Source organism: Pseudorca crassidens, chromosome 3, assembly GCF_039906515.1.
Source record: "Pseudorca crassidens isolate mPseCra1 chromosome 3, mPseCra1.hap1, whole genome shotgun sequence".
Classification (NCBI taxonomy): Eukaryota; Metazoa; Chordata; class Mammalia; order Artiodactyla; family Delphinidae; genus Pseudorca; species Pseudorca crassidens.
The window spans coordinates 132,690,458-132,758,540 of record NC_090298.1 but is presented as its reverse complement, the minus strand read 5'-3'; the positions used below and the strand labels follow the sequence as shown (position 1 = coordinate 132,758,540).

General features: G+C 40.9%; 3 protein-coding genes across 5 annotated transcripts; all 3 read left to right on the top strand.

Moving 5' to 3' along the window:
- Positions 1 to 254: 254 nt before the first annotated feature.
- On the top strand, positions 255 to 2,924 carry GARIN3 (golgi associated RAB2 interactor family member 3). Its single transcript, XM_067730136.1, has 2 exons — positions 255 to 875; positions 1,657 to 2,924. Exons 1-2 carry the CDS (start codon positions 255 to 257, stop codon positions 2,734 to 2,736), a joined length of 1,701 nt encoding a protein of 566 aa, XP_067586237.1. The 3' UTR covers positions 2,737 to 2,924.
- A 10,777-nt stretch (positions 2,925 to 13,701) lies between these two features.
- Positions 13,702 to 20,560, top strand: MED7 (mediator complex subunit 7). 3 transcript variants are annotated; one of them, XM_067732384.1, is made up of 2 exons: positions 13,702 to 13,798; positions 19,598 to 20,560. In XM_067732384.1, exon 2 carries the CDS (start codon positions 19,615 to 19,617, stop codon positions 20,314 to 20,316), a length of 702 nt encoding a protein of 233 aa, XP_067588485.1. In that variant the 5' UTR covers positions 13,702 to 13,798; positions 19,598 to 19,614; the 3' UTR covers positions 20,317 to 20,560. The 3 variants fall into 3 exon arrangements, with proteins under 3 accessions (XP_067588485.1, XP_067588486.1, XP_067588487.1); XM_067732385.1 differs by lacking the exon at positions 13,702 to 13,798 and adding an exon at positions 13,832 to 13,990; XM_067732386.1 differs by lacking the exon at positions 13,702 to 13,798 and adding an exon at positions 14,078 to 14,099.
- Positions 20,561 to 34,837: 14,277 nt separating this feature from the next.
- HAVCR2 (hepatitis A virus cellular receptor 2) lies at positions 34,838 to 55,307 on the top strand. Its single transcript, XM_067732383.1, has 7 exons — positions 34,838 to 34,987; positions 36,026 to 36,364; positions 37,233 to 37,316; positions 44,188 to 44,228; positions 45,915 to 46,041; positions 50,072 to 50,108; positions 51,772 to 55,307. Exons 1-7 carry the CDS (start codon positions 34,933 to 34,935, stop codon positions 51,929 to 51,931), a joined length of 843 nt encoding a protein of 280 aa, XP_067588484.1. The 5' UTR covers positions 34,838 to 34,932; the 3' UTR covers positions 51,932 to 55,307.
- The last annotated feature ends 12,776 nt before the right edge of the window (positions 55,308 to 68,083 follow it).

Below are 68,083 nucleotides of genomic sequence, written 5' to 3'. Positions count from 1 at the left end.
ACCCTGGCAGGGTCAGCCTGTTCCCTATGGATGTGGTGGTTGGTTTAGCAGGGAGGCTGGTGAGCCTGCCCCGAGTGGGTGGGGGTTTGGAGGCTCAACAAAGGGGTGTGTGATGGTGATGGGTCACAAAGGACTGTGCAGGGTAAATGAGGTCGGGTCAAGAGACTTAGGCAGAGCCCTGCAGGAAGGTGGCCAGTTGCCTTCGTTCCCTGTCTCTCAGAGACTCGATTTGTGGCTGGTGGCCGCTGTCTCAAATGAATAGAACCATGAGCAGTGAGCATTTGTTACCTCATTACACGGCCAACAGCTACCGTTCAGTAGGCGTGTTCTGTACCTCCATGGGGGACCTGCAACGACAACTGTACAAGGGAGGAGAGTATGACATTTTCAAGTATGCTCCCATGTTTGAGAGCGACTTTATACAGATCAGCAAGAAAGGAGAGGTGATTGACCTACACAACCACGTCCAAATGGTGACTGTGGGCATCGCATCTACCAGCCCCCTCCTCTCACTACCTGACGTCATGCTGCTGGCCCGGCCAACAAAAGCCTGTGAAGAGCATGTCCGATACGCCCAGATCACCAAGAGAAGAGGTCGCGAGCCCGTGAAGACCCTAGAGCTTACCAGGCTGCTTCCCTTGAAGTTTGTCAAGATCTCCATCCATGACTGTGAGAAGCAGCGGTTGCGCCTGAAGCTTGCCACCGGCCGTACTTTTTATCTGCAGCTGTGCCCCTCTTCCGATGCTCGAGAAGACCTCTTTTTCTATTGGGTAAAGCTTGTCTATCTCCTGAGACCACCGGTAGAGAGTTGCAGCAGTACCCCGACGCTCCAAACTGGAGATTCAGCGACTATAGAGGATCCCAAAATCCTAGTGGTAAGTACCTACAGAGACTCAAGAACACAGGGCAGGGTGCTTTGGGAGAGCAGGGCAAAGCTGGTCCTTCATGGCCTTTGGTGCTCTCTGAGACTCACCTGGGAAATACCTTCCATTGTTGAGAAGGGTCAGGGACAAATGAGCCATCACTATGGGATTCACCACACTGGAGAGGTTCCAAGTGCTTCTCCACACTGTCCCACAAGGCCGAATTTCAGAGAGACCTTAGGTATCATATCAGCTGCACTGCTCTCATCCCCAGGGCTGTAATCCCTTCTACAGCATCCTGATTGTCCGGTCTCTTCTTGAACACTTACCCTAGCCCAGGTAGTCTCATCAGTTGTGGAACATCATTCACAGTTAGGAAGTCCTTCCTTCATTCTGTCTCCCCGTGACTCTGACATGCTGATTAAAATCAGCCCAACCCGTGTAGTCACCAAAATGTAGAAGGTGTGCATCCCTTGACCCAGGAACCCCGCTTCTAGGAATCTGTCCTGCAGAGAGAGAAGCACAAGGGTATAAAATTAAAGTGTATATCGTGGAGAATTGTATCAGTGCTTTCCCTGGCCCTGGGATTGTTCAAGCAAAATGGAGTGGCCGTTTGACAGGGGTGCAGTAGATGGGATCTTGCATCCAATGGGAGCTTAGATTTGGTGATTTCAAAGGTTATTCTGCGTATAAGCCCTTGAGTTGCTCAGCTCCAGGATGAGAGAGGAGCGGACAGTTCTGATCTCACTTTCTGTCATCTCTATCTTATCTGTTTCTCCTCCCCTTGGCTCAGGCCACAGAGCTCCACAGAGAAAGGGATCAGGATGAGGCTGGGCTTCACAAGCTTCGTGACGTGTCTGGAGCCATGTGTCGTGATTATGTTGGGGGAGAGGGAATCCATCATGCCCCCCATGGCTCAACTGCAGCCGTGAAAAGTGCCGAAGGATCAGCTGCAGAGAAGACCACGGGCCAGGTCGCAGCAGAGACAGCATCAAGCCCTGGCGGAGGAGTGGCAGTCTCGGGGGTGGGAGCAGGCCCTGCAGGAGGTGCTGTGAGCTTGGCAGCAGCCAAGAGCACAGGCACCAGCCAGGTGAGCAAGGCCCTGGCGAGAGCCACCATCAGGGATCCAGGAGAAAGCAGATCCGGCGAGGCCATTGCAGGTGCTGCCAGCACATCCTCGACGGGGGCAGATAGTCCAGAGAGCAGCATGAGCGTGGTGTTTGCAGGTGCAGCCACGAGCAACAAGCCTGCTGCTGGAAGAGCTGAAGGGCAGGTCGCAGCCCCCCTGGTCTCCACCTTGCAGAGCGAAGACTACATGTCTAAACGAGATGGAAGCCAGAAGATCTCCCCCCGCCCCAGGGATGAAGCCTGGAAGGAAAAAAAGAAAAGAAGGGAAAAGGACAAGTCTTCATCTAGGAAAAGTTTCCATCACCGCAGGACAGGTGAAAGTCACCGCAGGACAGGAAGGGACAAGACCCAGAAATCATCCTCCCCCTGGTCCTCATCCAGCCATGGAAACTCAGAAGTTGACAAAAAAGAAAAAGGGCACAGTGGCACCAGGGGCAGAAGACACAGCTCTCAAAGGAGTGGCCGCCACAGCTCCTCTGCCAAGAGCCGGTCCGCCACCAGTTCAGGGACTCCAAGTAAGAAATCCAGTAAGATCTACTCGTTTTTCAGGAGCTTGAGAGTCATTCCTGGTTCAAAAACAACGGTCACACATGACAGAGAGGTAGACTTCGTGGCTAAGACGGTAGAGGAGCGCAACATAGAGGCCAAGGTGGAGAAAGCCCCAGCTGGCCGGGATCTGGAGATCAGTGGAACCATGACATCAGAGCCGATGGAGACCATCGTTATTGAAACCCAATCCATTTAAATAGAAGCCAGGGCAGGAAGCTTTCCATGGAGACCCAGCTTCAGGGAAGGATCCCTAGAGAGGCAATTCCTGCTTTCTTTAATAAAGGAAACCATACAACTCCAAAAGAAATGCTATCTTCTGTTTTCTGTGTCCCCTCACCTGGTAGTGACTTCACAGTGACTTCTGTGATGTGAATTGTGCTTCAGCCTGAGACCCTAGCCTCCAGTCGAGCAGGACCCCCACCTCCCACCCACGCCCAGCAGAGCCAGCATTAGAGCTCTGCCTTGCCTCCACCTCTTTCTGCCTTTGTTTTCCCCAAGACTATGGCTGCAAGTCACAGACTACGGGCTGGGAAGCATCACCACCAGCACGTCCCCAAGCCCTTCCTTTTCTCCCTGAAGGTCCCTGAACATGGTCATTCAGTCCAGTCCATAGACTAAGTGACGACAGCACTCATGTCTCCTCTAGGGATAATCAGGGAAGAAAAGAAGGGGTGCCTCAGCATTTGTAGGCAATCAGAATAGTGAAGTTTATCATCTTGATCAGGACTGACAGCCTGAGGGTCAAATCTTGCCAACTGCCTGGTTTTATGAATAAAGTTTTATTGGGCATAGCTACAGTCATTTATTTAAATATTGTCTAAGGCTGCTTTCACATGAAAATGACAGATTTGAGTAGCTGTATCAGAAACCACATGGCCTGCAAAGTCTAAAATATTTATTTTCTGTCACTTGGCAGAAAAGTTTTGCCCACCTGATTTTAATCTTAAAATTCTTCTTCCTCCTGGGTATGTACTCTGGATAAATTCTCACAAACGCTTGCCAGGAGACAACTAGGAGGATGTTTGTAGTAAAACTGTAACAACAAAACCCTGGAAACAGTCCACATGTTCACCAAATAGGAGAAATGAGCAATTGTGGCATATGCCTACAGTGCATATGATACAGCAGGAAAGATGAATAACAGCTGTACAGGGTAGCATGGGGGAGTCTCCCGTAATGTCGAATAAGAAAAGCAAGTCAGAAAAATACATGCAATATAGTTCCATTTGTAGAAAAGTTCAAAAACAAGATCAAACAATGTGAGTAGGGACACACATTTGCTAAAAGTGTAGAAAAAAACTAGGACATGATAAACACAAAATTCACAATAGTGGATTTCTGTAGGGTAAAAAGAAGGGAGGGATGGTCTGGGAGGAAAAGCTTCAACAGAGTGGGAATTTTTCTATTATGCAAAGGGGTATGTCCATGGGAATGTATTATTGTTTCCATTTTATTTTAACATCTCTGACATCAGGATGATTTTTATATTTCTGTCAGCCAAGTGGCAGTCTCTGCCTTAGAAATATCTTAACCAATTTGTTTCACTTTTGTTTTCCTTTCAATATACGCACAAGAGATGGATGACAAAGTCTGAAAGATATCTTTCAATAAATATAAGATAAAGAAACTAAGTGACATAAATACTCACTATCCAGGAACACAAGAAAGGTTTAGATATATCGTTAAGAAATAATAGAATAATCCAAAATGCTCTGTGCTAATGAACTATGTAAATTATGTATGCATGTGGAAAGCGATTCTAAAAATTAAAAAATCATAAATGAGATTATGAAATCTCATTTCATAATGAGATTATGCATTTTTAAATGTCCATTTTAAAAAAGTCTTTCCAATTTAAAAAGAGTTGTAAATAAATTTCATGAGTCCATGAAAATCATTAAATTGTTAACAACAGATGATAACAGTTGGATTAGAGGAAGTGTTGATAACAGTTAACAACAGTTGGATTTGAGAAGAATGCCTCTGAGAGCCATGTGCGTTTGTATGAGCCAGGGAGTCATCTGCTAGCCTTGCAATTCTTTGCTCATTCTCTTCTGTGACAACAGGGTCTACTAGGACGGAAGTTGGGTTTCCAGTAAAACTTAGGGACTTTCTCTGCAGAGCAAATGTAAGTGGTAGAGGTGGAGGAGGTGAGAAATAAGATACGGATTCTGGGAGGAGTGGTAGCTTGGGAGGATGAGAGGAAGCCCTTCTCAGTTGATCTGGTGGGTGGCTGGAAAATCCCATCTTGTGATTTCCGATACACAAAGACCCATAGATGGTGGGGATCAATGTGTCCTTGGAGTTAACTCTTGAAGCAGTGGGTCTTGGTAAGAGGAGAGAAAGAGCCATGTTCTCTAAGACCTGAGAGGGATTTGGGGGAAGCCTTCTGGAAATGTGAGGAGTTATGGGGTAGAGGAGAGAGATAAAGGGGAGCTCTTTCCAAAGCCTTTGACTCAGAGCCCCAAATTTTCACTATGCCAGAGGCTGAATCAGCCTAGTTAAAACAGCTTAATCTTACGATTCTGTACCCTTGGCTTTACCTTTTGTCTTTCTTATCCTGTATTATGCATTCTCACTCCCTCACCCCAAAGGACTTCTTTAACGTGAACCTAGTTAGTCCACTATGCAGGGCGTTAGCTGAGCAGACCCACAGTTTACACAATTTACACCTCCACTGAAGTAAAGTGGAGGTGGGGACTTGCCCACCGCAACGTACCCTGCCTGGCACTTTCTCTGGATTTCCTTTTCTATCTTGACAGTTCATCAAGAGACGCATGCACAGATGCCTACGTATTTCAAAGCAACAGGCATCTTCCTCTGGAGGGAGACATCAATTTGGGTATCAAGTCAGTACACCCTATCAGATAAAGGCCAATATTTTTGACAGCAATATTCATCACCATGGTAGCGATTCTGCAGCTGCAAGTGCAATTAGGCAATGGATGGTTGATTACAAACTAACCAGTGTCCCAAACTTCAAGTCTGGCAACACACATACATACTAGAAAGGGGTTTTTTCCCTGCAGCAAAATAAGGGCATTCACAGGATTGTTGTGATCGACTGGAGTCTTTCAGACACAAGAAAGATGTGCTATGGTGGGAAGAAGCAAGTTGCCTCAAAATATTGAAGGCAGTGTCACGGCTGGCAGAGCAAGCGTGATGTGATGCTGGGGAACACAGCAGGGTCTAGGCCATGCAAGGCTTTGAGGTCCATTTAAAGGATTTTGATTTCTGACCTTGGAGTGATGCAAAGCCATGACATGTTTTAAATAGGGGAGTGGCCTGATCAAATGTGCCCTTTGTGGAGGGTACTGTGGTTTCTGTGAAAAGAAGTATTTGGCTAGGGGGTTGTTAATATGTGACTTTATGTTACTTCCTAGTTGGCATTTAGTAGATGAGCAATAAAAATGATGAGTCATCGCATTTATTAGAAAATGAATGCATCATTAAGCTCTAAAAACCTGTCTAAGTGTGTGTTGCCACCCATGCCTTCAGGAAAATAATTCCAATCTTTGAATGACAGAGTTCCATGGAAGGACCTCTCCTTTTTAAATGGTGGTATGTGAACTGCTAACCCTGTCTTTATTTAAAATTGTAATATTTTGTCCATCATGGACTTTTTGCCTTAACTGTTGTTTTTTAAATATTGCGTTTATTTATCTTGCTTACTGAGGTTTTCTCCCCCTCCTTAATTTTGCGTCTGAGGCAAGTGCCTCACATACCTTACCTTGGTCCCAGCCCTGAAGTGATTCTGAAAGCAAGCAGCTCATATCTGTACACAACTGCCATTCAGGAAACTTGAAAATTTTCTCATTTCTTTTGATTGTGTTCAATACCCATCTTTCCACATGTTTTTTTTGTTTTTTGTTTTTGTTTTTTTTTGCCACACTGCGCGGCTTGCGGGGATCTCAGTTCCCTGACCAAGGAGTTGAACCTGGGCCACGGCAGTGAAAGCCTGGAATTCCAACCACTAGGCCACCACAGAACTCCCCATCAATACCCATCTTTCAGCAAAAATATATTCAGCACTGGCTATGTGTGAGGCAATGCTAGGAATTGTCAGAGCTGATGCACAGATAAGTTAGGAAGCTAGCTATAGCCACAGAAAGAAAGCAGGTGTGTAATTACAACTTAAGGCAGAGAAGGGCTGGAAGTGTAGAAAAGAGGCTACGAGTGGGTATGGAGGTAATTTTTATCTGGGTGAACTTGGAGAAACTTTTTGAAGAAGGTCACGTTTGAGATGGACTTTAAAAGGGTTGGATACAACCCAGATCTTTTGGGGAGTGTTTAGAAAATAAATCAAGCAGTCGATAAAATGGAAAGATGTTGTGATGATTCAAAAACACATATGATAGTGGCACAGCTATATAATGTAAATGTAGACTTTAATGACAGTAATAGTGTCGACGAAAATTCAATTAACTATGAAGTTAAGAAGAAAAAAAGGGAATTTAATTTGAGCCAAACTGAGGATTGTAACCTGGGGAAGCAGCTTCTCAGAAAGTTCTGAGAACCGTTCCACCTGTTAGAGGTCGAAGGCAGTCACATACATTTTTGAGACAAAGGATCATACATCAAAATGACATACAGATATTTTACATAAAATTCATCAGGGATACATGATCCAGGTAAACACATACAAAGTGAACAGCAAGTCACCATGACCCCCTACAGAGCTGGGAAAGAACACTATTCTTCTTCTTTTTTTTTTTTTTTGGTACACGGGCCTCTCACTGTTGTGGCCTCTCCCGTTGCGGAGCACAGGCTCCGGACGCGCAGGCTAAGCGGCCATGGCTCACGGGCCCAGCCGCTCCGCAGCATGTGGGATCTTCCCGGACCGGGGCACAAACCCGTGTCCCCTGCATCGGCAGAAGGACTCCCAACCACTGCGCCACCAGGGAAGCCCAAGAACACTATTCTTTTAAGAAGTTACATTGCTAGCGTCAGAAGAAAGAAAAAATTTGATGTTTATGGCTGAGCAGGCACCCGCATCTTTGAGGAGATCTGGTCAGTGTGTAATGCAGATGCATACTGCACATTAGGGAGGGAGAAGCCCCAAACAAACACAGAGAGAAAATTTTATGTTTAATTTTTTTTGTCCTGCCTTAAAAATACACTTTATTTCATTGGGAGGTACAACAAATAAATTAAAAGGGCTTACCTGCCTTTTTTTTGCAGGATTCTACATCCTTTTAAAGTTCTTCAGCCTGCAAGAGATAACTGACATTGTTTCTCAGTGGGACTCATATGCGGGGAACGCATCTTTCTGTTATAAAACTAAGTGTAAACTGGGGTTAGTTCCCCAATGCCAGGGTTACTGCTGCCGCCTGCTGCTACAGAAAGGTGTAGCAGGCAAAGCAAACTACGGACATCCTCCTGGCCCACCTGCTGCACACAGGTCTGGGTTGTTGAGATTATTATTAGTGATAAGGTCATTAGTACCCATGAGACAACAGCAACAGTGAAAACAGTGATTAGGAATTAAAACTACACAGCAGACTGCAGAGAACAGTGCATTAGAGATGATTCTCACTCAAAGTGCATTGTTCAAACAATATAGATGAGCTGATAAGTCTTTTGACAGGAATAAGCAGAGGCTGGAGATGAACAATTTAATTAGCTAGCTTCCATTGTTTTTCTGTCTGGGCTTTTTAACAAGCAGAGACACAATGTAATTTACTAATAAGAGTTCAGAGATTATTATTTATGAAGCTGTCTACCAATGACAAACATAGTAAGACCAAAAAAATCAATAGGGTAAATGTGCTGGAACATTTGGACTTTTGCATGCTAAAAAAAATCTTCTAGAAGAAAACACAAGGGAAAAAGGGAAAAAATCTTTGTGACCTTGGACAGGACACAAAAAGCATGACCCATAAAAAAAAAATTTATAAATAGGACTTCATCAAAACTACAAAGCTCTGCTCTTTGAAAGACACTGATAAGAAAATGAAAAGATTAGCCACAGCTTGCAAGAAAATAAATATAAATAACAAAACACATATCTGATAAGGGACTTTTGTCCTGTGTGTGTATATGTGTGTGTGTGTGTGTGTGTGTGTGTGTGTGCTCTTACAACTCAACAGTAAAAAAAACAAACAAGCCAATTAAAAAATGGGCAAAAACTTTGAACAGAGAGTTCACCAAGAAAAGATATGTATGGCAAATAAGTACAAAAAAGATACTCAACACTAGAGAAATGCAAATTGAAACCACTACATAGCCATTATAATCGCAAAAAGGAAAATTGCAGAGGAGGGTACAGAGCAACTGCAACTCTTACAGTTTGCTGGTAGAAATGAAAAATGATATAGCCTCTTTAGAAAACTGCTTGACACTTTCTTATGTACTGAAACATATACCTATTATAAGGACTTGCAATCCCTTTGCAGTAACTCGAAAAAAAAAATGAAAATCTTATGTCCATAAAGGATATGTATCTGAATGTTTATAGGACTGGAAACAGCTGAAATGTCCATCAACTGGTGAATAAATAAATGAATTATGGTGCATCCATACAATGGAATCCTCCTTCAGTGTAAAAAGGAACAAACTATTAATACACACAACAATGCTGATGGACCTCAAAACTTTTATGCTAAGTGAAAGAAGCCAGACACAAAAGTCTACGTACTGCACGATTCCATTTATATGACATTCTGGAAAAGGCAAAACTATGTAAACAGAAATCAGATCAGTAGTTACCAAGGGGTAGGGGTGAGGGCGGGGATTGAATACTAAGGGGGCACAAAAGGAATTGCTTGGGGTGAGGCAAATATTCTATATCTTAATTCTGGTGGTGGTGGTTAGATGACAGTATATATTAATCAAAACTCATTGAACTGTTCACTTGAAGTTAATTTTACTGTATGTAACCTATACCTCAATAAACCTAACCTTAAAAAAATCGACAAGGTGGAGAAAAAGTGTGACTATTTCTGCTTGCCACTTAGGATCAAGTGATAAAAATGATGTCCTCTATAATGTGCCAAGCTCCTAAAACAGGCAGGATGCTAGTTATCATGTACTCCTGCCTGTTACTGCCCACTCATCTCCTCCCACTCTCCCTTTGCTCGTTAGTCGTGGAGCACACAGGCTCCCTTCCTGTCTCTCTAACTCAGGAGGATCACGGCAGCCCCAGACTCTTTGCACTAGCTGTCTCCAAGATATTTGCACAGTTGACTCCTTCTCATCACTCATGTCTTAGCTCCAAAGACAGCTCCTAGAAGAGGCTACCTTGATCACCTTCTAGAAAGAAGCTACCTGCCAACCCACCTAGCTACCGCATTATTTTGTATTATTTTTCTCCCGATAGCCCTTATCACTATTTGAAATTCTTATTTGCTTGCATGTTGTTGTCTGTGTCTCTCCATTAGAAGGCAAGTCTTTTGTCTGTCATTTTTACCATCTAGGGCAGTCTTTGGCACAGCAGATGCAATAAAGATTTGTTGAATGGATGTAGTCCTTGTTAAACTAGAGAAGACATCTTTTTTTTTTTTGGCCACGCCACGCAGCACATGGGATGTAGGATCTTAGTTCCTCAACCAGGGATCGAACCTGTGCTCCCTGCAGTGGAAGCGTGGAGTCTTAACCACTGGACTCCCAGAGAAGTCCCTAGGGAAGGCATCTTTAAGGAATAAACTTCCTATTCAGATTCCGGAAGTATAGCCACCTAAACAAATGTTTATTATACACCATATTTTCACTAGTCCCTCCCATGATGTGAATTTCATACCATTATTCATTTGTAGTTTATTGTAAAGAACACTAGACTGAGAGTCAAGGGTCCCAAATTCTAGCCTTGATCCTGCCACTAACTAAAACACTGAAAATTTGGGCCCAAAATTCCATTTCTAGAAATTTATATCAAGGAGAAAATTACAAACATATACACGTGCACCAGGAACCAGGATGCTCATCCAATGTATTCACAATAGCAAAGTTGGGAAGAAGATAATTTCACACAATGGTTTTGGCTAAATATACCCTGGTTTATCCATCAATGTCACACTGTGAATTCATTTGAAAATGATGATTATTCAGTATTCATTTTGTTACTTATTCAATAGATGTACATGGAGTACTTGCCAATTTCAGGTACTGTTCTAGGTGCTGAGGATGTAGCAGTGAATGAAACAAAGGCCCTCTTCTCATGAATCTTGTATTTTAATGGGGAAGAAAGACAATGAAAATAAATCAACTACATAATATGATATCAGATGATAACACGTTCTATGAAGGATTATGCATAGTAAGGGGATTGGGGACATTCCCCAAGAGAATGACTGGGGCATGCCACTTTATATAGAGTGACCACAGAAGACCTCTCTGACAAGGTCACATTTGACCAGAGACCTGTATGAAGTGAGGAGGTGAGGCATGTGAATATCTGTGGAAACAGAGTTCCAGGCAAATGCAATGGGTCTAAGGCAGCAGTAGGCTTGAAAATTTCGAGGGAAAGAAATCCTGTAGCTGGAGAAGACTGAGCATGGAAAAAAATGGTAGGAAATATTATTATTGGAGAAGTAGCTAAGGACTAGATTTTGTAGTGCCTTATATAGGCCATGGTGAGGACATTAGATTTTATTATAAATGTGATGGAAAACCTTGGAGAACTTTGAATAGAGTGGTTAGATTTTTTTTTAATTGGGGTATAGTTGCTTTACAGTGTTGTGTAAGTTTCTGCTGTACAGTGAAGTGAATCAGCTATATGTATACATGTATCACCTTTTTTTTGGATTTCCTTCCCATTTAGGTCACCACAGAGCATTGAGTAGAGTTCCCTGTGCTGTAGGTTCTCATTAGTTATCTATTTTACACATAGTAGTGTGTATATGTCGATCCCAATCTCCCAATTCATCCCACCCCACCTTTCCCTCCATGGTGTCCATACTTTTGTTCTCTACGTCTGTGTCTCTGCTTTGCGAATAGGTTCATCTGTACCATTTTTCTAGATTCCACATATACGCGTTATTATACGATATTTGTTCTTCTCTTTCTGACTTACTTCACTCTCTATGACAGTCTCTAGGTCCATCCACATCTCTACAAATTACCCTGAGTAATATTGCATTCTATATATGTACCACATCTTCTTTATCCATTCATCTGTCAGTGGACATTTAGGTTGCTTCCATGTCCTGGCTATTGTAAATAGTGCTGCAATGAACAGTGGGGTGCATGTGTGTTTTTGAATTATGATTTTCTCAGGGTATATGCCCAGGAGTGGGATTGCTGGGTCATATGGTGATTTTATTTTTAGTTTTTTAAGGAACCTCCATAGTGTTCTCCATAGTGGCTTTATCAATTTGCCTTCCCACCAACAGTGTAAGAGGGTTCCCTTTTCTCCACACCCTCTCCAGCATATACTGTTTGTAGGTTTTTTTGATGATGGCCATTCTGACCAGTGTGAGGTTATACCGCACTGTAGTTTTGATTTGCATTTCTCTAATAATTAGTGATGTTGAGCATCTTTTCAAGTGCTTCTTGGCTATCTGTATGTCTTCTTTGGAGAAATGTCTATTTAGGTCTTCCACCCCTTTTTTGACTGGGTTGTTCAGATTTGTCTTATATTTTAAGACAGTGTGGTAAATAGGCTAAGGAAGGACAAAAGTGGAAGCAAGGAAACTAGCCTATTTCATAAATCCAGGGGAGATTATGGTGGCATGGACTAGGACTGAGGCAGTGGAGATGGTGAAAATTAATTATATTTAGGACTTTTACTTATTCCCAAATAGAAGTAATACAAAAGGCCGGTATGGTAGTTTTGAATGGAGTACGAGAGAAAGAAGAGCAAAGGTGAACCTTTAGATTTGAGCCTTTGCAGTTGAATAAAGATGTGGGATAAGAGGGTCTGAATGCAAAGGAGAGGGTGTTTCCAGGGCCTGGATAGCATCTGGGTATTATCAGCTGGATGACATCCCACTAAGAACTGATAACTGAGCCCTGGGGCAATTCAAAAGATCAAATGTGCCAAATGCTGCTGAGAGTAGAATAAGATGAGTACTAAGAATGCCCACTGGAGGTCACAGTGTACGTCACATTGGTCTCTGTGAAGGGAGAAAAGCCTGATTGGGGTATGCTCAAGAGTGAACAGATTTCTTCAACAAATAAACTGATGGTGGGGGGTGGGGATTGAGGTGGAGGAAGGAAACTGTAGATTAAAGGATAATTAAATGATGCATCATCCAGTTACAAAGGGGTGGACGTTATCGGATCCTCAGATAATTGGTATACAAATACTGACTTGATTTTGATGATATTAAATACTTATTAATTTATTTTAAAATGAGACAATGGTTCTCTGGTTCCACGAACAAACAAAACGAGTCCTTACGTTTTAGAAATGCTTGATGAACTGAAATAATGTCTATCGGTAGATAATTGTTGAAGTTGGGCGATGAATACACTATTCTCTCTACTTTCTTGTATGTTTGGGAACTCTCCGTAATTAGTTTAAAAAAATCAAATAATCTTAAAGAGTTAAAGTTGAGAACGTTTATCAGAATAACAACCTTATTTTTGTAAGCGCAACATGCTCTTGGAAGATTCCCATAAATTTAGAAATGTGTAACATTTCTTACGAAAATAACCTCCAAAAGAATTAAGTGTACTTTTTTTTTTACACTTGTAATTTGTTGCCTGGAAATAGAATCTGAATTCGTAAATGAAAATAAAAGTGAATAGATGGTAAAAAAATGCAAATTAAGAATATATTATTGATTCTCAATCATGTTCACAAGTATTTCCAGATTACAAAATACTTAAACAGCGTATAGAGTCCAACCTCATATTTTTTAATGTTATTTTTGACAGTGGGGCTACAGTCGATATCATTTCTAAAAATATCTGCTTACTGTATTGTCTAACGTTTACGTAAGACGTATGGATGCCTCAATTTTAAGCGTTGAAAAAAAAAAAAGAAAAAGAAAGGAACGAGCTACCAGCTGCTGCTTTTATTGATACAAAGTACAGAAATCTTCCGCGGCTGCAAAAGCCGCAGACGCAGCCAAATTGCCAGAAGGCGACAGGCTGCTCGGGGTCGGGGAGGGGGTGGGGTTTGGGCGGGGGGGGGTGCCGTGCGCAGGCGCAATAGCAAGCCATCGGTCAGAGGCGGGCCTAGAGCCTCGGTTAAAGGACAGCTATTTCAGCCAATCAAGGGACAGCGTCAGAGGCTTCTTCCTGGAAGAGGAGGTTGGAAGTTGGGTCTCGGCGGCGGTGGAGAAGGCAGCTACCGGTGTAAACCCGGGGCTGAGGTGAGTGGGCGGCGACGGTTTGGTGCTCCGTTCAGTGTGCATTTCTTCTTCCGGACCCCGCGACTTCCTCCGGGCGGCCTGGGAATGGGGGAGGCCTGGTGCAGCGTACGCTCGCCCGCTTTCCTTTCCCGCGTCGCTCGGGGAGCGCGGCCTCCCCGCCGCTCGCTGAGCCCCGGGGTGAACCGCCCGGCGGTAGGTACCTTCCTTGCGGCGGGCTCTGGGCTTCCTTCGAGTGGGGAGGCCGAGCCCGGCCAGAGGTTGGCAGACCTCAGTTCTAGTCTCTCGCGGCTGGTTTGCTAAGGTGGGTGGCCTCGGCGAGTCCTTTGGCCTCTCCAGCCTTACGGGATAACCAGCCTTGCTCTTCCTCCTCAGGGAGCAGTCCTGAAATCAGAAGAATTAATGGGAGGCGGGGAAGGAGGTAGATGCCAAGCCTAATCATTAGATCATCTGGCGAGGTTTTAAAAACAACATACCAGCGGCCCCATTCACAGTAGACAAAACGAGTCAAAAGTCTGGGGATGGGACCCTAGAATACCTTTCTTTTTGGTGAAATACCGCAGAACGGAACAAACACTAGAAGGTGGATCTTGAGTCTGATAACCAGCTATGATGCCTGGCGCTTGTTTTACTAAAAACCTCCATCGCCTTTGACAAGTTTAGTCTAGAGAAGTGATAGGGAGATAAGCAGGATTTCTGTAATACGTCAGTTTCCTTTTGTACTGTTAGATGCTTCATAGTTTACTGATTTAAGGGAACTTGTACTGTGTACAAGAACCAAGGTTAAGAATTCCTGCTGTGCCATTTACTAGCCTTTTGATCTGGCTGCAGACACTTCCCCTTGGTGAGACAGACTTGGGAGCCTCATCTCTAAAATGAAATTGAAAATACTACTTAACTCATAGAATTGGTTTGAAGATTAAGAGAGGATGTGAAACAATGGTACCTGTCACTTACTTGCCCTTTGGGGATTGGCAGCTAAAGCAGAGGATTACACATGGTGCTGGGAGGCACATAACTGGGCTTCCAATCTAAAAAGGCTTGAGTGGGGTGAAACCTGGGCTGTCTGAAATTTATTTTGAAGTACCAGATCATTGCTAATTCTCTGATTTTGGTAATTATGTGGTTATAAGAGAACATTCTTATTTGGGGGATACCCACTGAAGTATTTGCGGGTGCAGAGATGAGAGACCAATAAGGCAAATGAGGGAAAATGTTAACATTTGGAGAGTCTGAGTGAAGAATATGGAATATTCTTTATACTATTCATACAGCTTTTCTGTAAGTCTGAATTGATGTTTTTGGAAGTTTTAAAAAGTTGATTATAACTATTTGCAACTCGTGTGTTGTAAATAAATGAAATGGTACACAGTATTTATAACCCTCCATCCCATGCACTTTCACCCCTTTTTTCTTAATGGCTGTGTTGTGTGTATATATAGACACTTTATCCAGCCCTCATATTGATGAAATTATGGGCTGTTTCCAGCTTTTCCTGCTCTTTTCAAACAATGCTGCGTTACACATCCTTAAACACACTTTTGAGTACTTGTACCAATATTTTTGTAGGATAAATTTCTAGAAATAGAATTGTTGGGTCACACAACATTGTTGATCAACTATACTCCAGTATAAAATAAAAATTTAAAAAAAAGAATTGTTGGGTCAAAGAATATCAGCATTAAAAGTTTTGATACGGTCAGGTCAAATTCCAAATAAATATATTCGTTTCCTTTCCTGTCAGTTGTGTCTGAGGATTCCCCATATTCTCTTGGCGGTACTGGCCTGCCACCTGAGAGTGTTATGTGGCGGCTGTCATGGTGGCTTCTGTGAGAGCTGCGGGAAATGGATGCTCTCCACCGCAGTAGGCTTCCCTGCAGGGCCAGAGGAGCTAAGAGCCTGCTTCTAAAATTGGGATGGCCACTCTGAAGAAACTGAGAGGAAGGAGAGTGTGACCTGTGCTGGAATCCAGGGCCTGCCACATAGAAGGTGTTCTAACATTTGTCAGATGATGGAGTATGTGAAATCTTGATAGTCTGTTAGATGAAAAGAATCCTTTGTAAAATTTGCTTTTAACAGTGTGTTTGTCTGAATATTTTCCTGCCTTTATTCAGCATTTGCATTTTTCTCATCATCTTTTGCCTATTTTTCTATTATTTTTTTAAAAATATATAGGTTTAAAAAAAAACTCTTTCCGTGGATCTTTATTGAGGATTTAGCACCTTCTAGGCGTTGTTTAAGGTGCTGGAGGTAGAGTTGTGAGTAAGACAGGCAACTGCTGAAGTCATAGTGCTTTTCTTGTGGGGATGGAATCAGAAAATATGTTTTTAAAAAATCAAAATTAAATTTCTAATATTTGCCCTTGTTAGCTTGCAGGCATTCTTCTCCCAGAAAAATGGGATTGTCTTTTAATTTTGCTTATGGTATATTTTCCTATATGGAATTTTTAGATTTATCTTTGGTAGTCAGATCTGTTGGTCTTTTGTAGTAACCTTAAAATATGTAGTTAGCTATTTGTCTGTTTTCCTTTATAGATTGTAAGCAACGCAAGGATGGAGGCCATGTTTATCCTTGAAAGATAGTATGATGTAGTGTTTGAGATCTTTAGGCTCTGGCTCCTTCCTTTACTCTGTGACTTTACGCAAGTGGATCAACTTTTGTGAGCCACGGTGATGGTGATCTCATCTCTGAAATGGAAAGAGCACCTTTCTTTCCTCAGATTTCTCGCAACCATGAGAAAAGTATTTAGCACAGTGTCTGGCACATACTATGTACTCAGGTGTTATCTGCCATTATAATCATCATTGCCATATATAAGACAAACAGTAAATATTTGAAAGAGTAAATAAACATTAAAGATGTTTATACCTACTCCCAAATTCCCATTGATTTGAAGCCTTCTTGAAATGAATGGAGCTACCAACAAATACTAGAAGACAATATGCTAGGATATAAGGGAGAAGGAATGTGGTATGAGAATTAGGCTCGCTATTAGATAGAAGAACTGTAGTGAAATCAAAAAGATCCCTGGGAAGCCATTGTATTCCAGGTAAGAGGGAATGGTGTCTTGATCAGAACTGATGAACTTGAGATAGTGAGATATCGAAGTTTTGGGACTTGATAAATTTGGCAGTGATGGTGAGGAGAGGAGATTGGTAAAAAAGGAGAATTAAGATAACCGTTAGGTTTCTGGCTTGAAATACTAGGTGGATAATGGGGACATTTTACTGAAACAGGAAAGAGTAGAAGCTATGAGAGGAACAGGTTTAGGGTATGTGTATTTATGGTAGATGGACTCAAAAGAACTTTCTTTTTTTCTTTTTTTTTTAAGTTTGAATGCCCTGTGAGACATCCAGGAGCAGCCCAGATGCAGTCTGGACTGGAGATAAAAAGTCAAGAGTCAAGAAAAGAAAGACAAATACTATATCACTTATATGTGGAATCTAAAAATAATACAAACGAATCTATGTACAAAACAGACTCACAGACAGAAAACAAACTTACGGTTGCCAAAGGGGAGAGGGAGAGAGAGAGGGGCAAATTAGGAGTATGGGATTAACGGACAAACTACTATACATAAAATAGGTAAGCAACAAGGATTTACTGTATAGCACAGGGAATTATATTCAATATCTTGTAATAACCTATAATGGAATATAATCTGAAAAAAATAACTGAATCACTTTTCTGTACACCTGAAACTAACACAATATTGTAAATCAAGTATACTTAAATTAAAAAAAAAGTCAAGAGTCATAAATATAGACCAGGGTTTCTCCACTTTGGCACAATCTGTTGACATTTCGGGCTGGATAATTCTTTGTTGCTGTGCATTGTATGTTTATAGCATCCCCAGCCTTTACTCATTAGAAGCCAGTAGCACCCCCTCCCTGGTTGTGGCAACTAAAGGTGTCTCCAGACCTTGCATATATCTTCTGGTTGGCAAAATGACACCTGGTTGAGAACCACGGATAGAAATGGTATTAAAAGCTATGGAATTGACTGAGATCATCCCAGGGAGAACATAAAACAGAGGCCTAAAACTAGTGGCCAGCAGACCACAAAGATTGTTGGAGATAAATATTTTTTGACCTCACAGTATTTGACAATTTCTGCAATTAATTGCCAGTATTTTTAAAAATTGAGAAATTTCACATAAAAATCTGGATTTTTTTTGCCCTTGAAAAGTCAAGACAACGGAACAATGAATCTTCATTCGCACATGAATGCTAGTGGCTGGAGGCTTTGAGGTCTGGCTTGGAGATGCTCAGTTCTCCTTCGCTCTTTATGTTGCTTGCCTTTTCCCTTTGGGTTTTGAGTTTGTGAGTCTCTGAGGCATGCCAGCATTAAAATTTGGCTAGAAGAAGGAGGGGCAGTAAAGGAGACTGAGAGGCAGCGGCCAGTGTGGTAGGAGGAAGACGTAAATGTAGCATCACAGACGCTGAGAGAGAAGGGGAGTGTGTTGAAAAGGAAGAAAATGCTGCTGAGAGATTAAGATCAGCTTAGAAAAATGTCCATTGGATTTGGTCACGTGGTGGTTGTTGATGGCCGTGATGAGCAGTTTCTGTGGAGGTAGGAGGTTGACGCCAGATCGGATAGTGACAAAAATGAATATGCAGAAGGCTAGTGAAGCAGTGAAGTGTGGGTTGATAGAGTAACTCATCATGTCCGTGGCCACTGACAGACTGATTCTCAGCAGCAGCCAGTTCACTGCTGTGGGTTGGTGGAAACTCAGGGCTGTCCCACAGCTGCCCTTATTACCTCACAAATTCCAAGTATAAAACTGCCTCCAGGGTATTACTTGCTATCTCTCATGTTGGATGGTGTTATGTTATATCTTGAAAATCTGGTAAGATCCATCTAAGTGAGCACTCGGGATATTCTCATTTTATGATATACCTAAGCTTCAAATGGAGTAGATGGAGGTTATTGTGGCTATTGAAGGTATAGTTGAATTTGAAATTTCTGTAGTAGATGTAGAAAAGTTAATGAGTCTATAAAAAATTGTAGAGTATATTGTAGGAAAAAAGAGAATGGATGATGTGAGTTTGTCTGGAATATAGTAATTTTAATTTTGTCAGAGTGTTCCTTAGTTATAAGTGTTTGCTGTTGGAGATCAATCTATAATATAAAATGAGTGATTGTAACGTGAGATGGGAAGGCAGCATGTGTAGTTTGGCTGTAGGGAGGGTAGAGAAGTGAGGCATAACTGGTGAGGGGTGTGGAATCCAGATGATTTAATTTATAGATGAAAATACAGTTGATCCTTGAACAACTGGGAGGTTAGGGGCGCCCACCCTCTGTGCAGTTGAAAATCTGAGTATAACTAAGAGTTGACCTTTCGTATCTGCAGTTCCTTCATATTTGCGGTTCTGCATCTGAGGGTTCAACCAACCATGGATCTTGTAGTACTCTAGTATTTACTATTGAAAAAAATCCACGTGTAAGTGGACCCGTGCAAGTTCAAACCTGTGTTGCTCAGGGGTCAAGTGTATACTACAGTATATTTTTTGTGCCAATGAAAGTATTAAGTAGAGCAGGAAAAATACGATGATTGAGTATATATTGCTAATTAGAAAAGGATGCAGCCTTTCCCTGTTGTAAATGTTAGTTTTAGAGACCAGGGAGATCATTTTGTCCTGGGTGCCAAACTGCCAGGGGAGAAAAAGTAAAATGTTCTGTCATTAGTCGCTGAATGTGACAGGTTTGTTTTGTAGCTCCACTCTCAATCTTTGGTCTATTTCTGTGTGTGTGTGTGATTTTTTTTTTTCTTATTTTTTGTCTGATGGTCCATTTCTGTAGGTTCTTGATCTTCCACAATGGGTGAGCCACAGCAAGTAAGCGCCCTCCCACCCCCTCCGATGCAGTACATCAAGGAGTATACAGATGAAAATATTCAGGAAGGCCTCGCTCCCAAGCCTCCACCTCCAATAAAGGACAGTTATATGATGTTCGGCAACCAGTTCCAGTGTGATGACCTTATCATCCGCCCTTTAGAAAGTCAGGGTATCGAACGGCTTCATCCTATGCAGTTTGATCACAAGAAAGAACTGAGAAAACTCAATATGTCTATCCTTATTAATTTCTTAGACCTCTTAGATATCTTGATAAGGAGCCCTGGGAGTATAAAACGGGAAGAGAAGCTAGAAGATCTTAAGCTGCTTTTTGTACATGTGCATCATCTCATAAATGAATACCGACCCCACCAAGCAAGAGAGACCTTGAGAGTCATGATGGAGGTGCAGAAACGTCAACGCCTTGAGACAGCTGAGAGATTTCAGAAGCATCTGGAACGAGTCATTGAGATGATTCAGAATTGCTTGGCTTCTTTGCCTGATGATTTGCCCCATTCGGAAGCAGGGCTGAGAGTAAAAACTGAACCAATGGATGCTGATGATAGCAACAATTGTGCTGGACAGGATGAACAACAAAGAGAAAATTCAGGTCATAGGAGAGATCAGATTATAGAGAAAGATGCGGCTTTGTGTGTCCTAATTGACGAAATGAATGAAAGACCGTGAAGGATGTTTGTTTTTCTTCTTTTTTTTTTCCGTTTCAGTAAATAGCATATATATTAGTTAATTCACTTTTAGAGCACCTCAAAAGAGAGAGCACTAGAAGTCTTGCAAGCAGCTTGACTCTCCAACTTTCTCAATTGTTAGACGTCACAGGCAGTTTATGTCATTTCACTTTATGGCAAGCCTAGGTAAATGAGTACGCCTACATTAAGAGTAATCACCTTAATAAAAGCAGTGTTTGCCTCTATTGTGTGGAACATCCCTGTTTTCGGAGTTGCAGTAAACTTTGAAGATATCCTCAGTAATAGTGGGTTTTCATCCCTGAAAAGTAGATTTGTCATTGCTTTAAGAATGATAGATAATAAAGGATATCAAACTTTATAAATATGAAATTATGAAATCCTTAGATTTATTTCACTTAAAAATTTGGTTAATCTCTAAAAAAGAATAGTGTAACATGTTAAAAGAGAGGAACCCTGGAGAGTTATAAAACAGCAGTTTATTTTTCCTCTGGGCTGCTCCTGCAACAGTCTGTCTCAGCCTCTTGTCCCTATCCTGGATGGGTCCCAGAGCTTTTTTACAGTCACTAAGAAGTCCTTTGATCACTTTTAGTCACATTCATTTTAATAATTAAAATGTCTGTGTAATTACCTATACATTTCCTAAACTCAGACTTGCTTAAGGCTGGAAGCCTGCCCTGGGAAGGGGCTTTGGTGGCAGAGACTGCTGGATGTCCACCAGAGATTCTTGCTCGCCTGAGATATGCTGCCCTGCTAGGGACTATGTTCCCCCATTCCTCTTGCATCTCTGTGAGGCCATGTAACTGAGTTCTTACCAGTGGAATGTGGTGTAAAAATCCAGGCCTGCCTCATAAAAATTTCTCTTCTTATCTGCTGGTTTGATGGTCACACCCCGGAAAACTTTGGAAGCCACTTGAAGATGGCAAAAGTTCAATCATTTCGGGTCCTTGAAAGCCTGAAGACTAGGCCCTCCTTTCATTAACTCCACCCTCTCCCAGTCCCCATCCCCACCCCCACTGATGTGACTTCACCACGTGAATAAGAAGTCAACCTGTTTTGAGCGCTGAGATTTCATTTCTGCACCTTCTCTTTTCTGTTCTCTAGCCTCTCTTCCAGCAAAATCTTGATGGAGAGTCTGCCTTGTATCTGAGGGTGGCTGCCAGCCTTTCTCTTAATAAAGGCCAGTGGTTCTCAAAGCGTAGTCCTGGACCAGCAGCATTGCTATCACTTGGGGACTGGTTAGAAATGCAAATTCTCAGGTGCACCCCAGACATCTTAAATCGAACTCTAGGGGTGGGGCTCAACAAACTGTGGTTTAAAGAGCCCTCAGGTGATTCCCATGCAGGCTCAAGATTGAGAATCACTGATAATGGTAAGGCCTTTTGCCAGATAAGCTGGCAAAGTCCAGTTTAAAGTGGCCACAGGCCAGTTCTATATGTGAAACATTCATGCATCCTTTTCTTTAAAAATCTGGGGAGTGTAGGCTGTTTCCAAGTAGACAACCCCTCTGTTAGGCACTTAGTTGGCAAGTCTCATTTGTTTTTTCCTGATATGTGTTTGGTATAGATTTTTGGACTCCAGAGACTTCAGGAGACACAGTCCAGGCTCTCTCAAGCTTAAATTAAAGGCGGAGGGGAACCCCCTCATCTCCCGGTGGCGGGGCAAGGTAGACATTGCTCAACACTTGAGCGACTCCCCAAAGGAATCTCCTTTGTAAAGGAGACCTCAATCTTTTTACAACTTTGAGGAGGGTGCTGGGCTAAGAGGTACAAAACCAATTTTTGGCTGCCTTACAATTCGTCGCATGGAAAAAACTAACTGAATCACATTATCACGTCCTTAAGAGAGTCACGACATCATTTGTATATAGTGTGTGTTTGTTGGAGAGAGGGATTAAGAGATTAAAATTTCACGTGGAATCTTAAATTCTGATCTTGGGAGGACCCGATCTTGTAGGTCTGTGGGTGGGACCTGGCATAAACTCTAAAGAATTCTGACGTGAACTCCTGGTATTATAATGAGTTGAAGGAGCACTAGTCGTCTGATAGTTGTTACAAATTTCAAAGTTTATATAGAGATTCAGTCTATGAGGATGAAAATACATCTCTGGTCATAAGGAATATTCCTGATAGATTGATTCCTCAAAGTGAAATATCTGGAAGAATAACCTGGGCAACTCTTGAGATTACCAGTGCCTGGGCCCCAGACCACTAGGATTCTGGTTTCATTGTTCTGGACTGGGGCCCTGGTATTGGTTTTAAGAAATCTGTAGATGACTCTACTGTGCAGTAGGATAAAGGAGGATTACATTAGTCAGTACCCTCTATTGAACTAGTTTAAGCAAAAGATGAATTTGTTGAAAGGATACTGTGTTACATAAGTTAAACATCCAAACCATGAAGGACTGGGAGGGTCTCGAGGGCAACTGGGACTCAAACCTGATCCAGAACCCTCTGTCTCTCCTCTTCGGCTTTTCTGTTAGCTTCATTCTCTACAAACCAAATTCTTTGATGGTATGGGTGCAGAACATGGCTGCTAACGATTCCCAAGTGTTAGGTCTTTCTATACCACTCTCTGGGAGTTGTCTCTCAAAAACGAAAAAAAAAAAAAAGGTGAAAGGCTAATTAACCAGTTCGGAGGGAGGAGTTAGGGGTGGCACACCTGATTCCAACTGGGCCATTCAGCTGGGGGCAGATTCTGTAAGAATCTGACAGACCCCAGCATGTCAGTGTGGGGGGGGAGGAGGTCCACCCCTCCCTTTAAGTTCATTTATTCCTTGCATTCATTTAGTGGATATTGTGTTCCTCTCTATTCCTGATACTGGTTTAGTTGCTGGGGGTATGAGGAGTGGGAAGGAAAATGGAAGAAAGATAAACAGGAAAACAAATAGGTTAATTTTTGAAGGTATAAGTTCTTGCTTTAACCATTCAGCCATTATAACAGAAGAATCTTGCTTCCAATTATATTCCTATTTCCTGCTCAAAATGCCTTGTCCACATTATCTTCTCTTTTCAAGTTATGTTTCTATGTTCACAGTTGTTAAGGGTGTTGGAAGGCCATTTCAACTGTGCTGTGTTGTATCTGAGAGAAAAGACGTGTCCTGGGTCCTGAGGTCACAGGAAACAGCAAGTGCAAGGGTCTCATTAGACAACTAAAAGTTGGCATGATTTGGGAGAAAAGGCTATTATGGCCGCAGCATAGGGAGGGAGGAGGTTGGAGCTAGAGAAGCAGATGGAGGTCAGGTTACAGGACTTAGAAGGCCAAGGGAAGGAGTGTGTTATATCCTAAATCTGACGGGAAGTGTTGGAGAGAGAGAAATTTCCCCCTCCACCCCTCTCGAGTTCTTGTGGTTGGACTAATAATAAAATTGACGCAAGACAAATTAACAGGAGAAGAGACATTTTAATTCTTATACAGGGAGGTCTCATAGAAATGGGACCTAAGAAGTAGCCAAAGCATATATACTCTTTAGACAAACACTGAATTTCTGAGGAATTGACAGGACAAAGAAACTTAGGTTTTGGGTGCTCAATTAGTGAAGAATCTAAACAATTTGGGCTTGGGGTAGTAAATTAAAGAAGTAACAAGGTTTGTATAGGCTTCTTGGCTGAAATTCCTTCTCCCAGGCAATAAGGGTGTCCTTTTACCTTTACTGCAGGGAGTGCACCTTTCATGGGAGAGGTTTATTTTTTGCTTTGGGGGAAACAGAAAGTGGGGGTCAGAGTGTCCCTCTTGCATTGGCCATTTCTTAGTTCAGTATGCCGTCATAGCATATTTTGGGGCAGCCTGCTAGCACTTTGTTGGCACTGTTCTAATCACTTTATGTACAAAAAGCCATTTTTATCCTCAAAACAACCCATTGAAATCATTATGATTCTTACACCTATGTTACAGATGAGGAAGCAGAGGCTCAGAGAGGTGTCATTTACCCAAGGTCACCAAGCTAGTGAGTGGCAAAGCCTGGATTGAAACATTCTAGTTTCAAAGACTAAGCACTCAACCTTCATACTCTGTCACCTCTCTACTGCATCATATAGTTAATAAATCATAGGTAATAAGTAATGGAGTCGAGTGGAATCTGATATTTTGACCCTAAAATCCATACTCTTTTTTTTTTTTTTTTTTTGCGGTACGCGGGCCTCTCACTGTTGTGGCCTCTCCCATTGCAGAGCACAGGCTCCGGACGCGCAGGCTCAGCGGCCATGGCTCACGGACCCAGCCGCTCCGCGGCATGTGGGATCTTCCCGGACTGGGGCACGAACCCGTGTCCCCTGCATCGGCAGGTGGACTCTCAACCACTGTGCCATGAGGGAAACCCCTAAAATCCATACTCTTATACACTACATGATACTGGACTGAGGAAGGAGATTTGTAGACAAAGATTATGAGCTCCCTTTGAACATTTTAAAGCATTTTTGTCAGAATTCTGCTGCTATCTTAAGGAGATGCTGTGCGTATAGCACTAAACTTCCTAAAACTCCCTCTTAGTAGATATCACCGCCACTTTATGAAAGTGAGGGTCAGTTTTGTGGTCTGCTCAGGTGGTGTTTCCAGATTAGAATCTAGGTCAGGAGTCAACAAACTTTTTCTGTAAAAAGCCAGTTAGTAAATATTTTAGGCATTATAAGTACTCTTTTATATGGTACAAAGGCAGCCATAGAAAATACGTAAACAAATGAGCACGGCTGTGTTCCAGCTTTAGATATGGACATTGAAACCTGAATTTAAATAATTTTCATGTTATGAAATATTATTATTTTGATTTTTTTCCCAATCATTTAAACATGTTAAAATAATTCTTAGCCTGTGGACTGTACAAAAAACAGGCAGCCAAATGAATTCAGCCAGAGGTTCTAATCTAGGTGATTGGATTCTAAACCCTGGAGTGTTTTCACAAAACCACTTAATAACCACAAAATAAAAATTATAGGTTTGTTCTAGGGCCTAAGTGAGATTATGGCTACAAAGCACTAAGCCTAATTTCTGGTAGTTAGTAAGCTTTCAAAGGTTAACTGGTACCTTCCCTGCTAAGTCTTTTGCATTTGGCATTTAGAATCAAAGATTTAGGAACTGGTTTCAAACTGTAATGTGATGAGTCTAACAGTAAGTGGCAGTCTTACCTCAAGTTTAGAAGCTGCAGCCAGGTGGCAGAGGAGATTAAGGTGGAGAAACTCACAGGTGCTGCTTGTAATACTGAGCTTTTTATTCAACAAGTGAGACTTGCTGCTTGTGTCTGACTGTGGCCTACAAACTCTTTTCTGATGGAGAGAATAGGGTGTAAATTTGTCAAAATAACCAGTACTATGTTGCAAATAAGAGATTTTTGGTTAGAGCTTTTGTCCCAGGACTGCCTGGACAAGACCTGAGGAAGACCTCAGGCACTGTTGGTTAGTTCTGAGTACATGAGGACAGTAAGATGCTTCTCATATCTGCTTAGCACCAAGTTCTGTGAAGCTGCTGGTTCCCTGCCCCTGCTCTAGGTTTGGAGTAAGGGAAGACATTGAAAGGATGGGTGTCAGGTGGGGTGATGTGGCTGGCTAGGAATGCATTGTATCATAACTATAAGGAAAGATGCCTTTGGGGTCTTTATTGATTTTCACAATTATTCAGTCATTCAACAAACCTGAAGATCTATGAATACCATCGTTAAGAGCCATTAAGAATGAGAGTACTGATGTGGAAATACATTCTATATATAACAGAAGTTGCTGGGTATAGGCTGAGTCCACATTTGTGTCTCTCTGTCTCTCCATACCCAAATTGGAAAAATATATTAAAAACTATTTTATGGATGAGGAAATTGAGACTCAGAAATGTAACTTGCTACACACCGAGGACACTTGGGCTAGTAAATGGCTGTTAAAACTCAGATTTAAAAGAAAAGAAACAGAAAAAGAGTAATGCGTGGTAGAATTTGGGCTCCTTTGTTTACTAGTAGTTTCGCCTTGGTTTGACCTATTAACCTCCATGACCCTCGATTTGCTTAACTATGATAATTATGGAACCATAGTATAGGGTAGGTACCATTTATGTTGGGAATGAAAGAGAAGGCCCATGCTGATTCTTTCTGAAACTTGTTTGTCCCCAGGCAACATACTCAGAATCATCTGTGCAGAAACATCTGATCTGGAAGGGCTGAGGGGGTATCTGAAAGGCTTAAGTGGTTCATAAGCCTGAGGCGTTCTGACTCACTACTACTTAAAGGGGAGAGTGGTTAAAAAAAAAAAAAGGAAGCCACAAATAATCAATAGCAGAAATGAAAAAGGGATATTACTACAGATTTTATAGACAGAAATAATAAAATATTATGAATAACTTTATACCAACACATTTGAAAATTTAGATAAATTGGACAAATTCTTACAAAATTACCAAGGTTTAAGAGTAGGAAACTTGAATAGCTTTCTGATGATTAAAAACAGAAAAAGTTGTCAAAATCTTCTCAGAAAGAAAACTTCAGGTTCAAATAGCTTTGCTGACAAGTTCTACCAAGCACTGTTAGGAAAAAAAAAAATCTTATACAGACTCAGGGAATAGAAAAAGAGGGAACATTCCCCAGCTCTTTTTATGGGACTGGGATGGTGAGTTACTGAGTACCCTCACTTGTTCAACAAATGTAACTTGTTCAGCAAGTTACAGTTTTGAGTCTCAATTTCCTCATCCATAAAATAGTTTTTAATATATTTTTCCAATTTGAGTATGGAGAGACAGAGAGACACAAATATGGACTCAGCCTATACCCTTCCCTTTGGGAGGTACAAAGGACCCAGAGAGCCAAGATACCCTTTTTTTGGCCATGCCACTCAACACATGGTATCCTAGTTTCCCAACCAGGGATCAAACCCACGACCCCTGCAGTAGAAGTGCAGAGTCTTAACCACTGGACCACCAGGGAAGTCCCAAGATACCCTTGATAAAAGAACTAAGGGGAGGATTTGCCTTGCGTGACATCACCATTTCCCGTAAAGCTGCAATAATTAAAACGATGTATTATACTGACAAGAAAGATAGGAAAATATACTATTGGAACAGACTAGAAAGCCAAAAAATAGATCCATGCCTGTATGATTTTTGAAATATAACAGAGATGGCATTACAAAGTAATGGGAAAATGCTGGAATTTTCAATTGACAAAATATACAAAAATCAATTATGGGAAAATTAAAGGCCAACAGTGAAAGAAAAAACTATAAAGCCTTAAAGCTAATGTAGGTGAATATCTTCATAATCTCTGGGTAAGAGAAGTCTTCGTAAATAAAATACAAAAAGTACAACCCACCAAAGAAAAGGCTAGTACATTTTACTACATTTGAATTAAGAAATTGTGTTCAAGAAAACATACCATAAATAAGTGAAAAGCAACGAAGTGGGAGAAAATATGACAGATTAAACCAGCAGAGGACTGGTATCCTGAGTATATAAATTATTCATATACAGCAATAAGAAAAACTGAGAAAGCCAACAGAAAAATGGGCAAAAGTCTCAAACATTTGCGCTCCTCCCCTTCCCCAAATCCAAATGGTTCACAAACAAAAGAAAAGGTGCTCATTAACCTTGTTAGCAATGAGGAAAATGCAAAGTAAAGCTGTAGAGAGAGGCCATCATATCCTTTACCAGTTTGGCTAAAAAAAAAAAAGTCTGGCAATACTAAGTGTTAAGGAGGATGTGGAATAAAAGAAACTTATACTCTGCTGGTAGATGTCTTGGAAGCAGGCATTACGTAATAAGGCTCAAAATATGTATACCCTCTGACCCAGTAATTGCGCTGTCAGAAATATGCTCCAGAGAAACTCCTATATGTGTCCACCTGAATCCATGTATGAGAATGTCCAGGATGGCATTGTTCATGAAAACTGAAACAGAAGAAGAAATGTTCACCTGGAAATAAACAATTTGAGGCATATCCAGTCCCAGGAAAACTATTCAGTAATAAAAACAACCCACAGGGATACAAAGCAGCATGAATGGATCTCACAAATACACTGTTAAGTAAAAGAAACAAAACACAAAAGCCTATAGACAATTTGATTTCACTATATGATGTTCAAAAACAAGCAAAATTATATATGTAACTTTAGGATGCATTACCTAGATGGTAAAACTATTTAAAAAAAAGGAAGCAATTATTGCAAAATTTAGAATAGTGATTGCCTGTAGGACAGGGGGAAGGCTTTGTGATCAGGAAGGGACATGTGGTCTTGGAGTGGGGGTCAGAGGGACTTGAGGAGATAGGCCATGTTTTATTTTTTGTTTTGGGTCCTGGTTACTTGAGTGTTTGCTTTCCAAGTATTGGTAAACTATAAATTTAAGTATGCAATGTTCTGTACATCTGTGCCATTTTCCGTTAAACAGTAGTTTAACCTTAAAACCATATTGTGACATCATCATACACTCATATAGGAAAAAATTTAAAAGTGTGACAGTCCTGATACCGGCAAAGATGTGGGGGGCATCGTAAGAGTTCTTCTCACTGTCAGAATGTGAGCTGGAATAAACACTTTGGAAAACTGCTTAACATTCTCGGGTAAAGCAGATGGCCGTGAGACGAGAGAAATGAGAATGTGCGTCAAGGACAAAGTGGGGAAATAGTAAAATGAAATAAAATAAGAGAGGGACCTCACTGGGATTGATGAGGAGTACGTCCGTCAAACTGAGGATGATTAGCTTCAGTATCTGAACCTGGAGCCAAAAACTAATAAACACAAAGAATTGCCATACAGGAGAACATGCTTGGGATGAGTGACGACTCACAGCTCCCCCACCAGCGTCGCCCTGGAGGAGACAGTGGGACTGCCATTTTCAACGCCGATAGGAGTTCCTACAGTGACTCACACATAGCTCAACAGAATTTTCTTGATGGTTTTCACCCTTTTCAGTTTCGTCACTGGGAGCCTCGGGGTAAGTTATTTCACACCCCTCCCATGTCCTCCACTCTGAAAGGTTTGATTACGTGAGCAGGAGCAGCACTGAGCTGGCTCTGGCCTTGGTTTGAGTGTGGCCTCAAGCTTAATCTCTCTGGCACTCATCCAGAGTTACTCAATATAAAGACTCTCTAAAGACACGAGAGCTCCGTGGCATCACCCCAGGGTTGTGAAGAGGGCGTCCTTGTAAGTTAAAAAGCACCGTATTAGCTTCCCTGGTGGTGCAGTGGTTGAGAGTCCGCCTGCCGATACGGGGGACACGGGTTCGTGCCCCGGTCCGGGAAGATCCCACGTGCCGCGGAGCGGCTGGGCCCATGAGCCATGGCCGCTGAGCCTGCGCGTCCGGAGCCTGTGCTCCGCAACGGGAAAGGCCGCAACAGTGAGAGGCCCGCGTACAGTAAAAAAAAAAAAAAGCACCGTATTAGTAAAATGTCGTTTTTGTAAGAAAAAGAACCATCCATATTCGGAGGGGCAAGTTTTCTTTCCCCATCTCCCCACCCCTTCCCTTTCTGGGAGCGGGTCTGTACTGGATATTTGCTTCTGCTGCCCAGCAACCATTTCTCCTTCTAAAATGCACCATACTTTTTCTTTGGGGAAACCACCTTTCTCTCACTTTCAGAGCATGAGATTGGGGATGTGACCCAGGGCTCACCCAATTAGTCCTTTCTGAACCTATGGACACAGATTGTTCAGGAATAAGTCTGTAACCCAGCATGGGTGTTTGAGGGGGTGTGCATCTGTGGGCTTGTGTGGGAGTGGCCAAGAGATGTTCTTGGTGTGCAGATACGTGCTCTGCAGGGACAGGAGAAGGACACTGGGTGGAATCTGCAGAAGGTGCCAACGCCAAGACAGCCAGAAACCAGGTCCCTGCTGTCCTCACTGGGGCCACTGAACCAAGTCTTGCCTGAAGCTAGACTTTTCAATAATGTCAGTCAATAAATCTGTAGTTTAAGCTAGTTTGAGTTGGGTTTTCTGTCATCTGCAACATAAGTAAAGTGTAGGGTTTTTGGTGAGAGAAGAAGTCTTTGTTGGCATAAGAACACCAAGATCATGCTGTGAGAGATGGGCAGTAGCAAGGGAGAAATTTATTCATCTTGTAAGTGACCCTGAGAACCTGGAGTTTTCCACAGGGATGAAGTAGCCCTCTCAGTGCTGGGACCCAGTGCAGAGGGCAATGCTGAAAGCAACTTGATGCAAATGAGAGCACTGAGACCACACAAATAAAAGTAAAATAAAAATAAAAAGACTTGTGGTGTGTAAAGAAATGTTTTGTACCTTCTCCTGGATCCCACTGAGTTCATGATGTTCACAATCATCCATGAGTAAGACTTTCTTACTAGAGATATACCCACCAGAGGTACTGGCATTAACACATTGTATATATAGAGAGGTTTATAGAAAAATATCTGAAAGGAGACCTGTTTTGGTGATAGTGGGTATTTCATGGTAGTGGGATCTGGCCTTTATTTTATTTATTTATTTTTATTCTTATTTTTTTCGGAATTTTCTACAGTGACTATGACCTGTATAATAATAAAAAAAGTTTTCAAGTACTGTACAGGCACACAAGGTTACAAGCACTCTTAACGAAAGTCACATGGCTAGCTGTAATCTGTAGGTCAAGATTGAGCTCAAAGTTGCTTAACTTCTTACCCTTTATATCCAACCCCAGTGTCTACCTTTGCAAAATTTTGGGACTAATGATACATAGAACCTAACTGAGATGCTGTGATTTAAATGAGAGGATTTTTTATTCAAATTAAGTACATATAAGATTCCAGCTTTAGTGGACGTTATTGTCTCCCCCATATCCATTCCACTGTGGCTCCCCCATTGTACAGGGTAGATTCTAATTGAACTGAGTTTTTCCAGGTGATCCCATCTGTATCGCCCATGCTTTCCTGTCTCCTGAGTAAAATTCTCTCACTTCCATTTTATGAATTTTGTCAAGTGGCCCCTTAGTTATCTATACATGTGTAATTCTAATTACACATAATTCCAGTGTTTCCATTTGGTGTTTGGAGGCTATCTTTAAGGAGTCTAAGATTTTCTCTCCCTTTTCCTGCTGACGAAGGGAGAAAAGCAAAACAATTTCTATAGTAGTATCATATGCAATAGTTTTTTTGTAGTTATCCCTCCACATAATTATAGCCAACACTCAACTGTCCCTTAAGAAAATTTATGATATGACTTTCTAAACAGAATTTAGAAACTAATTAATTACAATACAAAAGACTTCTTTACCAAAAATACATTCAAGGGCTCCTTTTAAAAAGCAAACTTCTGTTGCACATAATTAAAGAATCATAGACCTTGATGGGTCTTTTATGATCATCTTTACAAATAAATTGAGACATGAAGTATTCTTTTCAAGGGAATGATCACCTTGTTATTTTCACCCAGTGTTTTCACCCAATGGGATCTATGTAGCCATAATAAAGAACGAGGACATTCTATATGAGCTGAAATGGAGAGGTGCTCAGAATAGAATGTGAAGTTGAAAAAGAAAGTTGCAAGCTGATCAATCTTAGCATCTCTAGGTGTGGGGCAACCAGACAACTGTGATGGAATAGCACCAGCTGTGTATTCTTGCCAAAAAGTGGAACCTGAATCTAACCAAACCTCTAGAGCTAAGCTTCATTTATAGGAAATACAAAGAAAAGAGGAATACTTTAAATGATGCCACAAGGAAACAGACAAACCCAGAAAATGGAACAGTGCACAGGACAGTTGGTTTGTACAACTAGTCAATGGCAGGGGGAAAGGAGGGAAGACTGTCCTCAATTAAAAGAGACTTAAGTGTCATAACAACCAAATGCAATGTAGGGAGCTGTTTAGGTCTGGACTTAAACCTATAATAAAAGGATAATTTTGAGATAATCAGGGGAATTCGATTATGGACTGAAGAGTCAGGTGCTGCTAAAACATCATTATTAATTATGTCTTGTGTGATAATGATATTATGGTTATATATAGAGTGTCAATTTTTTGAAAACAAGATGCACACTGAAGTCTGTAAGGGTGAAATAACATGACATCTGGGATTTGTTTTAAAATGAAATTCTGATGATTTTAAATTTGTGTATTGGGAGTATGTACTATTCTCTGCTTTTGATATGTCAGAAATTTTTTTTTTTTTTTGCGGTACGCGGGCCTCTCACCGTTGCGGCCTCTCCCGCCGCGGAGCACAGGCTCCGGACGCGCAGGCTCAGCGGCCATGGCTCACGGGCCCAGCCGCTCCGCGGCATGCGGGATCCTCCTGAACCGGGGCATGAACCCGTGTCCCCTGCATCGGCAGGCGGACTGTCAACCACTGCGCCACCAGGGAAGCCCAATATGTCAGAAAATTTTTATATAAAATAGTAAATAGAAAATGCAAGGTGCAAAATGTATATATGGTGTGCTCTTTCGCTTAAGAAAGGAAGGAATAAGAATATATATTTTATTTTCTTGTGTTTGCATTGGGAGGATACACAAAAGACATGACAATAGAAACCTATAGGTTGGGTTGGGGAAATTAGTGGACTTGGAGGGGTGGGAATGAGGCTTCTTAATGTAAGCTTTTTATATTGCTTTAAACTTTAGCCATTTGGATGTATTACCTAAACAGTTTAAAAAAAACAAGAAATAAAAGTTAAATGAACATGACAATGTTCAGAAACAGTCCTTTATCAGAATAAAAGAAAGGGGTTAGAGTAGATTTCTAGGCTCCTTCATGTCTAGACTTCAATGAATTAATACATTGTTAATGTTTTATAAATTTGGACCCAGTAGCAATTCTAGAGATGAACAGAAAACAGAGTAATAATAAAAAAAACAAAAAACAAAAATCAGAACACAAAATCTGATGGCTAAAACTTTTAAGAGTGTTGCTTGAAGTCATGCTGTTAGTAAATCTAACCTCTGACCCCGTGTTTAATCAAGTCTGACTTAGACTTGAATATGGGCATTTGTTGGTTGTTTTTAGATATGTGGGCAGACATATTAAGGGCAGATATGAAATTCATGAAACATGGTTTATAATGGAAAAAATCTGGAGCTTGGGGGACTCATGTTCTTATTTGAAATGACCAATCATGTACCTTTGGGCAAATCAATCTTTTCAGGTCTCAGTTTCCCTTATATATACAATGAAGAAATTGAACATGATCTCTTGAGTAACTGCTAGCTCTGTGGCACTATGGAAGTACACACATAGAACAAGCTGGATATTTATATTACATGCATTTAATAAGGTTTAAAGTGAATTACAAGGACTTCCCTGGTGGCGCAGTTGTTAAGAAGCCGCCTGCCAATGCAGGCGACACGGGTTCGAACCCTGGTCCGGGAAGATCCCACATGCCGTGGAGCAACTAAGCCCATGCGCCACACCTACTGAGCCTGCGCTCTAGAGCCCGTGAGCCACAACTACTGAGACCACATGCTACAACTACTGAAGCCCGCGCACCTAGAGCCTGTGCTCTGCAACAAGAGAAGCCACCGCAACGAGAAGCCCGTGCACCACAACGAAGAGTAGCCCCCGCTCACCGCAACTAGAAAAAAATAAAATAAAATAAATAAAGTCAATGACAAGGAAATTCAGGCAGACAAGACAGAGAAAGGCCACAGGGTTTTCAGAAACTATTTCATCGTGATCTCACTTCCCTTTTGTAAATAACCATTGGCTTTTAAGGTTTCCAGACAAAAGTTACTCTCCCAGGGCTGAGATTGTTTGGGTCTGAGATGTTACCTCAGTGATGGAGAGTGTGGCTGGAACTCAATACTTTCTGACAGTTAATGCCCGAAGCCTGTGGGGTGGGAGGAGAGGGGACATCTTGTGTATATGAGAGGAAATAGAACATTGAGGTCCCCTCAGTTCCCCCCACAGGAGGGGGAAGGAAGCATTGCAGAAAGGAATGCATTTTTCCTAAGTGGAAGAGTTTGGAAGTTCAGGTCAAAGTCAGAATATTAGAGCAGGGAGCTGTGCATATATCACCTAGCACAATTTTCTCATTTTATAAACTTTATAAATGAGGAGGCAGACCTAACAAGGTTATATGACATAGCCCAATTCGTGTTAGAGCAAAGGCTAAGAATTAGGCTCATGACTGGAGTGGAAAGGGCACCTAAACATGAGTATAAGGAATAGAACATTCATAGTGGTATTTCCCACCTCCTAGTCCAGTGCCTGACACATAGTAGGTGCTTCATAAACATTGGTCACAGGACTCACCAGTTGGCTGACTTGACTGAATGAATGCATGAGTGATACGTTTCTACCTGTGTTTCCAATAAATACTGTCCATTTCAAACAGAGGACTATATATTATTTCACCAGAGACAGTAGAGGGCTCACTCTACTTGCCAAGAGACACTTGATGAAGTAATCCTTTTCTTCCTCTGATTGTTGCTTCCTCTTTGTTGATGCGGACAGAATAAATGTCAGAGTCCTCACAGGATGTGTGTGGTCTAGCATAGGAGAGAAGCAGGGTTTCCTTTGCCGTCATCATAGACTTGACAGTGTTAATAGAGGAGTGATTGGTCGTCAGACATCTGGTGTGCTGGGCCTGCAGTTGGGAGAGTGGCCACTGCTCCTGTGACTGGGGAGGAGAGACAGTTCCAGGAAGTACCCAGTTCAGCTGGAGAATTAAAACGGCACCTAAACAGAGCCATTCTTTGCTTTTTCTTCTTCAGAACCCATGTTTTCACATTTTTCCTTTGACTGTGTCCTGCTCTTGCTGCTACCACTTACAAGTAAGTCTGGATTTTTGGAATTAGATAGTGCAAGATGAAGATGCAAGGATGGTCATCGTAATGCTAGCAAGAGCAAAAGTTTGGAAGCAACCTAAATGTCCACCAGTAGGGTAGTGGGTAAAGAAATTATGATATATCCATGATACAAACAGTGATGCTGACGAAACATAATGATATGAGATGTCTGTAAGTCATAAGGTGAATTGAAGAAAGCAAAGAGCAGAATAATGGGTATATTGGACTTCTCTCTGTGTGTGTGTGTGTGTGTGTGTGTGTGTGTGTTGCAGGGGAGTGGGAATACATGAATGCTTCTTAATGAATAGACTCTGGGAAAGGGAGCTGGGAAATGGAAAAGAGCAGGGAGAGGGAGTAGAGTTTTCATATACTTTTTATGCTGTTTGAATATGTGTGTGTACATATATATATATATAAATTAATTTTCAACCTCACAACAGCCATACACTAACTTCTTATTCAGCCAAGCGTTTTTATTTATTATGTGCCTGGTGCTTGAAAAACAAAAGAGATTTGTGTTAGGATAACTGCGCTGTGTTGGTGAACAGACAACTAGCCCAGATGAGTGAGCTCTTTTCCTGGCCGACAATTACCCATTGTCTGATTGTCTGTTTCCATCAGCACTGCCCTTCGGTGTTCACAGGACCGGCCACAGTTCTCTCCTGGGGCACTGGTTTTCAAAGGGAGGTTTTGAGACCAGCCATATCAGCATGTCCTGGGAACTTGTTAGAAATACAAATTTTTGTCCCCCCACCCCCCGCCAAACTATTAAATCAGGAGCTCTGATTAGTATTTAATCAGATTAATTAACTCTAAACTCTGACTGTTGAGCCCAGCCGTCTGTGTTTGAACAAGGCTTCCTGGAGATTCCAGTGCCCCTCAAGTCTGAGAATCATTGCTGTAGTGAACTGTCCTCCAAACAGGATAGCAGTAGTGGTTTCCTCTTTATTCTGCAAGGCATTGCTTGCAGTTTTCTTGAAATGGAGCAGCCTCCCTCATTGCTCTCCTCCCCTCTTTCTGCAGGGTCTTTGGAAGGAGTATACGTGTCTGAGGTGGGTCAGGATGCTGATCTGCCCTGCGCCTACTCTCCACCCACCCCTGAGCATCTCGTGCCTGTGTGTTGGGGCAAGGGACCCTGCCCTTTGTTTCAATGTCACAGTTTGGTACTCAGCACTGATGGAAGGAACTTGAACTATTGGACATCCAGCAGATACCTACTAAAGAGGAATTTCCGCAAAGGAGACGTGAGCTTGACCATAAAGAATGTGACTTTAGAGGACAGTGGGACCTATTGCTGCCGGATCCAATTCCCAGGCCTAATGAATGATCAAAAATCAAACCTGGAGTTGGTCATCAAACCAGGTGAGTGGACCTTTGCATACTTTCTTTCTGAATGAGATTTCCCTGTGGATCATATTAAATACACTGATTGGTCTCACCTCTGGTCTTCCCAATTATAGCCCTCAGGTTGGGCCCCTAAGACCTAAAGTTTAACAGGCCTCACCAGCAATGCCCAGCCATGTTTAATTCCCTCCATCTATTTTGAACCTCATGGCCAGGATCTAGAGAATGGAGGAAGGGCCTGAGCGGTCATTAAAATCACCTGGGGAACCTTTTAACTCCCACAGATGCTTGGGCTCCACCCCACAACCAGAAAAATCACCATCTCTGGAGGTAGAGCCTGAGTGCGGGGGTTTTACAAAGTCTACCCCTGATGATTCTCCCCCATGTGCAGCCAGGATTGAGAACCACTGGACTCTGCATGTGTCGGGGAGAGGGGGCATGTGTGCTTGCATGTTTTAACATTTATAGAGCATGTACTTAGTGGCTGATGGAGCTAAGTTCCAATCTGACACTGCTTCTTACCAGCTATGTAATCTTGGGCAAGTTATTTAAACTCTGTGACCTCCTCCTCTGTAAAATATGATACTGCCGACCCTATAGGCCACTGGAAGGATTTTATGAGGTGTTTGATGAAAAACATTTACTGTGGCTGTAAGTTCCATCATTAACAATTAGACTGTGATAATGATGACTGTAACACACCTCTGTCAGACATTTGGATTGTCATACACTCTCAACGAAGGTGTGTTCAGGTAGGTTTGGAAGTTGAGCATGTGTTTCTCTTCTTTTGTTGTGTTTACAGTAATTTCTGCTGCCCCTTTGATTCCCTGCAACAAGCTCTCTGCTCTCAGAGAAGCCTCATCCTTACGTTGGTTTCTGTCTTTAGCCAAGGTCAACCCTGCTGGGACTCCATGGAGGGACATCACTACAGCCTTTCCAAGGATGCTCGCCACCGAGGGACCTGGCTCAGGTAATTACATATGGGGTCTAGGAGGAAGCCTTTAGTTGGTTTCTGAGTTAAGAGGATTTTGAATATGGGGAAAACATGAGAAAACAGTTTGAGTTTTCTCAAACTGTGCACCCAAGATAGTGTTTGAGGTGAGGGAGGTGGTGGAAGTAAATTTGTGCTGGGAAAAAGGAGCCCTGGGCTAGGGTTCTAAATTAGTCAGGAGTAGCCCTCAGACCTGGGCCAAAGCCTTTCGCTTCTCTGGAAAGCAACTGCCTCTTCTGTCTGAGGTATGGGTTCAGAGACTTTTGGATCTCACCACCCAGTATAATTCCCAACCCCCAAAAAAGAATTTTGATGAGCTATGTATTTTGCCAAACAAGGAAAGAAAAATTTCTACTATTGCCACCCCTGCATTAAAAAAAAGGGACACTTTTAAATTAAATAAGTTTAATCTAATGAAAAACTCATTACGCTGTCCTTATTATTTTCTGATTTACTCCTGGACTGGTGATGTTTTCATGAACTGACCCCAGTCCATGTTTGGTGTAATCTGGATTAGGTGATTTCAAGAATCCCTTTTAACTGGAATAAAGTCCATCATCTTCCTCAGATTTTGACCTCAGAAGGAGCAGCTAAATTCTTCAACTAATTCAACAAGGACTTTTCCCTGCCGCTTTGGAAGAGAAGATAGGGTCGAAAGAGCAGACCTCAGGTCACGTTGATCAGGGAGGTTAATCTTAAATATTTCCTGTCAGAGTCCTGGTCTCCCTAAACTATCTGGAGCTCAGTCTTTCATTCTGTAAAATGAGGTTAATAATAGGTAAATTCCAAATCCTAATCTCACAAATCTCAGATTTAAATAAGGAAGCGTGTCTAAAGTGCTTAGCCCAGTGTCTGATCATGGTACCTACTCAATACATGTTAGTCATTGTCATTATCGGTAAGATCCAGAGGCAGACTGAGATTGTGGTTAAGTATGTCAGTGACAGGCAGGATGGGTTCTAATGTCAGCTTTTTGTATTAGTTTCATGAACTCAGTTATGTTGCTCAAACTCTGTGAGGCTCAATTTCCTTACCTCTACAATGAGGGTAATTCCAGTGCCTATGTCATAAGATTGTTGTAAAGATTGATGTGATCATGTATGTAAAGCACTCAGCATAGTGCCTGGCCCAGAGAAAGCACTCAAATATTAATTATTATTATAGATATTAACATCAGCTCTCTAGAGGTTCAATCTTTGGTGGTTCTTTAGTCACTGGTAGCCAACATCTCTTATGAAATTAGTGAGGAAATTAAATATGGTGGAAACAGATGATCGCCCACGTAGTGGGCTAACCAAATCATACATGTGTTCATCATATGCCATTGTTATATTTTAAAGAATCCTACAACTATAGACCTAGAAGAGACTTGAAGGATCCCACTTTCCCATCTCGTGTTTCAAGGTTCTTTACAACATCACTCCCAAGCTGGCATTCGCTGTATGCTTACACACCTTCTGAGATGGAGAGGTAGCTTCCTCACAACACAGTGCATGTTTTTTTAGAAGTGTCTATACCATAACCAGAAGTGTCCTTCCTTTCAGTTTTTACTTGTTTGTTCCTTCCCTTTAGGGCAACAGAAATGGAGCCATCTTTTGCATCTGAGAATATAGGCAGAGTACCTACGATCTCTGAGCTTTTCAAAGGCCTGAGAAAATACTTAAACAAAGAAAGGCAATGGCTCCAGACTATGAAAATCAAATGGAAAATTGAAATTAATTAGTATTTAATGACATGACTATAATATGTAATATTATTTCAGTTAGTTACATGAAAGTCAACTTGTGTGTAGTTACACCTTTTCTTTAGTGTGTAATGTGGGTACTTTTTTTTTCAGTTTTGCAATTCTTTTTTTTTTTTAATTTTTTATAACATCTTTATTGCAGTATAATTGCTTTACAATGTTGTGATAGTTTCTGCTGTATAACAAAGTGAATCAGCTATACCTATACATATATCCCCATCTTCCCTCCCTCTTGTGTCTCCCTCCTGCCCTCCCTATCCCATCCCTCTAGGTGGACACAAAGCACTGAGCTGATCTCCCTGTGCTATGCGGCTGCTTCCCACTAGCTATCTATTTTACGTTTGGTAGTGTATATATGTCCATGCCACTCTCTCAGTTCGTCCCAGCTTACCCTTCCCCCTCCCCGTGTCCTCAAGTCCATTCTCTACATCTGTGTCTTTATTCCTGTCCTGCCCCTAGGTTCTTCAGAACCATTTTTTTTTCCTTTAGGTTCTATATATGTGTTAACATACGGTATTTGTTTTTCTCTTTCTGACTTACTTCACTCAGTATGACAGACTCTAAGTCCATCCACCTCACTTCAAATAACTCAATTTCATTTCTTTTTATGGCTGAGTAATATTCCATTGTATATATGTGCCACATCTTCTTTATCCATTCATCTGTTGATGGACACTTAGGTTGCTTCTGTGTCCTGGCTATTGTAAATAGAGCTGCAATGAACATTGCGGTACATGACTCTTTTTGAATTATGGTTTTCTCAGGATATATGCCCAGTAGTGGGATTGCTGGGTCGAATGGTAGTTCCATTTTTAGTTTTTTAAGGAACCTCCATACTGTTCTCCATAGTGGCTGTATCAATTTACATTCCCACCAACAGTGCAAGAGGGTTCCCTTTTCTCCACACCCTCTTCAGCATTTATTGTTTGTAGATTTTTTGATGATGGTCATTCTGACTGGTGTGAGGTGATACCTCATTGTAGGTTTGATTTGCATTTCTCTAATGATTGGTGATGTTGAGCATTCTTTTATGTGCTTGTTGGCAATCTGTATATCTTCTTTGGAGAAATGTCTATTTAGGTCTTCTGCCCGTTTTTGGATTGGGTTGTTTGTTTTGTTGATATTGAGCTGCATGAGCTACTTGTAAATTTTGGAGATTAATCCTTTGTCAGTTGCTTCATTTGCAAGTATTTTCTCACATTCTGAGGGTTGTCTTTTTGTCTTGTTTATGGTTTCCTTTGCTGTGAAAAAGCTTTTACATTTTTTTTTTTTTTTTTGCGGTACGCAGGCCTCTCACTGTTGTGGCCTCTCCCATTGCAGAGCACAGGCTCCGGATGCGCAGGCTCAGTGGCCATGGCTCACGGGCCCAGCCGCTCCGTGGCATGTGGGATCTTCCCGGACTGGGGCACGAACCCGTGTCCCCTGCATCGGCAGGCAGACTCTCAACCACTGAGCCACCAGGGAAGCCCACCTTTTAAGTTTTATTAGGCCTCATTTGTTTATTTTTGTTTTTATTTCCATTTCTCTAGGAGGTGGGTCAAAAAGGATATTGCTGTGATTTATGTCATAGAGTGTTCTGCCTGTATTTTCCTCTAAGAGTTTTATAGTGTCTGGTCTTACATTTAGGCCATTCACATTTAGGTCTTTAATCCATTTTGAGCTTATTTTTGTGTATGGTGTTAGGGAGTGTTCTAATTTCATTCTTTTACAAGTAGCTGTCCAGTTTTCCCAGCAACACTTATTGAAAAGGCTGTCTTTTCTCCATCGTATATTCTTGTCTCCTTTATCAAAAATAAGGTGACCATATGTGTGTGGATTTATCTCTGGGCTTTCTGTCCTGTTCCATTGATCTATATTTCTGTTTTTGTGCCCGTACCATACTATCTTGATTACTGTAGCTTTGTAGTATAGTCTGAAGTCAGGGAGTCTGATTCCTCCAACTCTGTTTTTCTTTCTCAAGATTGCTTTGGCTTTTTGGGGTCTTTTGTGTTTCCATACAAATTGTGAAATTTTTTGTTCTAGTTCTGTGAAAAATGCCCTTGGTAGTTTGATAGGGATTGCATTGAATCTGAAGATTGCTTTGGGTAGTATAGTCATTTTCACAATGTTGATTCTTCCAATCCAAGAACATGGTATCTCTCTCCATCTATTTGTATCATCTTTAATTGCTTTCATCAGTGTCTTATAGTTTCCTGCATATAGGTCTTTTGTCTCCTTAGGTAGGTTTATTCCTAGTTATTTTATTCTTTTTGTTGCAATAGTAAATGAGAGTATTTCTCTTTCAGATTTTTCATCATTAGTGTATAGGAATGCAAGAGATTTCTGTGCATTAATTTTGTATCCTGCTACTTTACCAAATTCATTGATTAGCTCTAGTAGTTTTCTAGTAGCATCTTTAGGATTCTCTGTGTTTCCTGTCATCTGCAGTGACAGCTTTACGTCTTCTATTCCAATTTGGATTCCTTTTATTTCTTTTTCTTCTCTGATTGCTGTGGCTAAAACTTCCAAAACTATGTTGAATAATAGTGGTGAGAGTGGACAACCTTGTCTTGTTCCTTGTTTTTCTTTCTGACTTACTTCACTCTGTATGGCAGACTCTAGGTCCATCCACCTCACTACAAGTAACTCAATTTCATTTCTTTTTATGGCTGAGTAATGTGGGTACATTTAATATGCTTGCTATAAAGTGAAGAGGAGCCGTAACAAGTAGGAGTCCCAAGGGTCTTTGAAGCTCCTAAACCCACTTTGAACACAGAATAAATGCAATCTCTCTTCCACCTGAAGAAGGCAGGACTGCATCATGGATGAATCCTTAGCTTCGGAGGTAGACTTGGTTTGAATCTCAGATTTGCCAGTTAATAGCTGTGTGATTTGGACAAAGTACTTCTCTGAGACTCAGTTTCTTTATTTAAAAATTGAGAAAATAATAGTACCTACCTATTGTGGTGAAGATTAAAAGATATTGTGCACATAAAGTGTGAAGCACCATGTCTGGCACATAATACATGCTAGATGGTAACTATTAAATTTATATACTTTTAAAATCATCACGTGCCTCCCCCATTGTCGTCTCCCCCCACCCCCCAGTCTCGGGTCCTCAAGGAAAAACATTGTAACTTTCACCAACTGTCCCACCCATCTTGGTTGATGTCTACCTATGTGAAAATAAGGTGTGATAACCCAACAGTGCTCTATTTTATTGATCATTTTCACTGTAAAATGAAATTAAAAAAAAAAAGTTAGACAGTCTTACCATTTAAGCCAAGAAAAGTAACTATAGGGAAGCAGAAACTGGATTTACACTAGAAAATGTTGTGTGTGGTTAAGATACATGTTTACTTAGTAGTTTCACCAGTGTGGTTTTTAAATTCCTTTTGGGGAATAGGAGCTAAGGAAAGTGGAAGATAATCTCTTTCCTTTCCTTTTTTTTTTTTTTTTTAAACTTTAGGCTGAGAATATGCTTTTATAATATTAAAATCAGAGTCTGTAAACCAGTTCTACATTAAAAGGTTTAGACTGCTAAGCTTCCAGAAAGTGACCTTGACATTTAGAAAGTTTCAGATCCTCTGACTCACACAGAAAAATACGTTGGCATGGTTAATCATCCCAAAGCTGACAAATTATTGGTTTTTAGAATGCAGTGTTTACGAGGTCAGGGCCTGTGCGCATCTTGTTCACTGTTCTGTCCCTGTCCCCCGTGCCTGGCATAGAGTGGGGGTGTAGTACATGTTCATCGAATGGATAGGCAGATGACTAACTAAATGAATAAAAAGGAAAGAAGGTGAGCTGGCAGCTGGGCAATGTGGAGGCTTCATGATCACAGTGCCGAGATGAGCCTTGTTGGAGGCAGCACAGTTAAGAGTGTGTGCTTAAAGCCACGTGGACCTAAATTGGAAGGCCATTTCTGTTATTCACTAAGCTGTGTGACTTTGGGTAAGTCACTTAGCTTCCTAATTCTCAGCTTCTTCATCTCTGTAATGGGACTAATAGTCCCTACTTTAAGATAGTTGTTTTGAATGCTAAATGAGATACTTCCCTTGAAGAATTTAGTACAATGCCTGTTCATGGTAAATTATAGTTACAGTTATTATTATTTTCAATTTTTTAGGGAACAAAATACCCTGTCTTACTCTTAATGAGTAAATGTTAAATTTTTTTTAAAGAAAATTAACTTTCGTTACCTTTCAAATTCTAACCATGCCACATCTTCTTTATCCATTCATCTGTTGATGGACATTTGTACAATGGAATATTACTCAGTCATAAAAAAGGATGAAATAATGCCATTTGCAGCAACATGGATGGACTTTGAGATTATCATACTAAATGAAGTAAGCCAGACAGAGAAAGGCAAATATCATATGATATCACTTCTATATGGAATCTAAAAAAAATGTTACATACGAACTTATTTACAAAACAGAAATAGACCTACAGACATAGAAAACAAACGTATGGTTACCAAAGGGGAAAGGGAGAAGGGAGGGATAAATTAAGAGTTGGGGATTAACATATACACACTACTATATGTAAAACAGATAATCAACAAGGACCTACCGTATAGCACAGGAAACTATACTCAATATTTTGTAATAACCTATAAGGGAAAAGAATCTGAAAAAGAATATATATATATTCTGAATCACTTTGCTGTACACCTGAAACTAACACAACATTGTAAATCAACTATACTTCAATTAAAAAAATGAACAAAATACATATTAGAGAACAGTTATTTGATCTAAAAAAAGTCTAATTATAATGCCTGCCTCTGTGTCATCAGTGTTGTTGGAATTTTGAAGACCCCTTTAGGGCCCTGAGGACACAACAAACCACATATTCAAAATAGGTTTTCTTGGAAGAAGTCTCCAATTCATAGAACATAAGTAGTTAGGTACATCATCTGGACGAAAAAAATGTGGTCATCCTGAAGTTGATTTGTAAGTGTTCAGTAAGTTTTGTTTGTCTCTCAGTTAATTATTGTGAAGATAATGGAGTAGAATTAATTTCAAATAGGATTATAGGTAGCTTTTAAGATTTAAAAAAACTCATATAAAAGAAAGCATTCTTAACTGTTCTACTGGCTATTTTTCTTCTTTGTGGCAGAGACACAGACACTGGAGACCCTCCATGATAAAAATCAAACAGTGAGTAACTGTGTGTGTGAGCTGACTTTATGCTCAACTCAGAGGAAAAAAAGTATGGCTTTAGACTTCCTTCCTGCCCACTCATTCCTTGGGGGAAAATGCCTTAATCTCCCTTGGCTTCAGGTTCCTTGGCTGTAATATGTTGCTGATAACTGTTGTAACTGCAAGTCCTGTTGTAAGGATGGAGTAGGGTGATGCATGTAAAGTGCCTGTCACATAGTAGGTGCTGGAAAACCAAAAGGAAGAAGCATTAGCATTTTGTCCTTATTCTCAAATTTCACAGCTGTATACCACTGTGGAGGGTTCGGACACCCTCCATCACCCCAGAGTATGTTTCTCCTTGCTTCCGTTGCAACCCTAATGACAAAGATTGTTTGTTTAAATTTATTTATTTATGATAAGACACCAGGCAAGAATATTCTAAGCCAAGAACTTAGGTATCTAACTAAAAATAAAGCACTATTTTAATCGACCACCATTTTAGTGTCTCCTACCTTCTCAGAGTAAAAGGGAAAACCACTAAAACAGGGGTCCCCAATCCCCGGGCCATGGACTGGTACTGGTCTGCGGCCTGTTAGGAGCTGGGCTGCACAGCAGGAGGTGAGCAGCGGGCGAGCAAGCGAAGCTTCATCTGCCGCTCCCCATCGCTCCCCATCGCTCGTGTTACCGCCTGAAGCATCCCCCCTCCATCCCCCCCAACCCCGGTCTGTGGAAAAATTGTCTTCCTTGAAACGCCAAAAAGGTTGGGGACCACTGCATTAGAGAACAACCTGATAGCAGTGACTGGAAAATTCTTTGAGGACATATCCAGGAGTTTGCATTCATTTAACTCAATCTCTGACTCAGTGTCAAGCATTTTTTGTTTGTCCTGTCTTCTTTGCAATCCAGGTCTGCCTTTTCAGTACCTCTGTGTGCCCACAGTGCTTACTGCAAGTGACCTTGCATGGTGCACTCCTGCAGTAAATGTCTGTTGAATAAATGGAAGACTTAATTCCTTGACGTTGTTTTAAAAGTGTTTGCCATTACTCTTTTTAAAGGAGGAACATGAGGTGAAATTTTAGAAGCAGTATGTTCGCTGTGACTGAGTTAACAAAATATCTAATTAATTAGAGCAATAGCAATAATAGCGACCACTGATTGAGATTTATCCTGTACCAGGCTCTGTGCCAAGCATTTTCTGGTTTTCGTCACTTAATTTTCCTGATAACTCTACACAGCTCTTCCTGATGACACAGCTCTTTGGTGACAGAACTGGGATTTGAACCCAAGACAGTCTGGCTGCAAATTCCTAGCTTTTAAACCACTGTCTTTCTGTGAAAGTTGGGGTTTCATGGCAAGACACCAAATTTAGACCACTCTGAAACTCCCTGGGAACACCAGGGAATCATCAATGAACAGGGCCCCACTTTTTATGTGAGGAAAGGGGAGTCCATTTACTAAGGCTGCTTCTCCACCCACAGCACAGACAGGCACCTCTTATTCCCTTGCTAACTCCAAAGATTCAGCTAATCCCTTTCTTTGGGTGGTTTGAGGCTTGTCTAGAAGGGGACAGATCATGAGTCATTTCAAGGTCCCTGCATTCCTGAGATACTGTGAAAGGGATGGTCCCATGTATAAGTCATGAGCCTGGCTGGGCAGACAATGGATTTCTGGTCATTTGCTGCAATTCTGTTTGTGTTTCCATAGGAAATATCCACACTGGCTAATGAGTTACAAGACATGGGCGCCACCACCAGAATAGGCCTCTACATCGGAGCAGGGGTTTCTGCTGGGCTGGCTCTCGTTCTTATCTCTGGTGCTTTAATTCTCAAATGTAAGTCATTTGATGGTGCTTCTCTCTCCATCTGATAAGGAACTGTTAATATAGGAACAAACACAAGCCTAAGATAGAACTATTAGTTTATATTTATACCTACAGGTGATTAGAATAAACACTCTTTAGTCCTTCCAAACCTCAACAATAATAATAGCTCATTTTTATTCAGTGCTTACCATGTAACAGGCATGTTTTATATTATTATTGTCACCATCTTATATAAGGTAGATAGCACTGTTATTCCTATTCTTATAGCAGAGGAGAGTAACGTTTAGAGACAGTAAGCTTTCAAGGTTTTCTCAAGGTTTCAGAATCAATAAGTGGCAAAGCTGGAATTCAAATTCAAGCAGGTTGATTCTAGTACCTGTTTTTTTATCTTTTGTTAAGAAAATAAACCTTTTTAATTCATGAACATGTCCAGTTTTATTAGGAAGCACAACAATGACAATCACTTTCTTCTGTGCATTTTTCTATCTTATTTATTTCTCAGGCGTGGTTCTTTAAAGAGGGGTAGCAGGTTCCTTTAATGCTGGGTCATGCCCAGAGTCGCAGCGTTTGTATTTTCCTCCATTGTGGCACTCAGCACACATATTTTATTTCTAAGTTACTTATCTTTATTAAAAAAAATTAAGTATGATTTATATGCAATAAACTGTATGTTTAAAGTGTGTTCAACTTGATGAATTTCAGTAGATGGTTTCACCCAGGAAACCATCACCGCAATCAATGCCCAAACACTTCCATCACCCCGAAAGCCTCACATACTTTTATAACTGTGATATATTCTCTTCTCTTTGGTGCAGAGACCAAGGCCGTATACCACTATTATTTTATCAGCCTTTCTTACTAATACATAAACATCAACTATGTGTAGGGTTACAAACCATTCCAGATTTTCCCAGGATTGAAGGAGGTTCCTAATGTGTGGGTTTTCAGTGCTAAAACTGGAACAGTCCAGGAAAAACTGGGATGAGTTGCTCATCCTGTGTGGCTTGAAGCTGCCAAGTGCTTTATGTGCATTAAATCCTCATAACTACCCTGTTGAGAAAGGTACTAATATTATTCTCATGTACCAGTTGGAGAACCAGTGTGCTAAAAGGTTAAGTAACTTGCCCAAAGCTACACAGTTAATTGATAGAGGATTTGAAACTGGGACTGTCTTGCTCACCATTTTGTTACTCTGCCATTAATGGTAAATGGATTGCTGAGAGGAAGAAGCTACTCACCCCCACTTACCTGGGTTTATGGAGAGATAGCAGTGGAGTTTGGAAATTGACCACATGAATATGGAGTCTACAGGTTGATAAGGAGCAATGACCACACCCACTTTTTGAGTTTTGCCGAGGCCTGGATATTAGGGACTGTTCTGGTTTGTGTAGAGGGTATGCAAGCAGGGTGATGAGGAGTGGGAGAAGTCATGTTTTGTGCACACATATGATTACTCCCAAAACATGACTACATGGAAGAATAGATGGGAAAGTTGTATTCCATCTGCAGTCTTTTCCCTAGAAGTTGCTGGAGAAAATCATACAACCAAGGTGATAGGTTTTTAAGTCATGACATCAAAGCCATAAATTGGTACTCAGTAATGCCCAGCAATCCTGGATGTTTCTAGTGCACTGTCTGAGATGAGCATCACATACTTCATTGCTGCTCAAATCTCCCTCGCCTCTCACTGCACTGATGAAGTATTAAAAGCCTGTTTCAACCACTTTGCCTCAGCCAAGACTTCGTTCTTCCTGTGATCACTTTCTCCAGAATCATCTCTCTCTCCATTCCTGTTTATGCTATTTTTATTAGTATAAAAATATGGCCTAGTTCACACATTTCTCTCCAGTGACTCCCATTTCTCTGCTCTCCTTTACAGCCGTATTTCTCGGATGCGTTGTTCCTACCTCTCACCCCTCCGCACTCTTTAACCACGCCCCCTCCCAATTTAGCTTCTACACCTGAAGTGCCATGGAAATAGTTTCAGTCAAGCTCACCAGTGACCTCCATTTTGCTAAATCCTGTAGATACCTCTGTCTTCATTGTAGTACGTCTTTCAGCAATAACTAAGTTGACTCTCACTCATTCTAAAAAGTCTTCCTTCTCTTGGCTTCTGAAACACCAGTGTCTTCATTAGCCACACCTTTCAGTCATTTTTGTTATTTTCTCTTCTTCAGCATGATCTTTAGATGTTGTGATTCCCCAGGGCTGGCCCTTTTCCTCTCTCCATGCCCTCTGGCTGATGATGACCTATATTCCCATAGACTTAAATGTCATCCTTAATTTCTCTCTCCAGCACTCAAAGGTGTTGATACTGATTGACCAGCTGTCCAGTTGTTATCTCCACTTAGATGTGTCCCACATTGTGTCAAGAAAGGAGCTCTAGAGTCTATATTCCACCTTTTTAGAACCCAACCTCCCCCTCCCTGATCTTCTTCATCATAGTGTTTCATTATCATACATCTGGTTGCTTAAGCCAGAGAGCCAGAAGCCATCCTTGAATCCCCTCTTTCATCACTCCTAATACACAATCCAACTTCACTTTCCCGCACTTTCTCCAAATCATATCTAAAATCCATTCGTAATTCTGCATCTCTCTTTCACCACCTTACTCTGAGGCAGTTCTCTACTTACCTCCTCATTTTTTCATACCTCCTTTTAATTCATTCTCCACACAGCAGCCAGAGTGATTGTCTTAAAACCCAGTCAGATCATATTTCTGGCCTTCAGTTATTTCCTATGTCTTAGAATAAAATCCAAACTCCTGATTATGACTTACAAGGTCCTATAGTATCTAGCCCAGCCTCCCTCTCAGACCTTACCTTGTGCCACTCTCTTATTCCAGCCATGCTTTCAGTTTCAGCCACTCACTACTATCTTTACCAGGGCTTTACTCGATCCAGAATGCTCACCCCGGCTTTTCATTTGGCTGACTCATTCTCTTCTTTCAGAACTGAGCTTAAAGATCATTTCTTCTGAGAATTCTTTCCTGATTACCTTCTTGATTATCTATTCCAGTGCATTGTTGTTTTTTTTAAAAATTGAAATACAGTTGATTTACAAATTGTGTTAGTTTCAGGTATACAGCAAAGTGATTTCAGTTATATACATATATATATTATATATATATATATTTTTTTTCAGATTCTTTTCCATTATAGGTTATTATAAGATATTGAGGGCTTCCCTGGTGGCGCAGTGGTTGACGGTCCGCCTGCTGATGCAGGGGACACGGGTTCGTGCCCCAGTCCGGGAAGATCTCACATGCCGTAGAGCGGCTGGGCCCATGAGCCATGGCCGCTGAGCCTGCGCGTCCGGAGCCTATGCTCCGCAACGGGAGAGGCCACAGCAGTGAGAGGCCCGCGTACCGAAAAAAAAAAAAAAAATTGAGTATAGCTCCCTTGCTATACAGTAAATCCTTGTTGTTTATCTATTTTATATATAGTGGTGTGTATCTGTTATTCCCAAACTCCTAATTTATCCCTACCCCCCCCCTTCCCTTTGGTAACCATAAGTTTGTTTTCTGTGTCTGTTTTATAAATAAATCCATTTGTATTATTTTTTAGATGTCACATGTGTGCCATCATATAATATGTGTCTTTGTCTGATTTACTTCACTCAGTATGATAATCTCTAGGCCCATCCATTTTGCTGCAATACTTTTCTTTCTATTACATCACAATTTGAAATTATTTTATTTTTCCCATTTACTTTTTTTTTCTTAAATGCCTCTCTCACTAGAAGACAAGTTTCATGATGTCAGGGCTCATAGTTCACCTTTGTGTCCCTGGTGCTTAGCATACTACCAGCCACGTAGTGGGCGCTCCCTACATTTGTTAAATATGAAAAATGCATCTTCATTACTTTTAGCATAGTTTATGTAATAAATCAACACGCATATCAGTGGTTTGATTTAATTCAATCTAATAGGTAGACCAGACTTCCCTAAACAATCTTTGCCTCCAGTTAGCTCATTTTATTTATCTCATTTACTTTCTGAAAGCATTTTAAATTGACTTTTCTTCACCTTTTTACCTAGGGTATTTTGATAGCAAAGAGAAGATACAAAATTTAAGGTAAGAATAATGCGTGCAGTAGTGGAAGGTGGGAATCTTGGATATTCCTACTCTAATCTGGGCTTTGATCTTTGCTCTTAGAAGTCCTGCCCTGAGACTTTGGGATCTAAATTTTTACTACTTCCTTTTTGCTTTAGGCCTAGATTTATGAAATGCAAATTTAACATGCTGCTCGGTTTTATTCTTGATCCCTAATCCCTCTAGCTTCTTTAGTCCTAAAGTTAAGGTAGAGAATTTGTCTCCCATTGATAGGAAATGCTTATATATTTCTGATTAAAGGGCTTTTTCAGTGAACTGACCCTTCAGCTGATTGAGTACTTACTACATCCGGGTTCTGGGTGGCCACTGGTTTATAGACGTGAACAAGAAACTCAGAATCTACTCTCAGGGCTTTTACAACCCAGCCCAGCTCTTCTTAACTCTGATTGCCTATTAGAATCATCCAGGGCACTTAAGCATACTATTGTCAACCCCAGAGCAAATAAATCAGAATCTTTGGGGATGAGGCCTAACCATAGGTATTGTTCTAAAAACTTTCAAGAAAAAAGTGATTCTGTCCACTGCATACTCTCTAAACCACTAATAATTTTAGACTAAATCTAGATCGTATAGTTATGAAGACAAAATAGTCTGCAGTAAAAAAGTCAAATAAGATCAAATAAAATATTTAATTATCAATGGCTTTATATTTTCTGTGTCAGTATTCTTTATTAGAGCTGAAACTTGAAATGTGGTAATATCAATAGGTAATATTTACATGCAATAATTCATTCTTTATGAAATTATTTGGTTAATGTTCATCTCCACCTATAAATGTAAACTCCATAGAAAATTAGGAACTTGTCTGCCACATTAACAACTGTATCTCCTAGCACACACCTAATTCTTAGTATGCATTTGATATTTGAGGATTGAATGAATAAACGTTCCTTACAGCAGCCCTGTGAGATAGAGTATTTATTCCCATTTTATAGATGAGGACCCTGAGACACTAAGTTTACTAATATACAGCCTCTAGGGGATTTTTGTGTTTTGTTCACTGTTGCATCTCTTGATGCATGGAACAGTATAAACATGTTAAATAGTTCTTGAATGAATAAATGAAAAAAGCAAATCCAACTTACCCAAGATCACATGGGTGGAAAGCAACAGAGGCAGAATTCGAACTCAAGTCTCATTGGATCCATAACACATTCATTTCTTTTACTTTTTGAAATTGTTCAAGCTGACATAATAATTGAAATAATAGTGCAAGGAACAGTAGAACCCTTCACCTAAGCGTGTCATTTAATATTTTGTCACATTTGCTTTATCTGTTTCTCTATTTACATACATATTTTTTTTTCTGAACCATTTGTAAAGGTGTTTCAGACATCGTGACATTTCACCTAAACACTTCAGTCTGCACTTCCTCAGAATAAGGACATTCTCTTAGATAACACAATGCCATTTGTATACCTAAGAAAATTCAGATTAATTTGAATTTGTGCAGTTATTCCCCAGACTCTTTTCATTACTATTTTATGTTTCCCCTGCCTAATCAGGACCTGATCAAGGGTCATATACTGCCTTGGTGGCTATCTCTTCAGCAAAGCCCATTCTTTTAACTCTATTCCATGTTGCCTGGGATGCTTAACTCAACTGCATCACTTTATTTCCACAGCCTCATCAGTTTGGCCAACCTCCCTCCCTCGGGGTTAGCAAATACAGCAGGAGAGAGGACACATCCAGAGGAAAACATCTATACCATTGAGGAGAACGTATATGAAATGGAGGATCCATACAAGTATTACTGCTCCGTCAGCAGCGGGCAGCAGTCCTGACAACCCCTGGGCTGTTGTCTTTCAACGCCACCAGATTCACCACTTCCTTTTGGGGTTTGGTGTTATCTTCTTTGAAAACTATGAGATGGCTCACCTGACTGGTTTTAGAGGTTCTGTCCTTGGCCACCGAGCAGAGTTTTTCCATGTTCTAAAGATAAGGAGCTCACCCGAGGATTGAACTGGTACCAGCATTGTACTTAGACAGGCACAACATTACCTCTGTGTTCCCGCCACCCAACTCAGAGGCTGCTAATCAGGGCATTAGAGCTCAAATGGGCTTTTATAGAGAGTAGGAATTCTTAATATGGGGTCTCTGGAATTCCAGATATTCAGTTATATGGTGTGTCCATGAAGCTTCTGAAAATACAGGGGAAATTATGTGCTGAGATACGTGCGTGTCTTTTTCGGTACGGGAAGTCTAAAGGGGCCGCCGATTCTCAAAGAACTCTGTGAACCGTAGCAGGTTCGGAAACTATTGGAGTAGGAGTAGATGGTCTTGAAGGTTCCCTTTGAGTCTCAAGGTTGATGCTTCTTTGAATGTTGACTCTGTGACAGTAAGTGCCAGTGCACAGCTCTCCTTGGCCTAAGTTAAGAAGACTGCCCAGCAAGGCCTGTGGTGTGGCAGGTGCTCCTGGAGAAAGAGGAAGTATGCTTAGTGTGTGTTGACAGGTTTTGCTTGGGGTGCACTCAGAGGGAAAGATCTCTGACCAACTTCTCCATTCATGGAGAGAACTGGAGCTGTGTTTCTCACAAAAGAAGAAGCAGTGACTGGGACACAAATTCTGTTTCCTGGTGGAAAGTAGGTAAAGGGCTCCAGCCATCTGTATTTGTCCCTGTCAGATCCCCTGATGGAAAGACAATGGCCCTTAAGCTTTAGTTCCAAGATGGTAGAGAGTAGGTCTATCTTGCCTATTTGCTTCCTCCCCAGTCTTGGCACAGCTCTGACACATAATATGGATAGAAATTTACTAAATATCTTTGGAGTGAAAAAATTAAAGAAGCAGAAAGTTAGATTCCTGGGAAGACTTTTCCATTGGAGAGCTCAGATAGAGCTTCACTTGTTGGGGAACTCGAAAATACTCCTAAGCTCCCTTTTCTGCTCTTGTCCAGCATCTGCTCTTCTCAGCATCCTCTCCCTTCTCAGGCCCTTGGAAGTGTGTTATTGTCTTTTTTCCCCTTTCTGCTGAATGAATCAACAATAGGGACCTGTCGCTGCCTGAAAACTGCCTTCCCCAGGTGATGACTGAGCTGCTACTGCGTTGCATGCAGGAGATGTTGGTCACCAAGAATGCAGGCAGCCTGTCTGTTGCAGTGTTTGGGCTGCATCTGGGCAGTATTGGGAAGCACTGGCTTTCTACAGGGAGATCGGTTTGCAAAGTTCCAGGCAGTAGCTTTTAAACAAGCTGAAAAATTAAGTGTTTTAAATTTATGAAATTCTAGAGGGAAGGGACCACAGAAAACATATGAACCAGATTAATGATTCCCCCACAAAAGGGATTCTTATTCTGCAAAAATCTTTACACAAGGATATATATACAAGGGCGATCATTGCAATGGTGTTTGTGAGAGATGTTTCCCATCAGTTGGGGAATAATTGGTTATTGTGGTATGTCAACACACTGGCACAAGTAAAAAAAATTAGGTGGTTTCATCATTGAGCTGTTTTGCTAATGCAACAAACATTAAGTGCTTACTCTGTGCCGGGTTCTCTGGTGCTGGGATCATAGAGAGAGACCAAATAGACACATCCCTGACCCCACAGAACTTCTGATTGATCTGACAGGAAGGATGATTTCATTCAATCAGTCATTCTTTCAGTGAACATTTTTTGTCGACTACTTTGTGCCAGACACTGTTTTAGTTCCTAGAAATATAGCAGTTAAGGAAACAGACAAGATCCCGACTCTCACAGACCTTGTGTTACTTGTCAAAGGAGAAATCTATATTGCTAAGTCAAAAGAAAAAAGAGTTCTAGAATAGTATATATAGTTAATGCTAATTTTTTTTGCCTTTAAATAATCCAGAAGAATATTCCCAAATTAATATGGTTATTCCACAAGGGCAAATAGTCAAAAGATAGTTTCACTTTTTGCTTTTATGTGCTTCTATAATTTGAATTATTTTATCCATTTTTTGTAATAAAAAATAGATTTAAATACTGTGGCAATATTTTCCTGTCCACCCTCCTCCTCATAGAAAGAAATTAAGACTTGGATAAGTTAAGTTCGAGGTCAAGGCGGGCAGTAGAGTGCGCCAGCACTCTAGACGTGTCTAGAGTGTTCCAGCAGAGATTGGAACCTTGGTTTTCAGGGTAGGATCCACTCTACATCAACTATTTGTAATACAGAAGATGGCAGAAAGGGTAACAAACTATCAAGCTACCCCAGAGGGTCTGGGCAATGGCAAGTGGTCACTTAATTAAAAACAATGTAAAAAGATTGAATGTGTGATTTGCTCTTAGAAGTGCTTAGGATTTTTCTCCCAGAGCTCTGCCATAGAGACCCACAGTACAAGAAGAGGCTCCCTGATCTCTTCAGACTGAAAAATTAAGGTCTTACCATGTTTTAACTGCCTATCACTTCTAGTGTTAGAATTCCCCAGGCAGAAATTCCAAGTGGTTTAACCTGTCATTAATTTATTTGGGGGCATCCCTTCATGCCTAGTCCCATATAAATTTAATTCTCATTTAAGTTTGAATTAAAAAAAAACTGAATACAAATTAATTTTCTGTCCAGATTTCTACTGAGAAAGTCTTTCTAGAGGTAAGTAGAGATGCCCTTCGTGCTGTAATTTTTAAGATTTTTGTCATCCTTTTCTGGGGCTCAGTTGGGAAGTGGGAAAAAGGAGAGGGGCAGCTGGAACACTTGGTTGGAGGGTTCTCAAGCTTCAGGAGGGCTCAGATTTTGGCCTATTTTCAGTGGAAAACCTATGCAGTGGAGCAATATGAGTTTCAGGATTCTAGATCCTCTAATATCTTTTTTTTCAGTTGTATTGACTAATTATAAAGGTCATTCCAAGTCACTCTTTTATTATTAGTAGTTTTCTTTTGTAAATTCTTAGTCAAACTCCTTCTGCTTATGGTGTGACTCTTTTTCCAGAGAAAGCAGTGATGTTTAAAGAAAAAAAAAGTTATTTAAGCTATTCAGGTGTGGTGGTGGCACTGGGACATCTGTTTAAATACCCACATTATTTTAATATAATTGTTTTGTGGGTGGGTCACCTTTGGAAAATATTTTATTATAGCTTTATAGTCTATACTTAACAACCTGCTTCCTGATAAGTTGACATGTCCTTTGTAATGTCTACATTTTGAAATTGTACTTTTTCATGCATTTTACATCTAGTTTGTGTAAAATAGAAATATTTCACACTCCAATGCAGTGTTATCTTCTTTTGGTCAGTTCTGAAATATCCTTATATCCATATATCTATATCGAATCTGTTTTAAATTTTATTACCCAGTTTTACTTGCCATTCCTGTTCACTTGCACGCAGAATTTAGTTTTTATTCTGGAAACCCTTAAGTAAAAAGTAACAACTGTAAAAATATAGGTGAAGGTTGCTATACTAATAATGTAGATTTTTTATTCATTTCTTTATCCCAAAGTTCACCACAAGACCTTAGCAAAAATCTCTTGACCTTAATCTGAGGGCTGAAGCAAGGAGCCAATGGTGAGGGGCTTTGAAAGCTGCCAGCTGCCCAGGCCTCAGTGAAGTCCTCAGAGGGGTGCTGCCTTTCCTGTTCTCTCCAGCAAGCCTCCTACTCCAACAAAAATTCCTGGTAGCTAAGCAGCAGCCAGACAGCTTCTAACCACCAGGGAAGAAAGGAGTTTTCTGAATAGATGGAATTTCAGGTGAGAACTAAGGAATATGACATTTAGTTATCCTAGCTGCCTTATTTCAAGCAAATGTGTTTACAAGGAACTCTGGGTGGGCAAGCTAACCTGGAGCCAATTGCTTTACAGTACGTTGAGACTCCGAGTAAGAATCTCTAAGCAGAAAATACATCTTGTTAGAGTGCTTGTTTCCCTTTTTTTTTTTTTTTTAGGTTTTTATTTTGAAATAATTTGAGATTTGCCGAAAAATTGCAATGATAGTACAAAGAGTTCCTGTATTCAGCAGTTTTTTCAGTTAACAGCTTATATAACCGTGGTACCATTTGTCAAAACTAAGATCTTAACATTGGCACGTGGCTATTAACTAAACTACAAATTTTGCTTGGATTCCTACTAGTGGCTTTTAAAATTATAAATTAAGTGCTTTTTGAAAAATAGAGTTTAAATTAAAGGTGAAAGTCCCTATTCCGTGTCCTCTCTATCAAAATTTCTTCCCAGTCCTACTCCCCAGGATCAATCCTTCTAGGCCAGCACTGTCCAGTAGAAATACAGTGTTGTTGTTGTTTTTCATTTTAAGTCTTCACAATCCAGTGAGTGTTTTCCATTTAGAGCACATCTCCATTCTGACTAGTCACATTTTAAGTGCTCAACAACCACATGTCGCTATTGGCTCTAGAATTAGCAAAGTTCTTGGCCATTCTCTATTTTTTCTCTCATATACAGACACACACACACACACACACACACACACACACACACACACACAGTAACCTAATTTCTTCCACTGCTTATAGAAGGCCATCGCTCCATGTCAGAATGGGACAACAGCCTTTACTTAGATAGCTATGTAGTACTAAGTAGAACAAATGTGCATAACCTATTAAATCACTTTCGCAAGCGTAGATGTTTGGTTGGGTTTTTTCCCCCCCTCATTTCAAATAAGGCTGCAAGGAACATCCTTTATTCAAAAACCTATGTGCATTTGTGTACTTCCAATGTATATGATTCTGGATATGGAAATGCTGTGTCAAAGGATGTGATTGTATTTGAAGTATCATGACAATAGAACAGTAGTATATATATACATATATATATATATTTTAACATCTTTATTGGAGTATAATTGCTTTACAATGGTGTGTTAGTTTCTGCTGTATAACAAAGTGAATCAGTTATACATATACATATGTTCCCATATCTCTTCCCTCTTGTGTCGCCCTCAGAACAGTAGTATATTTTTGAACAAATATACCAGTCAGTGTATTACTAAATGCATATTATCTTTCTCAAGGCAGTCATTTTAGAAAGCAATTTATTTCAACAGTGTTCCTTTCACTCAAAGTAATTTGGTTTTGGTTTTTGAAATTTGACTTAAGAATCAGTTTAAGCTAAAATAACTAGGCCAACTGACTCTCGTAGGCCTTATTCCTTTGTAGTCACATTTAATATTTATTCACTCATTTATTTCCTCCCTCCCTACTCCCCTCCCTCCATTCCATCCATCCAGTTCCACTTTTGCTTTCCTAATAGTTTGTTCTCCTCACACAGCAGCCTAGGTATTTTCTTTTTCTTTTTTAAAACTCATCAACCAGGTTCAATTACTCTGTTATTTAAAACCTTTCAACAGCTCCACCAGGGCCTGAATTTCTTCTGACCTCACCAACCCCTCCTTTTTTTTTTGTTTCATCCACACTGGTTTCCTTTCTGCTTCTAGAACAGACCAAGTTCTTTCCAGTTCCAGCACCTTTTTTAGTGAACTTGTGTCCCTCTGTTTAGAATGCTTCTTTCAGACTGTTTGCAGAGCTGCCTTTCTCATCTTTGAGAAATATCATCTTAAATATCATCTAAGAGCTTTCCCTGAACACCCTATCAAAAGTGCCAACCTGCCCATCTCTATTCTAGTTTATTCCCTGCGTATTTTGTTTGAATCTGAAATTCTAATTGTTTACATTTTTGTGATTTGTCTCCTCCAACCCTCAACTGGAAAGTAACTGTCACTTATCTTATATCTTAAGGACCTAGTGCAATGCTTGACCTGTAGTGGGTGCCAAATAAATATTTGTAGATGGATTGAATGAATGAATGTATGCCTGCTGTACTGCAGACTCAAGCCACAATACAGGCACCACAGATACTACAAAGACTTGTTTTTCCTTCAAGGAAGTCAGAGTCCATCAGGACAACATGATGGCCAAGCAAATGATTATAATAAAAGGCAATAAGCTTTGGCAGACCTGCATACTAGATTCTGAGTGATGCAGAAAAGCAGTTTTTGGTGATTTCTTTTTCTTTTTCCTGAAAATACTAACTCTTGTCTTCACCACTTCTTTAATTTAGCTCTATAAAATTCCAGCTGACTCTCATTGAATAAGGATAGCCTGGCACATAGCAGACACTCAATAAATATTAATTGGGTGAATGAATTAAGTGATACAGGTGACATGGATTCCAACAGCGGACCTCCAAAAAACATATAGTGACCCAATGTATTTTCTACTTTGTAGAAAAACATGCGATTTGCAGTGTAAGCCCTTGTATATTTATTAAAGCATTATTTTATAATCGTTCACCTTTCTGGAGGCTTGGTGATGTCTGAATGTTGCTTTAGGCAACTTAAATTGCTTTCTTTTCTGTCTATCTGGGATAAAGAAAAGGATGGTTGTAATTAGGCTGTGAAAAACATGTTACACAAATGTGAAAGACTTCCACTTTTGTAAGAACCTGCAGTTTTGGGACGTGTTTTTTGTTTTCTTTAGTCAAAACCCTTTACGTGTATTATACAAGCAGTACATTGGTACATTCTTGTTGTAAAATGCTCAAATGATACATAAATATATAGCCTTCAACTGAAAGTCCCCCTTGCCTCAGCATGCTTCCCTACCACAGAGGACACTGAATAGTCTGATAGGTATCCATATACATCTTTCCTGTGACTTTTCCATACAGGTACATATGCATGTACATACACTGTCATTCTGTCACAGTGTTTTACAAAAACACGTTCCCATGAAATAGATTTCCCATGAAATAGAATTGTTTTTCTCACTTACTATTTATTGGAAATAGTTCCATGTGAGTGTCCCAATAAAATGTCGACATTCTTTATCAACATAGATAGTTAACAAGCAGAGGGTTCTGTCAACATTGTGGTAAGTCCCAATGCTCACCACCAACAGGGTGCCTTGACAAAGGTTTTGACAGAGCTCAGCATACATTTTCAATAATTGCTACTAGCACAGGAGTTCAACTGGTGCCCAAGTCATGCGGTGGTCTTGGTTTGGGAGACTGCTGAGACCTTTAGAAAATTCCCCTAACCCTATCTGATAAAAGCCCAAAGCTATTATGGTTTTTTGATCCACCCATCTTCCCTAAAATGGTTGTAGAGGAAATGGCTCACAATCATGTGTTATTGCAGCAAGGCACACTGGCTAAAACTGAAAGTTTTCATCCCAAAACAAATCTGTTGTCAGTGTTTTTAAGTAGAAAACATTGTTTTGGTTTTGGGAAGGAAGGAAAAGGACCCATCATCTCATAAGTTCTTGGGGAGACGTTCTGCTTTACACAAGGCAGTGCCCTCTAGCTGTATGAGCAGGAGCTCAGCTCACATTCCATTTTCTGGCATCCTTGTCACTCACAACTTCAAAACCCCAAGCATCAATGGACATGGTATTAATATCTGATATACAATTTATATCATGGTATATAAATTGTATCGGGGCACAGTGTAGCTCAACTCCATTCTTTTTTTTAAATTGAAGTATAGTTGATTTACAATATTGTGTTAGTTTCAGGTGTACAGCAAAGTGATTCAGTATATATATATTATATATGTGTGTGTATATATTTCAGATTATTTTCCATTATAGGTTATTACAAGATAATGAATATAGTTTCCTGTGCTGTACAGTAAATCCTTGTTGCTTATCTATTTTATGTATAGTAGTGTGTATCTGTTAATCTGATACTCCTAATTTATCCCCTCACTTTCCCCTTTGGTAACCCTAAATTTATTTTCTATGATGACTTCATTCTTACTGAAGGTGGTGACTTGTTTTCCTAAACTTTCAAGGGTAGAGACTCTGGGTTTTCTTTGTCTTCCATTGCTTAGTATGCTGTGCTCGATAAATATTTGGTGAAATAATATTTGTTGAGGGAGAAGAACCTGGCTTTCACTTCTGCATCTGCCCTGAGTGACTTCTAAGGGTCCTCTTCTCTATTCCTCTCTTTGGTCCTCAGTTTATTCACATATAAATCAAGGGGTTTGGCTCCAGGTAGTCAAAGGTCCCTTCATGTATAAACAGTCTCAAAGTCCATATGACTTTTCAGGCCTAGAGTCCAACCCCAAATTAAGACCTGTATTGAATATTTTGAGAACATCCTACATCAAAAATAATAAAAATACCTAGGAATAAAACTGCCTAAGGAGGTGAAAGACCTGTACTTGGAAAACTACTGAAGATGACACAGATGGAAAGTTATACTGTGTTTTTGGATTGGAAGAATTAATATTGTTAAAATGATCATACTACCCAATGCAATCTACAGATTCAATACCATCCCTACCAAAATACCAATGGCAGCTTTCAAAGAGCTAGAAACTATTTAAAAATTTATATGGAAATATGAAAGACCCCAAATTGCCAAAACAGTCTTGAGAAAGAAGAACAGAGGTGGAGGAATCACACTCCCTGACTTCAGACTATACTACAAAGCTACAGGAATCAAAACACTATGGTATTGGCTCAAAAATAGACACATAGATCAATGGAAGAGAAGAGAGAGCCCAGAAATAAATCCACACACTTATGGTCAATTAATCTATGATAAAGGAGGTAAGAATATACAATGGAGAAAAGACAGTCTTCGATAAGTGGTGCTGGGAAAACTGGACAGCTACATGTCAAAGAATGAAATTAGAACATTCTTTAACACCACATACAAAAATAAACTCAAAGTGGGTTAAAGACCTCAATGTAAGACTGGAAACCATAAAAGTCCCAGAGGAACACATGGGCAGAACACTCTTTAACATAAAACATAGCAATATTTTCTTGCATCTGCTCCTAAGGCAACAGAAATAAAAGCAAAAATAAACAAATGGGAACTAATTAAACTTAAAAGCTTTTGCACAGCAAAAGAAACCATTACAAAACAAAAAGACAACATAGTGAGTGGGAGAAAATATTTGCAAATGATATGACCAATAAGGAGTTAATATCCAAAATATATAAACAACTCATACAACTCAACATCAAAAAAACAGCCATATTTAAAAATGGGCAGAAGACCTGAATAGACATTTTTCCAAAGAGTACATGCAGTTGCCCAATGGGCACATGAAAAGATGTTCAACATTGCTTATTATCAGGGAAATGCAAGTCAAAACCACAATGAGGTATCACCTCACACCCATCAGAATGGCTATTGGCAAAAAGAACAACAACAAAAATGTTGGTGAGGATGTGGAGAAAAGAGAACCCTCATACCCTGTTGGTGGGAATGTAAATTGGTGTAGCCTCTGTGGAAAACAGTATGGAGGTTTCTAAAAAACTAAAAATAGAACTACCATATGACCCAGCAATTCTACTCCTTAGTATAAATCTGAAAAAAAAAAACCCAATGATTCAAAAAGATAACATGCACCACCATATTCATAGCAACATTATTTACAGTTGCCAAGATATGGAAGCAACCTAAGTGTCCATCAGCAGATGAATGAATAAAGAAGATATGGTGTGTGTGTGTGTGTATATATATGTATATATATACACACACACACAATGGAATACTACTCAGACATAAAAAATAATAAAATTTTGCCATTTACAACAACATGGATGGACTTGGAGGGTATTATCCTAAGTGAAATAGGTCAGACAGTGAAAGACAAATACTGTATGATATCACTTATATGTGGAATCTAAAAAATAAAACAGACTAGTCAATATAACCAAAAAGGAAACAGACTCACAAATATAGAGAACAAACTAGTAGTTACCAGTGGAGAGAGGGAAAGGGGGAGGGGAAATATAGGGGCAGGAGATTAAGAGGTATAAACTATTAGGTATAAAATAAGCTACAAGGATATATTGTACAACACAGGGAATGTAGCCAATATTTTATAAGGACTCTAAATGGATTATAACCTTTAAAAATTGTGAATCACTGCATTGTACACCTGTAACTTATATAATATTGTACATCAAATATACTTCAATAAAAAATAAAAGCAGCCTAGCAGAGAACAAATACTATTGCAGCTCACTAAGATCTCCTGGTAATCTATTTAGTAAGCGGATCAAATCCAGCAAAAAGACTGACAGACTGGAGAAGCTTGACTTTTAAAGATACTTCCCAACATTCTTATGTAAAGGTGTGGCAAAGAGATAAGGAATAGAATTCCATCTTTATCCGTAAAGAGAAAAGAGAAGGAATCAGTGACAGACCACCAGAGGAGCTGGAAAACTACCTCCTAACTCACTGGTAAGTAAATCCTCTGGAAACTTATGCTGAAGAGAAAACTGGAACTTTGCTGCTTGAACTTTCTCGGTATTATATGGGGTCTTAGGACAATGATGACTGAACCAATAGAAATTGGGGTAACTCATATAAAATAGATTTGGGTTTCTTGGGAGATAGGTTCACATTTAAATGGAATCATGGACTTACACATCGGAATTGTTGAAGCTTTTCCTGGGCAACATCATTGAGGGGAGCAGAGGGGAAAAAGAAACCTCAGCAGAATGGAGTGGTACCTTTGGAGGAAGACATACTTATTGAGGCTCTCTTGAAAGCTGTGTGGGGAATTCCCTGGTGGTCTAGTGGTTAGCACTCCGAGCTTCCACTGCAGGGGGCATGGAGTCGATCCCTTGTCAGGGAACTAAGATCCTGCATGCCACGTGGCAGGGCCAAAAAAAAAAAAAGCTGTGTGACTTAGAGTCAATGCATCCATTTGCTGAGCCTCTCATCTGTTAGATGGGTGTTATACAATATCATGGAAATGGGAGTATGTGTGTCTGGAGCATAGCTATAGTAGCAGTTTTGTTCATTGACGTCTGTGACTTGTACATTTAAAATATGTGTTAAGTGTGAAGGAGGAGCCTAGTATTGGCTTCTGACTTTTGCAGATTTGGTAGTATTCTTGTATGTGTTAGAAACTTGACCTTGCAAAGATTAGCAAGTACAAAAGTTTGACTTGGTTGGAGTTTTGTGAGGCTTGGCATAGAAGGGTGTAGCCAGTTTGGGAAGGTGGGCAGCTTTTAGAGTTTGGAATTTGGCCTTGGGGAACCATTAAATGCTTGAAGGTGGGGAAGATAATTGATTGGATTATTTAGATACTGGAGAAGGTTTAAAAAATAGCTATCCTCAGATGTGGGTTCTCCCCCACAGCTGGCAGCTGCAGGTAGCTGGAGAGCGTGGGCTGCTTGGGCTGGTCTTGCTTTCATGACCCCCACATCCAGTGGCAGCTCAGTGCTTCCACATGGTCATGCTTGAGTCCCTAGTCCGATGTTCTATTCCTGGTCATGTCAAAGCAGCATTCCCTAATTGGACTATGAATTCTGTCCCTCTATTGCTCCACACATTTCACCTATCCCAAATCAATACTTCTTCTTCCTCTGAGTCATCTCCAGATAATACAAACATGCTGTTATTTTTATCATCTTAAGAAAACTTTCTCTTGACCCTACTTCCAAACTTCCCCTTCCTTATTATTATTATTTTTTGGATGCAAAACGCCTTGAAAGAGTTCCCTGTCTTCAATTTTTAATTCTCTTTTGACTTTCACATTCCATTAAACCTTTTTCCTGAGATGTAACATACATAGGGAAAGTGAACAATCATTCAGCTACTCTTCACCGAAACTGCTTTGATCAAGGTCATTAATGATGTCCATGTTGCTCTGTCCTATAGGCACATCTCATCCCTTTTGCCTTTGCAGCGTTTGATTCGTGATCATTGCCTCTCTGTTAATGCACTTGCTTTATTTGGCTGCACAAGGATCCCATTTACTTTTTACTTTTCCTCCTGCTTCCTTGGTTTGCTTCTGTGTGTGTGTTGGCGCCTCTTCCACCTCCACCTTTTGCAGAAGGCCCCAGGACCTAGTCCCTAAGCCGAGGGCATTCCCTGAGCATCAACTCTGGTTCACGGCTTTAAAATCCCATTTCTATGCCGATGACTCTCAGCTATGTACCTTGAGCCCAGACCCCTCTCCTGGACTCTTAACAGTCTCCACTTGGGTGTCTGAGAAATCTCAAACTCAACATGTCCAAAATCCACAGTGTTTCCTTCCAAACTGTGTTACACACAGCTTCCCCTGTCTCAGCTGGTGGCACCTCCAGTCTTTCCAGTTGCTCAGGCCAAAATCGCTTGCAGTCATCTTTAGGCTGCTACTCCACACCCTGCAGGAAATCCTGCTGTTTTGAAACATCCAGAGCCTGAGCTGCTCTCCCCTTCTCTCTCCTGAAATACTACAATAGCCTCCTGACAGGTCCTCATGCTTCTCACCCTAGCAGCCCCAGCATTCCTTCTCAGAGGTGAGCCTGACCCCATCACCCCACTGTGCCTGCATTGGGGCTCGTTTTCCTGTGGAGTAAGCAGCTGGAAATTCATGTTTGCTGCCTGAGCCTGTGCCTCAACTGGGACGTATCTTTCTAAGGGTCACAAAATTGACTCTAAAGAGTAGCGATTGATGGAAGTTGAGTAGCTCAAATTAAAAAACAAAAAAATCCATTGTGCTGTTTGGGAGCCTTTAGGACATAGTGGGGGCTCTCGTGGGAGATGGGCTTGTCAGAAAATCCAATCCTATGGAATTGTACAGTTAATTCACATCTCAGAGCCTTGGTTCTGTGTCCCTATCTTGGCGCTCGCTCATCATTTCCTCCACTTAAAACACCCTCTGCCCCTTCCCCATTCTCCAGCTGTGAAGCTCATATGTCACTTTTTAAAGAGATTTCCTCCCATTCCTCCCTCTCACCCCCTCAGTCAGTGAACAGTCTCTCCCCGTGCCTTTGTGCTTCCATAATTTATTCAGTCGATACCTATTGGGTCCCTAAAAAGTTTTCAGGGATAGAGCAGAGAATGAAAGGGGGAGGCCTGCCTTGAAGGGGTTTATGGTCTAGTGTTGAGTGCTGTGCAACACAGTAGCCATGTTTGGCTATTTAAACTTAAAGGTAAATCAAGTTAAATGGAAAAAAATTAATTCCTTAGTTGTACTGGGCACATTACAAGTGCTTGCATGACACCCATATAGAATAACTCCAGCATCACAGACAGTTCTATTGGATGTCACTGTACAAGAGGGAAGAGAGATGGAACTCATGCACACACACACACACACACACACACACACATACATACACACATGTACACAATATATATCACAGGAAACAAGGTAATAAATGTAGAGAACTGAAACAGTCACTGGTTGGCTACTTTAGATAGAGGGACCTGGGGAATGTCTGAGAAAGTGACACTTAAGCAGGGATCAGAATGAAGGGAAGAAATCTGAAAATGATGGGGTGAAGGAATGGGGATCTAGGCAGAACACTGGTCCTAAAGTAAGGATACATTTGAAGGAAACCCATGTGGCTGGAGCCCTGTGGGCAGGGAGAGAGCGGTAGAAGAAATCTGAGATGTTGGCAAGGGCCAGATCACTGGGGCTTTGTAAATCTGGGTAAGGAGTTAGATTTTTTTTTCCCTGAAAGAAACATAGGAGGGTTGTAAGTTGAGGAGTGACAGAGTCTGATTATATATTATCGTTTACATCATTCTGCTCAATTTTATTAGTTGCTTACTTACCTGTGTCTCTGCCTGATTGCACAATTCTGGATTTTTTTCATCCTTGGTGTGTTGAATCATGCCCTGTTAGCCTCAATATATTAATAATAAGTGTGGTAGAATTGAATTAAATTAGAAAATTTTTATCACTGATCTACTGGGCTTTGGCCAAGTCTGAGAGTGTAACAAAAGTAGCCATAAAATGTTTTGTCTCCCAAATAAATAAGGCATGGCCTATTTTTGCATGAGGCATTTCAGAATTTTTCCCCCCGACCTTCGGTGGTGATTGAAGTGGGGTCAGTAGTGTCCCCTCCAAGTGTATAAAGGCAGAGAACAAGATGAAAGCAGGTATCCAGAAATATGCTTATTCCTTGGGAGAATGCCTCTTGTTACCTAGTTGAATTCAAGTGCATGGCATCGTAAAGCTAGGAGGCCTATTAAAGACATATGGTCATACCTCTTGGTTTTATGAAAGAGGTGATTTTCAGCAAATAGTTCAGGGGACAGCCTGTGTGAAGGCCCAGCAACAGGAGGGGGCTTGTATTCAAGTAGGTGGAGGAAGGTCTAAGGCAGGGGCCTCCTCCAACCAAGGCCTTCTTCAGAGACTGAAGCACCCCCAGGCAGGGCTGGTGCAGGGGCAAGCTGGAGAGGGCATGCGCTAAGGTGAAAGTGTGGTACAGGCCGCGTGTTGCCATCTTTTTTGTTTTTTTTTTTTTTGCGGTACGCGGGCCTCTCACTGTTGTGGCCTCTCCCGTTGCGCAGCACAGGCTCCGGACGCGCAGGCTCAGTAGCCATGGCTCACGGGCCTAGCCGCTCCGCGGCATATGGGATCTTCCCGGACCGGGGCACGAACCCGTGTCCTCTGCATTGGCAGGCAGACTCTCAACCACTGCGCCACCAGGGAAGCCCTGACATCTCATTTTATTTCACAAAACACAAAAAGCTGAGTTCTCACGTGAGCTCTCTGGATTTTTAATTTTGGCTATTAATTAAGAAATAACATTTTAAACACTGTGTACAAAGTACTTCTGCAGGCCAGATATAGTCTTTGGGCCTCCAGTTTACAGCATCAGGCTTTAGGCCTCTTCCGAGTTCAGAGGCTGCTAGAGAGCAGGGTTCACGTTTCTGGGCAGTACAGGACCCATGACCACAGGATGCCAAGGCCATCGTCAGCTTCTCCAGGAAGCCTGTCATGAGCTGCGAGAAGCCTAGAAACGGAGCACCAGTGCCTCCCTGAGAGGAAATTAGTGAATCTTTAGACCAGAAGGAGAGTTAATGAAACACTAGCCAGGCTTATACTTGTTTGTATGGTTTAATGATTAAGAGCAAAAGTCAGAAGCCCTCATCTGGAATCTAGGCTCATTTAACCTCTGGAAGCCTCAGCTTCCTCTTCCATGAATGGGGTTAGTAACAGCACCTGCCTAAGGGGTTCTGTGAAGATTAAATTCATGTGGGTGCTTGACACAGAGGCTGCTACACAGTATATTCTCCAAAAACCTTAGCTAATATCAGTGCATATTTAAGTTTAGTTTAAGTTCTCCCACAGCCCTTTTGCTCATAAAGAAAAGTCTCTGAGGGAGATAGAGCAAGTATTTTTAGTGCTATTTTCCAAAGGAAGAAATCAAGGCTTGGAGGAACTCCATAACTCACAGGGATACCCAGCTTTGTAAGTGGCAGAGCTGGGATCTGAACCCAAGTCTAGTCCACACTCTGCTTCCTGAAACATTCTCCTGATACCACTCAGTAAGATGTGGTCTGCGACATTGCATCCTGTAGCATGAATGGTGAGGTATAATGATTTGCATTTTTGCTCAATTCTTGTGTCATCTAAAGAATGTCACTCCCCACCTGGCTCTACAAGAATTGAGTCAGTAGCCACTACAGTCGCTGACCTTCAACACACCCTGAAAGGAGTTTGGAGCAGAGATCAGGAATGAGGCACTCTATGCTTTGTGGAGACTGGCAGAACAGGCCTTCAGATAGATATCTTTAAGAGAAAATTTTATGAATCCAAAATTTTTTTCATCTTTCTGACCTTAGAAAAGCACTAAAATCATTAACTGAAATAGCTGTTCCTTGTGACTAGCAACCTTCTACCGACTGCACGGCTCCAAAATCACAAACATGCCGACCTCCCCTCCCCCCAAGGCCACCTCTTTGGAGCAGTTCCTCAGAGCTCTCTGAGAGGCTTGTCTCCTGGTCCTCATTAAGTCCCCAAATAAAACAGAAACTCACGGGCACATTGTACATTTTTGTTTCAGTTGACAGTTTTGAGGACCATGAAGGGAGGCAGAGCAGACTTCTGTCCTTTGCCTGAACTTAGGACCCAGAGCCCTTGGTACCAGCAGGACCCATTGCCCTTCTGTCTGTCTGCCTCCTCAGCGTCTCCAGATGAATTTGAGTAGGCCTTTCTGGTTCTCAGATCTCCTGATAATCGGTGGATGATCCTGAGTTTTATTTGGTGGTGTATAATAAGTACCTGCCCCTAACTGTCCCCACCCCCACCCAGTTGAAAGATATTGGAGGACTTTGGTTGAAA

Bases quoted from the DNA above. Each gene is read 5' to 3' on its own strand.
- GARIN3 (XM_067730136.1), top strand. From the start codon at position 255: ATGAATAGAACCATGAGCAGTGAGCATTTGTTACCTCATTACACGGCC. The intron at 876-1,656 runs GTAAGTACCTAC...CCCTTGGCTCAG, and splicing joins AGGATCCCAAAATCCTAGTG to GCCACAGAGCTCCACAGAGA.
- MED7 (XM_067732384.1), top strand. From the start codon at position 19,615: ATGGGTGAGCCACAGCAAGTAAGCGCCCTCCCACCCCCTCCGATGCAG.
- HAVCR2 (XM_067732383.1), top strand. From the start codon at position 34,933: ATGTTTTCACATTTTTCCTTTGACTGTGTCCTGCTCTTGCTGCTACCA. The intron at 36,365-37,232 runs GTGAGTGGACCT...TTCTGTCTTTAG, and splicing joins GGAGTTGGTCATCAAACCAG to CCAAGGTCAACCCTGCTGGG. The intron at 46,042-50,071 runs GTAAGTCATTTG...CTTTTTACCTAG, and splicing joins TGGTGCTTTAATTCTCAAAT to GGTATTTTGATAGCAAAGAG.